The sequence below is a fragment of the Bos mutus genome, chromosome 14 (genome assembly GCF_027580195.1).
Source record: "Bos mutus isolate GX-2022 chromosome 14, NWIPB_WYAK_1.1, whole genome shotgun sequence".
Taxonomy (NCBI): domain Eukaryota; kingdom Metazoa; phylum Chordata; class Mammalia; order Artiodactyla; family Bovidae; genus Bos; species Bos mutus.
This window is the reverse complement of record NC_091630.1, coordinates 58,233,438-58,305,526: the sequence shown is the minus strand read 5'-3', so window position 1 is coordinate 58,305,526 and position 72,089 is coordinate 58,233,438. Positions and strand designations below refer to the sequence as shown.

The 72,089-nt window shown below is 41.9% G+C and overlaps 1 protein-coding gene across 1 annotated transcript; it reads right to left on the bottom strand.

Annotated features, from left to right (window-relative positions):
* Positions 1-39,477: 39,477 nt before the first annotated feature.
* Positions 39,478-60,120, bottom strand: BPNT2 (3'(2'), 5'-bisphosphate nucleotidase 2). The gene is made up of 5 exons (XM_005889166.3): positions 59,476-60,120; positions 50,460-50,622; positions 49,309-49,404; positions 46,878-47,039; positions 39,478-45,432 (listed from the first exon to the last, which is right to left on the bottom strand). Exons 1-5 carry the CDS (start codon positions 59,860-59,862, stop codon positions 45,161-45,163), a joined length of 1,080 nt encoding a protein of 359 aa, XP_005889228.2. The 5' UTR covers positions 59,863-60,120; the 3' UTR covers positions 39,478-45,160.
* Positions 60,121-72,089: the final 11,969 nt, after the last annotated feature.

Below are 72,089 nucleotides of genomic sequence, written 5' to 3'. Positions count from 1 at the left end.
TCTGACCTTCCATTTTGCTTAAGTCAGCCTGTACTGCCCTGTTCAGATTTCACCCTGAAATAGGAGAGCTAAAATGTACATTTCCTCTTTCAACTCATCATGGAGAATAATGAGTAATTAGGGAATGTAAGAGCAGAATAAATAAAATTCCTGAAGGCAGTTGGTTTGCAGAATGGCAGTAATTCAATCCAGAAATTAATTCTTGTAAATTCTCAATGATGATCGTCTCTAGAATTCTTTAACTGTAGCTCCCCAGAAATCCACATAAAGGGAAACCTGCAGAAAGGGCCAGCTTACGAGTCAGGGTTGTGCATCACCTCTTCTGGTTCCCACTGTCCTTTACGTGTGAGAGCTGACCAAGCAACCAGAACTCACAAGGAGAAGCAGCTGGTGTTCAGTTCCCCGTGTTGTTGTTTAGACAAAGTCGTGTCCAACCCTATGACCCAATGGAATATAGCATGCCAGGCTCCTCTGTCCTCAGCTCCAGGTAGCCACCAACTTTTCCAGTGCCTCGTTCCAGTTGTGTTTTTTCTCTTTTTCATACAATTTGCTCATATTCATGCCCTCTTCCTCTTTCTATTTCCTCTATTTTTTCTATCTCTCTCTCCCTTTAAAAAATATATTCATGTATTTGGCTGCACCAGGTCTCAGTTGTGGCATGCGGTTTCTTTAGTTGCTGCATGTGGGATCTAGTTCCCTGTCCAGGGATTGAACCTGGGCCCCCTGCATTGGGAGCATGGGGTCTCAGCCACTAGACTACCAGGGAAGTCCCTCTGTCCCCCTTTAACTCTCTCTCCTGATTACCTCCTCCCTTTACGTCATCTCTTGTTAGATGTATTTCCCCAGTTTTCTCTCTTGCCATCTTTCATTTGGTAATGGATCAGTCACTCACTCTACATCATCACCTAACTGCCACTCGTCCCTCAACATCCCATTCATTAATTACTGGAAATGGTGAGACTTGCCTTAATGTTCAAATTACTGTAATCACAGAGCCAGTGGCCACCCTTTGTCCTCTGTGTGACCTCCTACACCACAGCCTTTGTAGATGGTCCTCTCTGCTGCTGCTGCTGCTGCTAAGTCACTTCAGTCGTGTCCGACTCTGTGTGACCCCATAGACGGCGGCCCACCAGGCTCCCCCGTCCCTGGGATTCTCCAGGCAAGAACACTGGAGTGGGTTGCCATTTCCTTCTCCAATGCATGAAAGGGAAAAGTGAAAGTGAAGTCGCTCAGTCGTGTCCGACCCTCAGCGACCCCATGGACTGTGGCCTACCAGGCTCCTCCGTCCATGGGATTTTCCAGGCAAGAATACTGGAGTGGGGTGCCATTGCCTTCTCCATCCTCTCTGCTAGTGCTTGCCAATGGGGAGAAACTTCTTTCTTCAGGATGCTCTTCTTGGCATCATCAGAAAACTCTAATATCTGGAAAGATCTTCCTTCTATTTGCACAAAATTTTACTCCCTGTTATTTCTTCTGATTGGTCTCAGTTGGTTTTGGTTTCTCCCTAATGATCACTTTCTAAATATTCAAAAATCCAGTTTTATGTCCTTAACTCTCCTTCTTCTGTAGCAACACATTCTCAGCTCTTTTATTTATCACTTTGACCCATGAGTATAACCTGCGTGAATAAATAGGGTGGTCTTTCTGAGCCCTGGACTTTGGCCTAAACTTCATGTCTGCTTCCTCATGTCGTGTGTTAAAAGGATGTCTTGTGTGCATCTGTCATCCAGGGAACTTAAAATGGTTTCAGAATACAGATAACCCAGGCCCATGGTCTCTGGATGGTTCCCCAAAGACGCAGCATCATCCTATGAAACATGAATATGCAAATGAACAATGGCCAGGATGTATATATACATACACACACACACAGACACACACACACACACACATATATATATATGTAACACTGGCTTCAAATCTTAAGCAGCCATTTTAGGAAATCAATCCAATAACTATAATAAGCAGGCCAAGGAGTCAGCCTGCTGTCTGCAAGACAGACTTGTAGGAAGACAGACCACTATCTCTAGTAACAATCCAGGAAGCCAAACAATCACCCCTGTAACAATTGGCCCCAAATGGCCAAGACTTGATTAGTCATTGATACCTTCCATAATTACTATTCGCACTTCCAACTTGGGACCAATCGCGTGCTAAGTCGCCTCAGTAATGTCTGACTCTTCACAATCCTATGGGCTGTAGACTGCCAGGCTCCTCTGTCCATGGGGATTCTCCAGGTAAGAATACTAGAGTGGGTTGCCACTTCCTTCTCCAGGGGATCTTCCCAATCCAAGGACTGAACCCATATCTCTTAGGTTTCCAGCATTGGCAGGTATGTTCTTTAACACTAGCTCCACCTGGGAAGCCCTGGGACCAATTGGAAGAAGTCAAATATGTATCCCAAACCAATCATACAGGATGCCCCACTTCTGATCAACTCCCTACAACTTCCAACCAGGGGAGGCCTGAAGCTCCATCCCACTATAGAGCTTGCCTCTCCTCTGCCTGGTTTTGCATCTCTGTGAAGCAAGAGAGATGGTGATTGACTCCCTTGGGAGGGCCAACTCTGAATTAACAGGTTTTGCTTATTCTCAGTTGGGTGGTCTTTATTTCCACAGGTAGGAGTTCAGTGGCATAAAGTGCTGATATTTCCATGAGAGAAATATAGGTTGTTTTTTTTTTTTTTTCTGCATGGGGGGAACAAAGCAGAGAAAAAAACTAATTTTCTAGTTAACACTGAGGTGTGCATGAGGGTTTTTTCTGGAAAGGACATTAAGTCTGATGTTCTCTGCTTTAATATGAATCCCCATTTAACATCTCTGTATTCAGTTTCAGGCATCCTCACCTATTCCTTGAATCCTCACCTAAACTTAGGTCATGATGAAGAGACATTACAGAGATAAACAAGGGACAACACTTTTCCCTACTTTGTTTAATAAATACATTTTGAAAACGATTCCCTCACCTCATTTTACCCCCAAATTACTGTTACTATGTGCCAAGAAAAAAATCTACATCAGTTCAACTTCCAGCTAAATGAGAAAGGACATTGTGAACCAGTTATTTAATCAGCTCTCTCCAGCTTTTGTTCAATCAATAAAAGCTCTTTTTCCTCCTGGTAATTTCTTCTGCATACATTTATCATCACCAATGATGATTTGACATTCCAAAGTCAATTTTATGCTCTTCATCTAGACTCCCGGCAATTCAAGAAAAACAGGGCAGGGTAGGTGGGGCAGGGGAATAAAGACATGCAGAGAGAGAATAATTTTTAATCATTTTCAGACAAAAACCTTGATGCTGTGGACGTGGGAAATAGGAGGAAGTGATCGTGGGAATGTGGAGGAGAGGGTTTTTCAAGGATTCAGAAGTGAGCAAGGTGGAGCTGGAGGTACCTGACTTCACTCTCCGGGAACCCAACAGACTCAGAGCATCAGCGCAGGCAGACTCTAGGGATGAATGGCTTCCCCAAAACCTGTCTGAAAACCAATGAAATAAACAATAAAGTTGATCTTCATTTTTAACAGCATTAAAAAAGCCATTGGCATTTATATCGTGCTAAAGACACAATGTACAGAAAATATATTGACATGAAGTACATCATCGACCACTGAGTTGTTCTCTGTCTTTTGATGATTGCTTCCTCCACTGAGCAAAGAGCATCTCTGAGCCTCCTCAGTGACAGAATTGATGCACAGCAGATAAAGAGCATGCACTGTTTGTTGACAATAGAGATTCAACTTATTTTTCAGATGCGTAGGCAGAAAGTGCTAAGTGACTTACCAGTTTTCATAAAATAAGTCAGAGACAGAACAAGAAGAAAGCACAGACATGATATGGTCCGGGCTGGCTTCGTGTTTCCTAGGCTACGCCATCTACGTGACAGCAGATAATAGCATCAGTCAGAAGAATAATATTCAATATCTTAAAATTTAAAAGGAAACTATCACAAATGGATCTTTGGGCAAAAATGAATTAAAATTATTAAATAGGATGGCTTTTAGCCTTCCACAGAATAAAACCACAGCTGACAGCTATGTTGATAGACTTTTCTATTTGAATTTTGGTGACTTAATGGAATAGTCATGATTCAATCACAACAGTATATAGAAAAGATAATTTGAAAAGATAAATATACAGTTGCAAGGCTGAAGTGCGGCATGGTTAAATTCCCATAAGACAAAACAAAGAGTTATAAATACAGTCGGACAACTTCGTTGTTAATACCAATACCAACTTTTGTTAATCCCCGACGTGTACTTCTCTGGTGGCCCAGTGGTTAGAATCCCATTCTCTTAATGCGGGGACACAGGTTTGACCCCTGACTGGGTAACAAAGATCCCTCATGCCACACAGCATGGCCTAAAAAATTAAAAACAAAAAGTACACACCAGATGCCTCACTGAAACGAGGGACATGCGGGCCGTGTGTGTGTTGCAACCTCAGAGAATGCCCACAGGGAAGTCTCCCAGTGTGTTCCTGGGTCACATGTGTGTCACCTCTCCAGGTAACAAGCAGTTGACAAATAAAATTAAATACATCGTTAACAGAAAGGTAACAAAAATTCAATGAAAAAAAAGGGGACATTAGCAGCGCAGCTCAGTTCAGTTCAGTTTAGTCACTCAGTCGTGTCCAACTCTTTAGGACCCCATGAACTGCACCATGCCAGGCTTTCCTGCCCATCACCAACTCCTGGAGCTTGCTCAAACTCATGTCCATCGAGTTGGTGATGCCATCCAACCATCTCATCCTCTGTTGTCCCCTTCTCCTCCTGCCTTCAATCTTTCCAGCATCAGGGTCTTTTCTAATGAGTCAGTTCTTTGCATTAGGTGGCCAAAGTATTGGAGTTTTAGCTTCAGCATCAGTCCTTCCAATGAATATTCAGGACTGACTTCCTTTACTGACCAAACCTTGGACTGCAAGGTTTGATCTCTTTGCATTCCAAGGGCCTCTCAAGAGTCTTCTCCAACACCACAGCTCAAAAGCATCAATTCTTTGGTGCTCAGCTTTCTTTATGGTCCAACTCTCACATCCACACATGACTACTGGAAAAACCATAGCCTTGACTAGATGGACCTTTGCTGGCAAAGTAATGTCTCTGCTTTTTAACGTGCTGTCCAAGTTGGTCATAGTTTTTCCTCGAAGCAGCAAGTGTCTTTTAAATTTGTGGCTGCAGTCTCCACCTGTAGTGATTTTGGAGCCCCCAGGAATAAAGTCTGTCACTGTTTCCATTGATTCCTCATCTATTTGCCATGAAGGGATTGAACCAGATGCCATGATCTTAGTTTCTTGAATGTTGAGTTTTAAGCCAGCTCCTTCACTCTCCTCTTTCACTTTCATCAAGTAGTTCTTTAGTTTCTCTTCAGTTTCTGCCATAAGGGTGGTGTCATCTGTATATCTGAGGTTATTGATATTTCTCCCGGCAACCTGGATTCCAGCTTGTGCTCCATCCAGACTGGTATTTCTTATGATGTACTCTGCATATAAGTTAAATAAACAAGGTGACGATATACAGCCTTGACGTATTCCTTTCCCAATTTGAAATCAGTCTGTTGTTCCATGTCCGGTTCTAACTGTTACTTCTTGACCTATTTACAGATTTCTTAGGAGGCAAGCAAGATGACCTGATATTCCCATCTCTTGAAGAATTTTCCAGTTTGTTGTGATCTACACAGTTAAAGGCTTTGGTGTACTCAATAGCAGCTAGAGGGCTCCTATTCAGTTTTCTTCTTAGTGTCCTTAAGCACGAAAAGTCCTGAAAACCTGGGAATTCAGTTGCCCTTTGAACTTTAAATCTCCACATAAAACAGAAGTCATTAATTATTTGTGATCATAACTGCATCTCCAACAAACGTAGGAATATCTCAAATCTCAGTGTGTCCTGGATTTAACTCCTGGGAGACAGAACTGATGTGATTATTAAAAAAGAACTTAACTCATCATATTCCACCCTTTTTGGAGAAAGAGTGTATCCATGGAAATAAATTAGCTGGCTAGAAACAGTAGCCCAAAGATTTCAATCAGGCCCAGGACAGGGGAGAAGATGACCTCCATGGCCTACACAGGGATCCTAAATTAACCCTCTCCCCATGGCTCAACAGACTTCCAAACAGGACACAGTCCACCTTTGAGCCAGGCTAGCACCAACCAGTGGAGAAGGCAATGGCACCCCACTCCAGTACTCTTGCCTGGAAAATCCCATGGATGGAGGAGCCTGGTGGGCTGCAGTCCATGAGGTCGCTAAGGGTTGGACACGACTGAGCGACTTCACTTTCACTTTTCCCTTTCATGCATTGGAGAAGGAAATGGCAACCCACTCCAGTGTTCTTGCCTGGAGAATCCCAGGAAGGGGAAGCCTGGTGGGCTGCCGTCTATGGGGTCACACAGAGTTGGACATGACTGAAGTGACTTAGCATCAGCAGCACCAACCAGAGGACTCAAGGGTGCTTTCTCCAGTGGTAAGCAGGTCAGAGCAACCATCCACCTCTCTCTCTCTCTTTTTAATGTTCTCACTGTCTCTCTTTTTAATGGCTTCTTTATTTTCTTTCTTTTTTTGCCTCACCACTCAGGATGCGGGATCTTACTTCCCTGACTGGGGATTGAATCCCCACCCCCTACAGTAGAAGCCCAGAGTCTTAAACCACAGGACTGCCAGGAAAGTCCCCATCCACTTACCTTGATAATGACAACTCTCATGGAAAATGAATACATTATGGTCTGGTGAGTTTTATTAGTATGGACTAGCAGCTCTTGGAAGGAGGTGGTTAGATAGCATCATCAATTCAGTGGAAATAAATCTGAGCAAAGTCCAGGAGATAGTGAAGGATAGGAAAGCCTGGTGTACTGCAGTGCATGGGGTTGCAAAGAGACCAACATGATTTAGAGACTCAATAATGAGGTTCATGGGAATAGACACAGTGTCACTCATTGTAATACCTCGATCTTGCCCTGATTATCATAGGGTCTGGAATAAATTTACAGAACACCTGAAGAGGTGAACTAATGCCTGTTCTAGAATTTTCTTGGGTTATCTAAAGTTAAAGAACTTACTTGGAATTTTTGATTTATTGATCAAATTTTTTTATTCTATAATAACTTCATATTTAAAATTTATTTTATTTTTAATTGGAGGATAATCATTTACAATATTGTGATGGTCTCTGCCATACATCAACACGAATCAGCCATAGGCATACATATGTATCCTCCCTCTTAAACCTCCCTCCCACCTCCTTCCTTTTTGATTTCTTGTCCTTCTCAGCATTTTCGACTCATTCTGGATTGCCTACTTGAGTCTATTTTTTAAAGAATATTTCTGCCACATTTAGTATTTCATTTTTTTCTTCGCTTTTGGTTATGTAATGTTGCCTCCTACTTTTGTATATGTATTTTAAATCTAAGATCATCTGAGAACTTCCTGTGTAGCTAAATGTGAATTTCTTTGGCTGCTTGTACCTCTTTCCCCTGATTGGGAACATTTGTGATTGTAAAGTTTCATTTTTAGATGGAATTTCACGTTCTTCGTATTGGGCTTCCCTGGTGGCTCGGATGGTAAAGAATCTGCCTGCAATGCGGGAGACTCGGGTTTGATACCTGGGTTAGGAAGATCCCCTGGTTGAAGGAAATGCAACCCGTTCCATTATTCTTGCCTGGAGAATTCCATGGACAGAGGAGCCTGGCAGGCTACAATTTATGGGGTCTTAAAGAGTCAGACACTACTGAGTGACTAAGACTTTACATTCCCTGTAGATGCTATTTTCTATTGAATCTATACCTGGTGAGCATCTGAAAGGAGCCATGGTTTGTGGTCTTTGGGAAGCACCAGTTAGGGGTCATACCACTACGTTATACCCACCGTGGGCAGAGAAGTCTTCCGGGGGGAACAGCCTCTGGGCTTTATTTATTTTTTGGCTGACCCACACAGCATGTGGGATCTTAAACCCCTGACTAGGGATTGAACCTGAGTCTCCTGCCATGGAATCACAGAGTCTTAACCACTGGACCACTGGGGAAGTCCCAGCCACTGGGTTGAATATGGGCCTGAGGGGCTGAGAAGTGAGGGTCTTGTTGTGTCTGTCACTTGCTCTAGGCTCCCCTGACCTTCTTTCTGCCCAAGAGGGGACTCCACAAACTGGACCCACCCTCCCAGAACTTGTGATGGATGTAAGCCTGCTGTCCACTCCCCCAGTGCATTGTTCTCCATCCCCAACTGCCTTTCTGCATCACTCTCCTTATCAGTCTCCTCTGTCCACTCTCTTCTCTCTCTACCTCTATCCCTATTTCTGTCCCTTTCTCTCTTGACTGTTTAATATCTACTTTCATTTCTATGTGCCTTTAAATAACATTTTTCCGGACTGTCTCTACTCTTGTATTTCCTCCCAGACTCCCTCATAATCCTCTCTAGCCATGGAACCATGCCAGCCTTTTTACGAACTTCTGAAAAATCTGTTTTCCTAAAGTCTAGAGTGCATGTCTGATGAAGCCCACAGCTTCCTTTCTTCGCTGTTACGAATTCCAGGATGACTTGATTTCTCCCAAGGTTCACATAACTTTTACTCCAACAGTGAGCTCTTTCTTGTTGGTTCCAATGAAATACAGAATAGTAATTTTCCCTTGCTACTTCCTCTCCCCACTACCAGATGGAATTGTAAGTCAGATGTTGTACTTTCTGCAGAATGCTTTAAGAATTAAAAGGCTTCTGTACGTTTCTGAGCCAATTTACATTCTCCAATAAGATCCACTCTCACTACCTTCTACCTGGCCAGGAAGATTGCTGTGCCCCATCAAATTGAATCACTTGTTTCTCTCCCTTTTGTCCACATCTGAATGTTTTCTACCATTCCTTACGTTCATGACATTTTATACATGTTATATGTATTTTCTGAGAAACATGATTAGTCCATTCTATGGGCTTGTTTCTTTTGAGGGAAATTGATCTTTTAGTTGCCTTATTTCAGCAGTGAATTTCACACTACCGATAGCTGGAGATATTTAATTTCTGGGTTGTAAACTCCTTGAGGTCAGAAGCCATGTGAGATTCATCTTTGTAAAACACAGAGGCTGGAACAGTCCTGAAGCATGCCCAACATGGATTCATTAACCTGGACTGATGCTTATGTTAAAGTTACAAGTTTATTTGACTTTCCCCCAGACACTGTGCATAGATATATAAACATTTGAAGCCTTAAGTTAATTCCACATCTCCTGATTTTTCCTGAAAAGGACCTAACATTTCTTTCACAAGTTCTCCCTATGTGTTGTTTTCATGGTACATAATGTTAGAATTTTGTTGACATCTTTCTCTCTAGCTTTATATTTTAATTTGAAGAGCTTCTGATCAGCCATGGATAGGTTATTATTGAGAAGCTTCAATGAGCTTGTTATTACACTAAGTAATTTACATATATTATTTTACATTTTTACAACAGCCTTACCAAACAGATATTAGTCAATTACTGGTAAAGAATCCACCTGCAATGCAGGAGACCTGGGTTCGATCCCTGGGTTGGGAAGATCCTCTGGAGAACGGAAAGGCTACCCACTCCAGTATTCTTGTCTGGAGAATTCCATGGACTGTATGGCCATTGGGGTCTTGAAGAGCTGGACACAACTAGTGACTTTCACATTCATATATGAGAATAATGAAGCTCAGGTTAAATGATATATTGCAGCCAAAATAGCTATTCAGTAAAAGAATGATTAGAATTAGGTCTGATTGTTTCAAAAGCTTGTGTATTTCTTCTTCTAGAACTGTCCACTCTACCTGGCTGGTTGGTCAAACAGATCCTTGGCATTATTTTTGGACACATTGAGGTGCCATGACCTTCTCAACTTGGCTACACAGATGAACAAAACCACATGAACGTCTGCTCTCGGTCCTGCAGTGGGATCTTCTCATAGTGACAAAAAGCATGGTGACTCTTGAAATATTATTTTGGGAAAGCCGTGGCTGCCAATAGGAGGAGCACAGGGGCTTTAAGAACACCATGCCTGCCTGCACACTTGACCTTTGCAATGAAAGACAGAAGGATGAGATAAAAAGTCAGAAGGCAGTTCCCCCCATCCTCTCCCCAGTCCCGGAAAGAGGGTAGGAGAGAATGATTCATTTCTCTCTCAACCATTTTTACCTTGCCTAGACTATACTTGCAGGATTGTCGACTCCAGGAATAGTCTCAGTCTACTAGCCAAGTGTGCAAAAAGGATATTTTTTGTTATTTTTATATAATTCAACCTATGTATTATTTTGACCTCCTCCTAGTCAGCGGGAGTCATGGAAACTGGATGGTAGTTATTTTAAGAATTCTGATCTCACATCCACCCTTCTCTTGGGCCTGTGTCTCAGTTTCTGGGACATAAACTGTACTGGCATTGGGGTTGGGCAGCTTTGTGCTTTATCCCCATGTGTGTGTCAGTCTTTCAGTCATGTCCGACTCTTATGACCCCATGGACTGTATCCCACCAGGCTCCCCTGTCCATGGCATTCTCCAAGAAAGAACACTAGAGTGGGTTGCCATTTCCTTCTCCAGGGGATCTTCCTGACCCAGGGATGGAACCCAGGTCTGCTGCATTGCAAGCAGATTTTTTACCATCTGAGCCACCAGGGAATATCTCTTCCTCCTTATTTTTTGACCACATCAGCCCATGGTGACATGTCCATCTCCCGTCTTGTCCTCTGTCAGCAGTGACAGCACAGAAAGCCCCACAGATTCCTTCAGGGGTACAGGTCTTTTTTTAAATTAATTAATCAATTCATTTTTGCTGTACTGGGTCTTCACTGCTATGCACGGCTTTCTCTAGTTAGGCAGAGCAGTGGCTACTCTCCAGTTGCAGTGCACAGCCTCCTCATTATGGTGGCTTCTTTCGTGAAGCACAGGCTCTAGACACATGGCCTCTAGAGTTGGGGCTCAGTAGTCGTGTTGCACGGACTTAGTTGCTCCACGGCATGTGAGAGATTCCCGGACCAGTGATCGAACCCATGTACCCCGCACCGGCAGGTGGATTCTTAACTACTGAACCACCAGGGAAGTCCTGGGATAACTTCCGCATTTGTGATCTATTCTGCTGCTCACATACCATGCTTCAGGAAACTTCACAAGGCTTGATATATCATGCAACTATTTCTCCTCTGGTAGCTTGTTATTCCCCCCAGGCCATACCTGGGAAATAGGCACAAAACCTCTCTGCTTTTAACCAAAAATTTTATTACACTGAGTGTTTTCGGAGAGCTCAGCCTGGAAGAAGAGTTCCCTGGGGAACCCACCAGTGCCTGCATCTTTCTAGTCCACTCCAGCTTCTCCCACCAGCACAAGAAATACTTTTTGTTTTGCTTTGGTTTTAAGGCAGATATAGTCTTCTTTCCCAAATCTTTATCCTCTCCATTATTCTAAGTGCTCAGGTTTTTGAAACTCACAACTCAAGACAAATATTGCTTTTTCCCTCTGCTCTTTGCCTTCCCATTTATCTCCAAAGGTAATAAATCCAGAATGGATGACCTGGCCGCGTGGCTGGGAGACGAGGCTAAGTGGAAAATGAAAAGACCTTGGGGGTGAGGAAGAGATAGATGAATGTTTTCAAAGTGATCCTCTGTGTTGCCCTTCCTCCATCTGCTCTGAGGCTGCAGAGCTGAGGGTAGAACTTTATTAACTAGCCCTGGATATCCTCAACAACAAGAGTGAGGAGAGTCGTGTCTGCTCCAGTTCTGGCAAACTGGGCAACAAGATGGAAGGGAGGAGGGAAAATTCACCCCATGCCTGTCTTGCATCAGGCTTGGGATTGGCTGCTGCAATGTTTTATTGTCTCTGATTGTCATGGGGTAGGTAGACCACACCTCCTTTCCTGTATCAAGTATACACACTGAGTGCATGCTTGGTTCTCAGTTGTGTCCCACTCTTGGCGACCCCATGGACTGTAGCTCACTCGGCTCCTCTGTCCATGGGATTTTCCAGGCAAGAATACTGGAATGGGTTGCCATTTCCTTCTCCAGGGGACTTTCCCAACCCAGGGATCAAACCCATTGATCCCAACCCAGGGATCAAGCCTGCATTGGCAGGAGGATTCTTTACCACTGAGCCACCTGGGAAGCCCTCCTTTAGGTTACTTGCTTACAATGCTGCTACTAGAAAAGCTGCATTCTGTTTCACATCTTCTTGCTTCTCTTTGCTTCTGTGTATATATTGTATCTGCACTAGTATATATAAAATGGGCTTCCCTGGTGGCTTAGCTGGTAAAGAATCCACCTGCAAAGCAGGGGAACCCGGTTTGATTCCTGGGTGGGGAAGTTCCCCTGGAGAAGAGATAGGCTACCCCCCCTCCAGTATTCTTGGGCTTCCCTGGTGGCTCAAAAGGTAAAGAATCCACCTGCCATGTGGGAGACCTGGGTTTGATGCCTGGGTTGGGAAGATCGACTGGAGGAGGGCATGGCAACCCACTCCAATATTCTTGCCTGGAGAATGCCATGGACAGAGGAGCCTGGTGGGCTATAGTCCTTAGAGTTGCAAAGAGTCAGACACGACTGAGCAATTAAGCACAGCACAGCATATATAAACTAGGTAACTAATGAGAACATACTGTATAGCACAGGGAACTCTACTCAATACCCTGTAATAACCTATATGGGGAAAGAATATAAAAAGGAATATGCATATGTGTAACTGATTCACTTTGCTGTATGGCAGAAACTGACACAACATTGTAAATAAACTATACTCCAATACAAATTAATTTTTAAAAATGCTTGGGACTTCCCTGTCAATCCAATAAATGGTTAAGACTCTGTGCTTCCAGTGCAAGGGGCACGGGTTCAATCCCTGTTGGTGAAGATCCCACATATGGCAGTGGTGTGGCTAAGTAAATAAATGGATAAACTGGAAGTTCATAGTTTTTGAAAACTATTGTTTGCAAAGCACAGTAGGTCCTCCATCCACAATGGGTGCGGGGGAGGACAGAGGAAGGTTACCTTCTGCACATTGCAGACCAGGCTCACAGTGGGGGAGTGGGAGGGGCAACAGGGGTGGAGGTCAGACCTGCTCTGTGAATGCAGAGAGCGAAGAGGAGAGGGGGCCTGGGTGAATCTGATGTGTGTAGAGACAGAGCAGGTAGGCCTCGAGGAGGCTTATGGTCCAAGGATAATGAAAACCACCTAATGGCTTTAAGCCTAGACTCATCTATTCTGTTGCAGATTTCTAAAACTTCCCTCTGGCTGCCTGCAGAAAATGGTCTGGAGCACAGCAAGTGTTCAGAGGAAGGTAAGACCAGTCCAGAGGTCAGTATAATCATCCAAGCAGGAGTGAGGGTCTATTAAAGAGCAGGGAGATGTTCAGGATATTTAGGAGATGAAATATGCAGGATGGATATTGAGGGATGTGGAGGAGGCTGGTAAAGGAGGAGGAGGAGACCCTGTATGAATCATTCCTTTATTGTGTTCTTTTCTTTTCTGCAAGTCATGCCCAGGGCTGTGTATAACCAAACAAACAAGCACAGAAAGCTAGTAGTTTACTAACTTGTAGGAGACCTGCATTTGATCCCTGGGTTGGGAAGGTCCCCTGGAGAAGGGGAAGGCACCACTCCAATATTCTGGCCTGGAGAATTCCATGGACTGTATAGTCCATGGGGTTGCAAAGAGTCAGACACGACTGAGCAATTTTCACTTTCTCTTTCACATTGACACTTAAGTTCTAAGAATTTTGCATGTGTAAACTCATTTGATTCTTAAAATGATCCTAGAAAGACCATGCTAGGAAAAGACATGGTACTCATTTCATAAACAAGGAAACTGAGTCACAAGGAAGTGAAATAATCCAGACAGATCTTACTTGCAATTTCAGACTCTTTCATCGTTATGATGTATGTTGAGATTGAAGTGGTAAAAAACAGGAAAGAATTAATTCCAACAATTCCTCAGCAAGAGGCTGAAGTACAGTGAGAAAATCCTTCAGAGGAAAAGATGCACTCAAGTCCACTCTCATAAGACAAAACGAGAAAGTGAGTATTCCATGGGCTAGCACCAGGGCATATGAGCTAAAGAAATCACTGTTTTATTTCTCAGAACAACTGGAATGGGTGAAAGGCCAGTGGTATGAGACAGGTCCCAATTCAATCTACCTCTGATTGCACTGTGTATCTGCATGAGTCACAGAGTCTTTGGTAAATGAAAGCCTTCTCGAAGATTAATGAGGCTGACTCCAGTCACGGTGAATCAGGAGCTAGATGTCTAATCATCTCCTTCAGCAGAGTTTAATATCGGGGGAAGGATGAGAAGAGGGAGGTTATTTAGGCAAAAGTGACGTGAGATAGAGACTATCGCATTAGCTCATTCTAAGAAGATACAGGTTTGATTCCTGGATCAGGAAGATGGCCTGGAGAAGGAAATGGCAACTCACTCCAGTATTCTTGCCTGGAGAATTCCATGGACAGAGGTCCCTGGCAGGCTACAGTTTGTGGGGTCGCAAGGAGTCAGACACCAATTACTGACTAAATAACAACAAGGACTGGAAAAGTCCAAAAGAGGAGGTAACAGCTTGCACATTCATTTCATCAGTCTATTAGTTTACTATGTTTCTCTTGAAACATAGCCGCCATGAGCTTCAATCTGTAGAGACCAATGAATACGAAAGTACCATTTGGACAGGATTCAATTGTTTGTTAAGTTTCACAAATTTCTCCCCTGACAGTGTTGATGGAATTTAGTGATGTGGAAATCACAGTGAACAAAAGAAGATAATTTGAAAGAATATTAACACTGAAGATATTCAACACCTTTTCCTCTTCCATTGACTATCCCATCAATCTCTTCCCAATATTGTAGTTTTAAGGAAGCCACCTAGTCTTTCTTTCTATTCTTTCAAAATCGTTATTGTCTCATTCTTAATACTCTACTATTGTCGTAATTGAAGGATATCAGGAACCTTCTAACCGCCGATGGGAGAACCACTCTCAGACAAGGCTCAATGGACTTGACTTCTACTTCTGTCCTTATTTTAGACTTATTCTAGTTTCTGCTTCTGTTCTCCAGCTTTCTGATTCTTCAAATTCAAGGCATCTCCTTGAGAGATGGTCCCTGACTTTCACCCTAAACAGCTGTCAAGCTCTGGTCCCTGCCTGTATCATGGTTCCTGAGCACTTTTGCCTTTGTGATCCTCTTCCCACATAAAAGTATACTTACAAATTTTATTAAAGACAAACATATATTAATCATTGTCTTTGACCTAAAAGTTTATGCCTTCTGATTTTAAAATGAATTAAAGCACTAGATGGGGGGTCCCATGGCATCAGGGAAACTTATTCACTGCTCTGCTCCCAGCATGAGGAAGAATGCTTGGTATATTATAAAGTCTAATTAACATTTATTGGAGGAATCAGTGAATGAATGACTTTTCTGAGTTCCTTTCCTAGGACTTCTGTGACTACTCTTTTCCAGCCTTTTCTTTTTCTCCTTTTTGTCCCCCTTCTTCCATCTTCCCTTTAAATATATCCTGGATTTCTTTCCAGAGTTCCAGTCTAACATTGCAGTTACATGGTTCTCTCCACTGTATCCTCCTGTCAATGTATACAAAACAAAACTCACCAGCTTATCCTGTTCTCCTTAATACTATTATCAATATTATCATCATCATTTTCATTATTACCAGGATTAGCATCTCCATAATGGTAATGTCATTATCATCTTTTGAGTTTCTCATGCCTGGTAGACACACATAATGAATGGGTATTTCCTGCCATATCGGTAAACAAGGATGTCACAATCACCAGCGATTGCCCCCACCACTGATGGTGAGTCGGTAAGCCCTGAGGGAACTTGGGAAGGAAAGAATACCTTCTCTCGCAGCCATCAGACTTCAGCCATTCCCCACAGTGAGTCCTGAGGAAACTCAGGACTGAAAACACAGGATACTGGCTCCAGATAACTGAAGTGCATATCAAAGGAATAATTTTAGTGAGCCCAACTCTTGCATCCTCCCATACACAGAAAAGCGCTAAATTCCTTAATTGGGATATCTGGTTTTCTTTAAACTACCTGCTTTTTGTTGCAGGTAGTTCCAACTACTTGCCCTTTGTTGCAAAACTTCCATATAACCTGGATCCCCTCCTCACCTCCTTGAGTAATTCTCTCAGGACTACTTGAGATGTTGTCTCTTGGGCTTGAAGTTCTCAGCATGTTGTTCAGTTGCCAAGTCATGTCCAGCTCTTTGCGACCCCATGGACTGTAGCACGCCAGGCCTCCCTGTCCCCCACCATCTCCTGGAGTTTGCCCAAGTTCATGTCTATTTCATCAGTGATGTCATTCAACCATCTCATCCTCTGCCACCCTCTTCTCCTTCTGCCTTCAATCTTTCCCAGCATCAGGGTCTTTTCCAATACCCAGAGAATAAGACATAACTCTCAATTTTTAGGTTATGAATATACTTTCTTTTTAGTCTACAGACATCATCTTTAGATTCCCTTTCTGCTTTAGGCAGATCCAATTTGTGTCCAAATTTGGTTGATCCCACCCTTGCCCCTCCAGGCATATTTGTCTTACCTTCAGTTGGCATCTACGCTAGCCTAGACCTTCACTAAATCTTGCTGGTGTAACTAGCCTCCCAACCAGTTTCTGCCTCTCTTCTCTATCCTTTCCCCATTCCAGTCATCACAGTTATTCCTAAAACATCCCTTTGGCTAAAGTATGTAATTGATGCCCACTGGTGACAAAGTAAATTCCAAATTCTTTCCTTTGATATTTAGTGTCTTGACTCCAACTTAAATGTCTAGCTTTCTGTCCATCACTCACACAGAACCTGAGGTCCGACCATACGTCTCCACTTAATAGTTCCTGAAAATAATACTCTAGTTTTCTGTGTTGACTGAAAAACATTCATAACCTAAAAGTTAAGAGTTATTTTTTAGCCCAGGAGGCAGCATTTAAAGTAACCCTGAGAAAACTGCTCTGAGGAGGCAAGGGGGGAGCTAAGATATATAAGAGTTTTGCAATAAAGGACAGGTATTAGGAACAAAAGAAAACTAGATATCTCAAGTTAAGGAATTTAGCACTTTTCTGTGTATGGGAAGATTTAAGAGTCTGGACTCACTGAAATCATTCCTTTGATATGCACCTCAACTGGCTTTCTCACCCTGAGTTTCCCCAGGGCTCACCATGGAGAGCGGCTGTAGTCTGGTGGCTGCTAGATGGCAGGCATTCTTTGTTTCCTTCCGGAGTTCCCTCCCTGAGTTCCCGTTGGGCTCACCAGTTCTCTAACAAATGTGACTGCAGTGGCTGATGACTGTGACATCCTTTGTCTACTGATATGGCAGGAAATATTCCATTTCTTAACTATATCTTTTTTTCAAACAACCCTTTCTGCCTAGAAGGCCACCCTTCTCTCCTATTATATGGCAGGTAGCACTTTGATCTTGACTCCTGGCCTGCCTCTGGTACTCACAGGGCTGTATATGAAAGAAGGCATTAGTAGATGCTTGTTTTTATTTATTTGTTTATGCTTATTTATTTAAGCCAGTTGAACTTAAAATGAACAAAGGGAAAGTGAACATAAAGGACATTCACTTCTACTGTGGTATCATATCTTATGTCAAAAGATGAAATTTTTAACTTCAGAAGAGTAAAAGCATTAACCATACAGCAGTAGTCAATTTAGGTAAATTTACTTAGGTCAGAATAATTCTAAGCTTTACAACCAGAGAGCCCAACAAACTCAGGCAAAGCTAATTTCAACCTGGATGAATATTTCCATTTCAGTGTTTTAATCTAATCGAACAGAGTAAATTAGTCAGGAATGTCTGCTTTGTCTCCAGAAATGCCTTGATCACTAAACCAAGCTTTAATGAGACAAGCAGCTAATTATATTATCCCTCTAATATAAGACAACGCAAAGGTTAGGGTAGAGGAGGAATAATGTTCATTCCCATACGAAAACACAGATAATGTGCGATGATCATTCAACCTTCTAAGGATTCAGAGATCACCTTTATAATAAAAGGTGTTCCTCTTTTTTTAAAACTTGAGTTTTTCTGATCTTATAAAAAAAAGAAAAGAAAAGCCCTTATAGTTACCAAGAGGGAAAAATAGGGAGAGGGATAAATTGGAAGATTAAGATAGACATATACACACTATTACATATAAAATAGATAACTAATAAGGAACTACTGTGGCGTTTCCGGGGAGAAGGCAATGGCACCCCACTGCAGTACTCTTGCCTGGAAAATCCCTTGGATGGAGGAGCCTGGTAGGCTGCAGTCCATGGGGTCGCTAGGAGTCAGACACGACTGAGTGACTTCCCTTTCACTTTTCACTTTCATGCATTGGAGAAGGAAATGGCAACCCACTCCAGTGTTCTTGCCTGGAGAATCCCAGGGACGGGAAGCCTGGTGGGCTGCCGTCTATGGGGTCGCACAGAGTTGGACACGACTGAAGCGACTTAGCAGCAGCAGCAGCAGTGGGGTTTCCTAGGTGGGGCTAGTGGTAAAGAACCTGCCTGCCAATGCAGGAGACATAAGAGACATGAGTTTGATCCCTGGGTCAGAAAGATTCTCCTGGAGGAGGGCATGGCAACCAGCTTTTTCAGTAGAAATTCTATATAGCTCAAGCAAATTAAACTATGAAAATGAAACTAACAATAATGACACATCCCAAAGAAAATCACTGTTTACATTTTTGTTATGGACATTTTCATTTGTTATGATTTTTCTTTGCCTTTGTGTGTGTGTGTGTGTAAGGTGATATATTTTTCTGTGTGTATAATTAAATTTTGATCACAGTGTACATAATATTTTAACTTTATGTTTGAAAATATGCCAAACAGATCTTCCCATGTCATTAGATATTCTTTTGTTACATTATTTTTAATAGCTGAGTTATCCATTTCATTATGGTGCTATACTCAGAAAGTTTTTAGTCTTTCACTATTATAAATAAAGCTTGGAAAGGAGCCTTATACTTCATTTCATATGGACTCTATTGTTTTTTATTTCCTTAATGTACATGCTTCCATGTGAAATTGCAAGACCAGAGACATGCAAGATATGAAGATTTCAATAAAAATGGTTAAACTTCTTAAAGGATTTCTTAAAATAAAACTGCATTGAAGTTGACATTCCACGGGTAGATCTACATTCTCACAATCTCATGAATAATGAAAGATAACATATTTTAAAAGTAAGACTGAGTTGTTTAATATGCTTATTCATCATTTGCTTTTTTCTTTTATGAACTTGTTTGCATATCATTTGAACATGTTTCAACTAGGGATATTTTTCTTTTCCTCTTTGATTGTGAAGAGCTTTTCATATTCTTCTTATGAAGAAATAAGAAATACTTCAAGTAAAATATAAAGGCTAATATAAAACACATTTAACTCTACTATCTAGGTCTATTAAATCTCAAGAATTTGGAATACTTCCTCCATTCTTTCTGGTTTTCAAGCTATAATACATTACCTATAAAGTCAAGCCCTTGTTTCCCTCTGATCTTCCAACCTGGAAGTATCATACTATGTTCTTGAACCCAAGTGTTCTTGATACTAATACAATACCTGTAGGTATTTTTATACTTATAAAGTATAAAGTTTAGACTGATAGCATATAAATATACAATCATTAATAGAACTGAGTCATTAGTGTCCAATTTAAGGTCTTGCATCTATATTTGTAAATGAAATTTGCTGTTGTTCAGTCACTCAGTTGTGTCGGATCCTTTGCGACCCCATGGACTGCAGCACTGCCCTGTCCTTCACCATCTCTGGGAGTTTGCTCAAACTCGTGTCTATTGAGTCAGTGATGCCATCCAAACATCTCGTCCTCGGTCATCCCTTCCTCCTGCCTTCAATCTTTTCCGGCATCAGAGTCTTTTCTAACTAGTTTATACAAATCTTTTCTTATGCTTCATTTGCTGGTCTTGGTACCAAGTTTGTATTAATCTCATTGTTAACTTGACTGTGGTTCCCCCGCTTTTCTCTAGAAAATATTTTGGTTAAAAAATAGACTATCTGTTCTTTGAAGATTTGAGAAAAATGGACCTATAAATTGTCTTTGTTTTGTCTGTAGTTATATCTATCAATCATTCAAAATAGCATTATTCATCTTTATCTCTCTTTTCCTTGATAATAGAAGTTCTTCCAGGTTATTTGTGATATTTTCTTTGTCCTGTATGTTACAAATAATATTTTCTAATTTGTCACTGAAGCATCTATTTTGTTTATGGTATTTTTCATGCAAAAGAAGAATTTTAAAATTTATATCTTTGTATTTGTTTATTTTTACATGTTTACATAATCTCTAGTATTATGTATTTATTTTTAAGCATTTCATATATATAAAGACTTTTAAAATTTAGTTTATATTGGAAACTATGAATTTCCAATAACTTCCAAGTGTTCCAGCATCAATTATTGAATCTTCACTCCATTAATTTGAAAAGTTGGTTTATTATTTCCTGAATTCTATTTATGTTTGACTCTGTATCTCTTTAAATTCATAGATCTGTTCTACTGCATTATTAGTTTATATTTTATAATATGCTTTTATATGAATGAGAGTAAAATGATCTCCTATTTCCTTCTTTTTTAAAAAATCATGTGGTCTTTTTTTTTTTTTTTCCAGACTCACCTCATAATTATTTTTATATTCCAACCAAAATTTTAGAACTTCCTGAAATTTGTATCAAATATATTGACTAAAAGTAGATTCAGAGTAACATTTTTACAGAACTAAATTTTCCACACTCAGGAAAGTAATGTCTCTTTCACTCATTCAAATCTTCTCTTTCATGCTTCTTAGTAAGGTTTTGTTGGTTTTTCCATAAATATCATTCAAGTTTTCTGTTAAATGTATCCATATATATATTTATTTGATATTTTTCCCACTATTGCAGATGTAACTGCTTTTGTTCACTTGTTTTCATTCATATTCATACATCGTATATGTATTTTCTTCAAGGAAAACTTTAAACAAATTGTAAATAGTTATTGACATATAGTCTCAACTGATTAAGTAAAACTTGAAATTGAATATATATATATATATATTTATTGTGCTGAGTCAGATCTTAGTTGAGGCATATGAGCTATTAGCTGTAGCATGTGGAACCTAGTTCCCAGACCAGGGATCAAACATGGGCCCCCTGCATTGGGAGCTCGGGGTCTTAGCCACTGGGCCACCAGGGACATCCCTGAAAACGCTCTTATGTCATGCATTGTGAAAATTCAGCCACAGTAACTTTTCATCTTTAGGTGATTTTGTAACTTTACTAAAGACCCCACCCAGCTGGGTCTTGGGGTGCCTGGTGATCTTGGCCCTTGATGGGGGGAGGGTCTCATCCCTTCATAGGCACTCAGTTCAAAGTTCACTTCATATTCAATTCTGCTGTGTGCCCAGTGCTATGCCAAATGGTTCCTCATGCCTTATCTTATCCTCACAATAGTTCTTTGAGGCTGGAAACATTTGCATCCCTCTTGAGAGAGCAATCTCCCATTCAGGAGGGTAATAGGGTCAGACCAATGTATCATCATATGAAATCATTTGGTAACTTCATCCATTGCTTCAAATAACTGACAGAAAGGGTACCTTAATTCTTTCATGGGTTCAGCCTAGATTTATGCAGAAATTCCTACCTTGAGAAATTTGGGAATTAGAGAATTTAAAGTTAGTGTATGTGCTCATAGAAATATGCAATACAAATACTGCCACTGAATAATGTCAATAAAAATAAAAATTGTAGCTCCAGCCCATTATGAAGAGTTCTTTTAGTCATTTCTGAGCAACTGGCATTCTGTTCCCAATTATGCTATTTGCTTATTGAATCAGTTCAGTTTCAGTTCAGTCGCTCAGTCATGTCCAACTCTTTGCAACCCCATGAATCACAGCACACCAGGCCTCCCTGTCCATCGCCAACTCCTGGAGTTCACTCAAACTCATGTCCATTGAGTTGGTGATGCCATCCAGCCATCTCATCCTCTATTGTCCCCTTCTCCTCCTGCCCCCAATCCCTCCCAGCATCAGAATCTTTTCCAATGAGTCAACTCTTCACATGAGGTGGCCAAAGTACTGGAGTTTCAGCTTTAGCATCAGTCCTTCCAATGAATACCCAGGACTGATCTCCTTTAGAATGGTCTGGTTGGATCTCCTTGCAGTCCAAGGGACTCTCAAGAGTCTTCTCCAACACCACAGTTCAAAAGCATCAATTATTCGGCACTCGGCTTTCTTTACAGTCCAACTCTCACATCCATACATGACCACAGGAAAAACCATAGCCTTGACTAGACGGACCTTTGTTGGCAAAGTAATGTCTCTGCTTTTGAATATGCTATCTAGGTTGGTCATAACTTTCCTTCCAAGGAGTAAGCATCTTTTAATTTCATGGCTGCAGTCACCATCTGCAGTGATTTTGGAGCCCCCCAAAATAAAGTCTGACACTGTTTCCACTGTTTCCCCATCTATTTCCCATGAAGTGATGGGACCAGATGCCATGATCTTAGTTTTCTGAATGTTGAGTCTGTTTGTCTTCAATAATAACTAGTCTTATGTTCATAAATGGCAAATTATACTTGTGTATTCTTTTTTCTCCAACACTAATTGCCAAGTGAATGTGATTTGAATCCATATTTTTAAGAGAACTGTTCATGTGTATCCTATTTTAATGAGAATCACTAGGACCTGAACTTTAAAGATTTGAAGAGCTGGCATTCTTTTAGAAAAAGAAAAGGGAAAATGACAGATCTATGAACATGGAAGAAATTGAGTTAGGGAGGGTTATTGAAGTTTTCATCAACTCCATATCTAAGTATATTATTAATGAAATTTTGAAATTAAAAAAAAATAGAAGAATAAGGTCAGCCTGCATAATTTATTTTCAGGGGAATAGGTAGCAACAGCTGTCCAGCTTTGAAAAAGAAAGTTGTACCTACTAAACTGTTTTCTTTTTTTATAAGATTTATGTATTTATTTATGGACTGTGTGGGGTCTTCACTGCTGCATGATGGCTTTCTCTAGTTGAGGCGAGTGGGGGCTCCTCTTGGTTGTGGTGCTTGAGCTTCACCTTGCGGTGGCTTCTCTGGTTGCAGATCACAGTCTCTAGGTGCATGGGCTTTGGCAGCTGTGGCTCCTGGACTTAGTTGCTCAGGAATGTGGGATCTTCCCAGACCAGGGATCAAACTGGTGTTCCCTACATTGCAAGGCAGATTCTAAACCTCTGGACCACCAGGGAATTTCACTCAGTTCAGTTCAGTCGCTCAGTCGTGTCCGACTCTTTGCGACCCCATGAACTGCAGCACACCAAACTAATGAGTTCACTCAAACTCATGTTCATCGAGTCGGTGATGCCATCCACCCATCTCATCCTCTGTTGTCCCCTTCTCCTCCTGCCCCCAATCCCTCCCAGTATCAGAGTCTTTTCCAATGAGTCAACTCTTCACATGAGGTGGCCAAAGTACTGGAGTTTCAGCTTTAGCATCAGTCCTTCCAATGAATACCCAGGACTGATCTCCTTTAGAATGGACTGGTTGGATCTCCTTGCAGTCCAAGGGACTCTCAAGAGTCTTCTCCAACACCACAGTTCAAAAGCATCAATTCTTCGGCATTCAGCTTTCCTCACAGTCCAACTCTCACATCCATACATGACCACAGGAAAAACCATAGCCTTGACTAGACGGACCTTTGATGGCAAAGTAATGTCTCTGCTTTTGAATATGCTATCTAGGTTGGTCATAACTTTCCTTCCAAGGAGTAAGCATCTTTTAATTTCATGGCTGCAGTCACCATCTGCAGTGATTTTGGAGCCCCCAAAAACAAAGTCTGACACTATTTCCACTGTTTCCCCATCTATTTGCCATGATGTGATGGGACCAGATGCCATGATCTTAGTTTTCTGATTGTTGAGCTTTAAGCCAACTTTTTCACTCTCCTCTTTCACTTTCATCAAGAGGCTTTTTAGTTCCTCTTCATTTTCTGCCATAAGGGTGGTGTCATCTGCATATCTGAGGTTATTGATATTTCTCATGTCAATCTTGATTCCAGCTGTGCTTCTTCCAGCCCAGCATTTCTCATGATCTACTCTGCATATAAGTTAAATAAGCAGGGTGACAATATACAGCCTTGACGTACTCCTTTTCCTATTTGGAACCAGTCTGTTGTTCTATGTCCTACTCAACTGTTAATCTGTGTAATTTCTGTCACTATGGAGACGGAAATTGGTATCATTGATCACCATCTTTCGACCTATCTTTCCTCACTAAACCTCCAGAATCTGAGATGCACATACCTGCTCTTGGTTGGGGAGAGGGAGAGCAAAGGACAACCAGTCAGTCTAAAATAGAGGCTGGAGCAGTACATATACCACAGATAATCCCTACTCTGTGTCCAGGAGTCATGCCCTTTCACAGACCTTAAAGAACCACCCAGGGTTTTTGTTCAAACCCTGCTGTCCTGGACACTATACAGAGAAGCCAAAGCCCTGAGAGGCTCACCCTGAAACTGAAGCCAGGGGAGGGCTGAGCTCACATCAGGAGCCTAAGGGCCACCCCACGGGAGACCAAAGCTAAGCCATGGGCACCCACAAGCTCACCCAAGGCCAGAGACTTGCAAGGAGTGGGCCACCTATAGTGGGTCATCCCCATGCTGGCCGTCCACAGCCAGGAACCACTCTGAAGGTGCCTTTTTGGAGGAAGCCAAGGAGAAGGGGGACTTCCCTGATGGCTCAGTGGGTAAAGCATCCACCTATAATGCAGGAGACACAGGAGACATGGGTTTGATCCCTGGGTCAGGAAGATCCCCTGGAGGAGGAAATGGCAACCCACACCCACATGGACTATAGTCCATGCAACCCCACGGACTGTTGCCCACCAGGCTCCTCTGTCCATGGGATTCTCCAGGCAAGAATACTGGAGTGGGTTGCCATTTCCTTCTCCTGAGGATCTTCCCAACCCAGGGATGGAACTAGTGTCTCTTAGGTCTCCTTCATTGGCAGGCAGGCTGTGTTCAGCCTTAAAAGATTTCAACCAACTTCTTAGTGCTGGAAGCATATTAAGACTCCATAGTTTTGCCTTCCTCATTCTTGGATCTCGTAAGCAAACACTGATGAACAGTGGTGTGTGTGTTGGATGGTGCTAGGAGACTTAGAAGGTTTGGAGGTTTTCCTTTGCGTCTTTTTTCTTTGAGAAATACACAGTATTAGCCATAGGGAAGGCAGACTAGAACAGCTGAGGGTTAGATAGAAAAACAAAGGTTCTCAATGCACCTGACATAGGGAAGAGGTGGTTGACAGAGTGAAAGGAGGGATCCTGCTGGTTTGGCACAAAACCGAAATGAAAATGCAGCCTGGTTTATCTCAAGTATGGCAGAAACCTTGCTTGATTCTGAAAGTCCTCTAAATCAGCATTGGCGATAACTCTAGATCACATAGCTGTACATTTTTACTTTCTGTGAAACAAGGGCTTAAAAAGCAATCTGAAAATGTAAGCAAGGGAAATGCTTACGGCTCAAAAGTATTTTAGAGCAATTTAGAAAACCACATTATATGTAAATTTTGCTCCTGAACACTAAATATCCTCATAAATTATCTGTTTGTTAAAGTATTTACTTATACAGAGGTTCCCTCACCTATCCACCAGCATCTTCGATTTCAAAAAAATTGAAAAAAAGTTCTTAATATTTTAAAATCATTTTTTCCCCTTATCACAATGATGGTTGCCACACTTCACTCTGCAAAGAATTTGAAGACAAGGTCGTAGAGAGAGAATGCGTATCAGATGAGTAAGCGAAAAAGTGCAGAGCTCACCAGAGGACCCCCCTTGTGTGTTCAGGTCAGAGACACACCAACCACAGCAACGTGTGTGAGAGTCTTTTAAAGAAACTAATATAACCCAGAGGTAAGCTATTTTAGTTGAAAATCATCCTCCTCTATCCTGTCAGTTATTTTAAACTTGTACTAGATAATAGTAGAGCTTCCCAAGCTGTCCATCTCTTGGCAATTCATTAGATGTCACCACCAGAGGGGACTGTGGGAATTATCGCTCCAAGTGGCCACTGATCCATTGGGAGTGAGTTGAATGGTGCCCCCCCAAGCCTCCATCCATGCCCTAGTCTTCAGAAACTGAATATTTACTGGATGTGGTAGAAGACCAACTATTATTTTAAAGAGTCCAAAGTATGTGATTAAGGATTTTGAGAGGGGTTTATCCTGGATTATCAGTGTGGTCACTAAATCCAACGACAAAGTTCTTACAAGATGGAGGCAGAGGGGACTTCCCTGGTGGTCCAGTGGTTAAGAATCTGCTTTCCAATGCACTGAATGTGGGTTAGATCCCTGGTCGAGGAACTAAGATCCCACATGCTTCAGGGCAACAAGCCCAAGAGCCACAGGGAAGATTAAGCACATCCAGTTTTTCTTTTTAACTTTAAATAAATAAATAAAAGAGGGAGATGGAAAAAGTATTCACAGACACAGAGGAGGAGGGGTGACCACGAGGCAGAGACTGGACAGAAACAAGCCACGGAGAGCCAGCGGCCAGCAGAAGCTGGGAGAGGCAAAGACCAGCTTCTTGTCCAGAGCGTCCACAGGGAGCCTGGCCCTGACAGCTTCATTTGGACTTCTGGTCTCCAGACCCAGGCGAGAATGAGTTGATGCTGTTTGAAGTCACACAGCTTGTGGTCCTCTGCCCAACTCTTTGTGTCCAAACTTCCAGCCTAAAGAAGGAGGCGCAGCAAGAACTCATGTCATCCTTCAGAATTTCACCATGTCTGTGATGTGAGGTCACAGCTAAAGGACAGAACTCTGAACCTGCATGCGTGCGTGTTTGATGGAATTTCAAATCATCACTCTTTGGCTGCACTTTCCCCATGAAAACACAGATGAATAAGATTTTTGTCAGTTTTCACAGATACAAGATAGAAGCATGTCCAAGCCTGCATGCCTTCGAAGGCTAAGCTCACAGAGACAGACACAAATCAATCCTGTCACCATCTAGGACAGCTATTCTAGATCCCAGGTCCAGTGAGCTCAGTGGTTTCCAAAGTGATCCTTCCAGGGGCCCTTGTTTTTCTTTGCAAAGGTATTCTTCCAGACAGCCTTCTTCATGTGGGCACAGCATTCATCCAACTCAATGTTCTTCCCTCAAAGTCATCTTGGCTTCGCCCTGCCCCCTCTATATTCTGCTAGAAGCCATGGTCCACGCAATACCTGGGCTGGAATGAAGTTAACCAGCGCAGCATGCTTGCTTCATCGTCTTCATCCATCCTTTTAAGGCTGGTAGGACCAGATGAAAAGAAATGAGCTATTCCCCTTAATAACAGAGCTTACTCAAAACAGGATTGGAGAAGGCAATGGCAACCCACTCCAGTACTCTTGCCTGGAAAATTCCATGGACTGAGGAGCCTGGTCGGCTGCAGTCCATGGGGTCGAGAAGAGTCGGACACGACTGAGCAACTTCACTTTCACTTTTCACTTCACTTTCATGCACTGGAGAAGGAAATGGCAACCCACTCCAGTATTCTTGCCTGGAGAATCCCAGGGACGGGAGCCTGGTGGGCTGCTGTCTATGGGGTCGCACAGAGTTGGACACGACTGACGTGACTTAGCAGTAGCAGCAAAACAGGATGCTTCACATGAACTTTTAAGTTAGAAAGTTATACCTGTGGAATGTTAACCAGCAGAAGAAGTTTATTACATTTTGTGATTTTCAGTTCTAACTTACAGGTTTTGATCCCACAAGGAAAACAAGGCTTTCCTGGTTGAGCACAGACAGCGGTGCTCTGCTTCTCTCGTGTGGCCAGATTTGGTATTGCATGCTAAAGAAACCAGATTTACAACCAAAAAAAAGGCTTAAAAAAAAAAAAAAAATACCAGTATCCTGATTTTTTTATGAACAAAAAGCCAACATCTATTTTATAATATCCATAGGTAATTTTAAACTTAAAAATTTTAGATATTAGTCTAGATCATTAAAAATTTTCTTCTAAATCTCAAAAGGCTGTGAGTAGCCTTCCACAACTGTAGAAATAAAGGTTGCTTTTTAGCTCATGCAACACTGAAGTGGGAGGTAACAAGTCTATATATCGCTCCAGATATAATTAATATAATAATATCTATGTGAATAAAGTGCAGATCCTATTCAACAGAAAATGATGGATACAACCTGCAGAAAACTGAAAAATCATTTAGAAATGATTTTTACAAAATAATGGTCTACATCCTTAGAATTCTCTATTATAATGAGAAAGTCAAAAAGCATTTTTAAAACCCTGGTGATGAATTTGTTTATTTAACATCCTTGACTTCTGCATCAGGAGTTTCTAACATGAAGTTACTTCACATCTAGGACCAAAAGTTCCTGGGAGATGCCCCTTATCCTGTGAGGCTTAGAAATGAGTATCTTGGGATTTCCCTGGTGGTCCAGTTGTTAGAACTCTGTGCTTTCACTGTTGAGGGCATGAGTTCAATCCCTGGTCAGAGAACTAAGATCCAGCAAACCGTGCATTGAGACCAAAAAGAAAAAATAAAACAAAAACTAAGAGAAAAGAGTGTCCCTGGGAAGTCTTTGTCTGGAGGCCCTGGGGCCGAGGGTGGGTGGCAGGGTCCCATGGGCGCTCTAACCTGAGACACAGGCTCTGTGGCCCCAGAACAGCACTTACTGCGGGGGGTCCAGGGAGACCCACCCAGAGATACACTCTTGTCTGGAGCCTCGCTCCTCCCAGTGTTTCCTGTAGTTGGAGAGCCCCAGGAACTTCTTGGAAAAGCCTCGTCTCAGCCCCACAGCAGACCCTGTAGACCCAGGGGTGCCTTGTAACAAGATCCCAGGGGACTGATGCTCTCTGAGACCCATGGGACCAGAACAATGGAAATAACCCAGATCTACCACCTGGCAGAGAGGTGCGGTGGTCAGAGAAGTTGTTGTTGTTCAGTCGCTCAGTCGTGGCAGCCTCTGGGCGATCTCCTGGACTGTACCACCAGGCTCCTCTGTCCATGGGATTTCTCAGGCAAGAATACTGGAATGGGTTGCCATTTTCTTCTCCAGGGGATCTTCCCACCCCAGGGATTGAACCCGAGGTCTCCTGCATTGGTAGGCGTGTTATTGATCACTAGCGTGCTGTAAGATATTACCTGCATAAAAGATGCTGCCTTCAAAGTTGCTGAAAATAGGTCTGAGCTTAGTTTTCAAAGCCCTTCATGAACCACCTTTCAGATCCAGCTCCTGCCAGGCTCGGCCTAGGACACAGAATTCCACAGGGCAGTGCTTGTCTTAATTGGGGAGCTGGGGGAAATTCCAGGAGCATTTGAGAGTCAAAAATGCTCCCCCAGGTCTGTGTGTGCTGGGACCTCCAATCAAGGGATCTGCAGAGCTTGACTTCATGGCGAGGAACACTCACTACCATTTTTCTAATATTCAGTTTAAATTAACTGACATTCATCTAAATATGCTTGTACGACTTACAAAAATACAGCCAAGTACATTCGTTTAGTAAATTAGGTATCTCAGAATGTTTAAACACAAATTGGGAACTTAAACTTTTCAAAATTCAAGCATGTCAGATGCCTGTGAAAGTGAAATTCGCTCAGTTGTGTCTGACTCTTTGAGACCCCATGGACTATACAGTCCATGGAATTCTTCAGGCCAGAATACTGGAGTAGGTAGCCTTTCCCTTCTCCAGGGGATCTTCCCAACCCAGGGGTTGAACCCAGGTCTCCCTCATTGCAGGCAGATTCTTTACCAGCTGAGTCACAAGGGAAGCCTGTCAGATGCCCTTAAATAATTGTAATTCCTTAAAAAGCAAACAAAACACTCATAAAGTATTACAAAACCTTTTTAAAAATGCTTTGGTTGCACAGAAAATGCTACTATCATGGATTTAAAAGTTCTGATTCATGGTCCCTATTCCATTCTTATCTTTTTATTCTGTTCTTTCTAGGTGTATTATTATTAATACTATTATTTTACATTTGTTTGGCTGCACCAGTCCTCCTTGTCGTGTGCAGGATCTGTAGTTGTGGCATGCAGGATTTAGTTCCCTGACCAGGGATTGAACCAGGGCCCTCTGCACTGGAGCACAGAGTCTTAGCCACTGGACCACCAGATAAGCCCCGTTAAGTATATTATTGAGCTGCATTGTCTCCCGTACAAAATTTCTATGTCCTAACTTCCTGCATCGCTTAATAAACCTTGTTTGGAAATAAGGTCTTTGCAAACACAATTATTTATGAGGAGGTCATAGTGAAGAATGGATTCTAATCCAGTACAACTGCTGTCCTTATAAAAGTAAGAAATGTAGATGCAGACAAGGAGAACACCACTTGGAGATGAAGGCAGAGAATGGTGATGTACTACATACAAGCCAAGGAGAGGCCACATTTGCCAGAAAACACCAGAAACCAGGGAGAGCCTCCTCTATCTGCAACCAGGATAGACTCTCCTTCACAGCCCTCGGGAGAAATAACCCTGACGACACATTAGTTTGGGAATTCTGCTCCGGAACTGGGAGACGGTACATTTTTATTACTGAGGACACACAGGCTGTGGTCGTTTGTTAGGGCAGCTCAAGCCAACCTGTGTTGGTGTAACTTCACTCACTTGAACCAGAGGAGTCCAGCCAGGAGTTTCGAGGAGTCCAGAGAAGTGAGGGCACAGACAGTCTGGCTGGGGCTGAGGGTACAGATGGACCTATGACTGATAACTGAGGCTGTGAAACTGAGCAAGATACTCTTTTTCTTTAGGTTTTGCTTTGGTTTTCTTTTTGGCCACAATGAACAGCTTGGGGGATTTTAGTTCCCCAAACAGGATAAAACCCATGCCCTGAGCAGTGAAAGCACAGAATCCTAACCACTGGACCTCGGGGGAATTCCCTGTTGATTGGAATTTATTAATAGTAGCTCTGGTTTCTTCTGCCCAACCCTCTTCCTTCTTTTCTTCAAACCCTTTTCTTCTTTTCTTGCCCACTGGACAGGAGGGCTTGTGAAGCGCAAGGACAACTGAAAGAACCAAACCAACCCCAGTTCTTTCCAGGAATTTCTGCACAGTGGGTGTGGTTGTTCCATGCATTTTGGAGAATGTGGGTCTGGGCTTGTTTTGTGGGAAAAGAAGGTCTATCAAAGGACAGAAGGAAACAGCATACCAGCAGAGAGGAGGAGGAGAGAGAGAAATGACCACATCATTTCAACAGCTCGTCTTCTCAGCCTCAAATCTTCTTTTTCTGACCCTTAAGCCAATGAACCATTTTCTGTTTAGGTTAATTTGATTTCTGTCCCTGGAAATCAAGGGGCTTCCCAGGTGGCTCAGAATCCACTTGCAATTCAAGAAAGGCCAGTTGGATCCCTGGGTCGGGAAGATTCCCTGGAGGAAGGCATGGCAACCCACTCCAGTATTCTTGCCTAGAGAATCCCAAGGACAGAAGAGCTTGGTGGGCCACAGTTCATGGGGTCACAAAGAGTTGGACACGACTGAAGCCACTTAGCGCGCAGCCACACACGCAGAAAGCAAGAGAGACTTGTCTGATAAACGCAGCGTGGAGCATGAGCCTTCGGATCAGACAAACACAAACAGGCTCAGAGAGGAGAGCGTGCCTTCTCAAGGGCTGTGTGGCTGTTCTACGATTCTCCCATAGTGCTGTCCCATTTCACCCTCACGGCAACCCTGTGGCTGGCGCCTTGCCTGAGACCACGCAGCTAATGAGAAGCAGAGGGGTGTTCAAAGGCAGGCGCTGCTGTGCCCAAGTTCCTGGGCGCAAACTCTCATATTCATTACTCTCATCTCTAGAGATTCCTAAGTCCTATCTCTGACACGGCTCGACAAACAACTGCTCTTGAATTGTTGCATTTACCGCAGGCCACTGGTTTAGCAGATTCCCTGCCGGTCAGTCTCCAAGGGCCCAGGGCTGAGGGGGAGCTGTCACTACTGGGAATTCAGCCCTTGCTGTGTCCTGGTGTTGTCCGACAGACCATCTCATTTTAAATGTTTCCTTTTGTTGATGTATTTAATCCTCTGAGGTTTCCAAGATTGTTTGGCTTGTGGTCCAGAACAACTGTGTGACACATTGAAGAAGGTTTTATCACTTCCCCAGAGAATGAAAAGCATCTTGGAGAAAGATCATTTTTCCTCCAGCCCCATGGCACACCACTGCTTACCTACCAAAAGCTGCTTTGGGAAAATTACACCCAGTATTGAAAATATTTTCCGTGACAATGTTCCCTTTGAGAAGTTGGGTCTGGTCTTCTGCCAGCTGGAGATTTGATGTAACCGAAGATCTTAATCCTGATAGAGAACTGAGTTCACTGCAAACAGAAAGAAAAACTTTTGCAAGTGTACTGTTTGCATTCCTGCTGTGAAATAAGACGTGACCGGGGACTTATCTGGAAGAACTCCCATCAGAGCTATGGAAATCGCGTTTCATGATTGGAAATCTGATTTGGGAAAGAAATCACTCTGCTCTGTGTCCAGTGGGATGGGGTCCTTTGTTTCCTGATGTTCTCATGTTAATCCCCAAGGCACGGTTGACAGGCGAGCAGCACTGACTGGGGGAAGGCCCCAGAGTCCTACAGAGGAGACGCAGATCATGTGAGGACCTGGGCCCCACCAGTGACCGCTCTGTGAGTCATGTTCTCTCTCCATTTGCTCCACGCTTCAGACTGTTTGAGCAAGACAAATTCAAATGTTGGAAGTGGCAAAAAACAAACAACAAAAAACCCCATTATCATATTGGAAATGTCATGCGGTCACAGATTACCCCTCTTGAAGGAAAGCTTGAATCCACGTTGAAGCACTTTGCACACTCCAAAATGATATTCCTGATAAGAGCCACCGAAAGACTTGAAATGGAGGGAGAAATCGTCTTTGCCATTATCAAGTAGCTGAGACATTTAAGGAATGTGCTTAACATTACTGTGCTTTCACAATACTCCGATTTTAGAAGTTTTTTTAATTTTTATTATTTTTTTCAAATTTTATTTTATTTTTAAACTTTACATAATTGTATTAGTTTTGCCAAATATCAAAATGAATCCGCCACAGGTGATTTGCAGACATCCCTGGTGGTCCAGTGGTTAAGACTTCACCTTTCAAGGCAGACTGGGGCTGTGGGTTCGATCCCTGGTCGGGGAGCTAGGATCCCACATGCTTTGTGGCCTAAAAATCAAAACATAAAACAGAAATAATATTGTAACAAATTCAATAAAAATTTTTTAAATGGTCTACATTCAAAAAAGTCTTAAAATTTTTTAAATAATGGCCTACATTCCAATTTTTAAACTGGATGTGCCATGCCATGCTCAGTTGTTTTAGTCATGTTCAACTCTTTGTGACCCCATGAACTGTAGCCCACCAGGCTCCTCTATCCATGGGATTCTCCAGGCAAGAATACTGGAGCGGGTTGCCGTGCCCTCCTCCTGGGGATCTTCCAAACCTGAGGATTGAACCCACTTCTGCATTTCCTGCATTGCAGGTGGGTTTCTTTATTATCTATTTACAAGAACAAATAAAAAGCATCTTGAAAAATCCAATTATGAATTTATTTAATATCCTTGACTTCTGCATCAGTAATTTCTAAGATCCTAAGTCTCCGAAATGCAAAAATATACTAGTGTCAGGTCCATAACCAATAAATTCTTGGAGGCACCCCTTCTTACCTGTTGCATAGGAATAAATATTCTTTTAGTTGGAGACATACTTTTGTGGCTTCTTTTGTGGATCATCTCAACCTGTAGACAGACTAGTGACCTGGCTCTGTGTTGGTTTCCTAGGGCAGTGGTATATTGCTAGAAGTCCTCTGAGTATTTTCTCCCTGACACCTGACTTCCCTCTCAGATGTGTACACCTTAGTTCAGAATCCCCGCATGCCTGTAAGGCACATATGTCTCCACCCCAGTCTTCAAATCCCTCTGTTGACATGCTACGGAACAGGGGAGTCAGGGGTAATACTATTTCATTATTTGAATCAAACATTTGGGGCCAAAACTTCTCCAGAACTTTCGGTGTGTAAGAAATGATGGGGAATCGCAAGGCTGAGACAGGTCACAGGCCAGCTCTCCAAACCTGAGCACTGGACCAGGACCCAGAGCTGAGCAACAGCTGGACACCAGCCCCCAGCTGGACACATAGAGCCGCCCCTGCTGATGACCCCAGTGAAGATCTCATAAAACTAGCCTCAGATTAAATCCCACAGGTTCAATTCATCTTTTATTTTGGTGGCAGTAACAGTAGCATTAAGAATAGCCTTACAAACTCTCAACCTCTCAGGGGAGAAAGCTATGCAGTTAGATCCTTCATAAATACCTGTGGTCACTTGGTACTGATATATTAATTCACAATACTAATGTTTATAAATACAGAACTGTCACATGTATATATTTTTACATGAGGATGGGGGAAGCTGGCATTAGAGAATTTTAACATAAAACTAAATTAAAACCCAAATATGCATCAATTGATGAACGGGTAAATAAAATGTGGCATGTCCATTTGTTGTTGTTCTTGTTGAGTCACTAAGTTGTGTCCAGCTCTTTGTGACCCCATGGACTGCAATATGCCAGGCCTCCCTGTCCCTATCTCCAGGAGCTTGCCCAAGTTCATGTCCATTGAGTCGGTGATGCCACCCAATCATCTCATCCTCTGCCACCCTCCTCTCCTTTTGCCTTCAATCTTTCCCAGCATCAGGGTCTTTTCCAATGAGTCAGCTCTTCGCATCAGGCAGCCAAAGTATTGGAGTTTCAGCTTCAGCATCAGTCCTTCTAATGAATATTCAGGGTTGACTTCCTTTAGGATTGACTGGTTAGAACTCCTTGCAGTCCAAGGGACTCTCAAGAGTCTTCTCCAATACCACATTTCAAAAGCATCAATTCTTCAGCACTCAGGCTTCTTTATGGTTCAATTCTCACATCCATACATGACTACTGGAAAAACTATGGCTTTGACTATACAGACCTTTGTCAGCAAAGTGATGTCTTTTCTTTTTAATATGTTGTCTAGCTTTGTCATAGCTTTCCTTCCAAGAAGCAAGAGTCTTTTAATTTCACGGCTGCAGTCACCATCCACAGTGATTTTGGAGCCCAAGAAAATAAAATCTGTCATTGCTTCCACTTTCCCCCCTTCTATTTGCCATGAAGTGGTGGGTCCAGATGCCATGATCTTAGTTTTAGTGTTTTAATAGTTATTTGAGAGATGGGATAATCAACTACAATTAGAATCCCTCCAAATAGCACTTACAGTTGTTGTATATGATTAACACACATGGCCTAAAGCTTGTGGAGTTCTTTTTTGGTAGGGTAGGAAGTGGTCCTTTGACAGTTATTGTTATTTTCATCAAGTCCCAAGCTGAATCACTTCTAGTTATTGTTGCATATCAATATTTAGATCATGCACCTCATGTAAGCACTTGAAAACAGATACAGTGTGCTTCCCAGTGGCACTAGTGGTAAAGAACCCACCTGCCAATGCAGGAGACGTAGGAGACACGGGTTCAATCCCTGGGTCAGGAAGATCCCCTGCAGGAGGAGATGGCACCCCACTCCAGTTTTCTTGCCTGGTAAATTCCATGGACAGAGGAGCCTGGTGGGCTACAGTTCATGGGATAGCAAAAAGTAAAATGTGACTGAGTGACTGAGCACACTTCAGTTATTTGCTGTCTTAAACATCTTTTCTTATATCCAGTGCATTCCAGCCTTTATTAATTTCTTTCTCCATTTAAGTCAGAGACTTTATCCCCAAGAAGTAGACCTTCAAATTTCTTGACTTACTCAGAGATTTTTTCCCAGGACTTTAGGACTTAACTGCTGGAGTTATTAAACATTGTCTCTGAGTGAACAGAAGATGAAAAATAGTGTTCTTTCTGGGCAAAAATAAATTTATTCTTCTCTGGCTGAAAACACTTTTTATTTCCTTTACAAGTGATGGAGCTCAAGTACAAATTTGATTGTTACTCTGCTTATTACCATATAAATAGCTTTTAAATTCAATATACCATTCAAATTCATGCAAATTATAAAGAGAGGGGAGGTTCTTCCAGAAACAAAAGACTAGAGTATAAAATTTCTTATACTTCACTGACGAAATAAATTATGTGCATCATAGTAGTCCTGACATTTTGAATAGGCTGCTGCTAAGTCGCTTCAGTTGTGTCCGACTCTGTGCAACCCCATAGATGGCAGCCCACCAGGCTCGCCCGTCCCTGGGATTCTCCAGGCAAGAACACTGCAGTGGGTTGCCACTTCCTTCTCCAATGCATGAAAGTGAAAGTGAAGTCACTCAGTCGTGTCCGACGTCCGACTCTTAGTGACCCATGGACTGCAGCCTACCAGGCTCCTCCATCCATGAGATTTTCCAGGCAAGAGTACTGGAGTGGGTTGCCATCTCCAAAGTACATATTAATTCTCAAAACAGTGATCATCAATTTTAATTCATTATAACTCTCTTGATCATTTATAGTGTTAAGGGAAAGATAATGAAGAGACTACTATATCTGTAGATCATGCTTTGTTGTCTCATAATTTTCCGATGTTTTGTAACAACCAAATGATAAAATATTGATATCCAACAAAATAACTAAAAATAATTTAAATAGTATGTCTTCCAGAAATTGTGTGCCTTCTTACACTAACCTAAAATTGTTTTAAAATTTCTTTCATTGCTCATATTTATTTTCTTTAAATCAAAAGGTACTAAAACATGCAAAGACTCAGGAAAATAATACTTATAATTAGAAGAAAAAATAAACCAATGGAAAAGATCCAGAAGTGACAGTATTGATGGAATTATCAGATAAAACTTTAAAACTGACATTATGTTCGAAAATAAAACATGAGTAAAATGAGGAGACAGATGGAAACTATAAAAAATAACCAAAAGGAAACTTTAGAGCTAAAAATCACACAGAATAAAAAATTCTCTGGGTAGACTTAACAATGGATTAGATACTGCAGGAGTAATAACTCTTGCAAGGGCAATAACTGCAAAGGCAACAGAAATGAAATGGGAGAGACTTCCCTGGTGGTCCAGTGGCTAAAACTCCACGCTCTCAATGCAGGGAGCCTGGATTCGACCCCTGGTCAGAGAACTAGATCCCACATGCCTCAACCAAAGAACTTATATGCAACAACTGAGATCCAGTGCAACCAAATCAACTAATTAAAAAGAGAGAGAGAGAGAAATGAAGTGGGAGACATGACAATAAAAACTGTGGAAATTGAAGCACAGGGAGAAAAAGACTGAAAAAATAATGAACAGAATCTGTGTGGCCCTGGGCAATAGTGAGCAATCTAATGGAATAGTTGTTTAGTCGCTGAGTCATGTTTTGTGACCCTGTGGACCGTAGCCCTTCAGGCTCCTCTGTTGATGCGATTTCTCAGGCAAGAAAAGTAATTGCAATCTCAAGAAGGAGACTGTAGCCCCCTTCTTGGAGGGCTGAATATGATTTGAAGAAATAATGAGCATAAATTTTTCAAAAGCATCCCATCACACATCTAAGAATTATGTCATTACACCTTAAACAGGATACAGAGAAAGACCCCACCAAGTCACATCACCATCAAACGAATACAATTCCATGATGGAGAAAGCATGTCTTTTTTTTTTTTCATGGAAAAAGCAGACTGCATATAGATTTGAATATGCTGAATCTCAGTGAAAGGCATTTTGAAATATCGGTCCAGAATCTAGCAAAGATTCAAACTGGGGGTTCGTCAGTCTGTATGCAGTGGACAAAGATGTAGAATCCAACCTCCACCCCTCCATGATCCACTGAGATTCTCCCCATCCACCTTCATTTTTCCCTTTAAAAACTGCCGTGGCTGAGCAGAATCTTCAGGGTTGGTCTTAGAACATGAGACTCCCTTCTCCCCAGCTTGCTAGTTTTTCTGATTAAAGCAGCTTTCCTTTTACTGACACTTGCCTCTTGAATGACTGACTTTTGAGTGTGAGCATCTGAACCTTAGTTCAGTAACAGGCATAGCAATAGAAATACCAGAAATGACCTGTAACACTCCATGAAATGAAAATGTGCTATGAAGATCACTAGCAACCATGAAAGCGCCTGATATTTTTTGGCTAGATGTCTTCAATTTGAAGTGGATACTAGTGATTTAAATTTCTAGTGATTTAAAAAAAAAAAGAAAGAAAATGAGGGGGGAGGAGTGGTGCTGGATAAACAAAGCACACCCTTCACTCACTGTCGTTTCCAGAGCCAACCACTTACAATATTAAATGGAATTATTAAGGTATATTGACGGAACATCTAATATGAACTCAATACTACCAATGTCTGTGTAAAATCACGTGTCTCAGAATTCTAAAAAGTGTCTAGAAGTCTTTTGCTCCTTTCAGTATTCAAACAGGTATTTTCTTCCTCTTATATATAATTGTAGCCTAGTGAGACCAGCTGGGCGTGGAAGGAGTGGTAGAGAACTCCCAAACAGGCACCACTCAGAAATTCCCAGCTGGGATGGGGCTTACCCTTTGGACAGCAAGCCCAGACATCGCCCGGACCCTGCAGTTTCTGCACTCAGCTTTGTCAGATGGGAAAAGCCAATCTGCAGATCTGACTAATATTTTTTCAAGAAATCCTAGGGAAACTTAACAAGCAAAATTTCCAAAAAAAATCATGCTTTTGAGAAAAGTCATGCTTTTCAGAAAAAAAAAAAGGCATTTTGAAGTGTTTTTTTTTTTAAGTGTAGCTATAGAAATTAAAATAACATAACAAAAATCATCTAGAGACTCAAGCAGTTTGCCAGTAATGGAATGAAGGGGCCTACCCTCCTCAAGCCTGATTTATTCATCTTCCAAAGAAACCAGATTAAAACTAAAACATCTCAAAGCGGGTGGATTACATCATTTTATCACTGACAAGACTTGAGGAAACAAGCATCCTGGTTATCTTTCTCATCAGATTTTTCCTATTACTACTTTTCTACCATTTTGTTTTTCTTTAGCTCTTTCTATCCTCCCTTCATCTTACTTAAAAAAATCTTTACATTCAATTGAGAGTTTTGCCAGAGGTGTTTGTCATGTACACCCACTTTCAAACAGATGATTTTTTGGTAAATGGTGACACAGAAGAGAGAGTCCCATAAAATTAAGCACTTGGACAGAAAGCAGGAGAGTTGCTACCAGAAGAGGGGGATGGTATGTGACTGTCTAGAGGGTAGAGGTTTCTATTTGGGATGAGTAGGTTCCACAAATGGGTAGGGATGACAGTTGTGTGTGTTAGTCGCTCAGTCATTTCTGACTCTGCGATCCCCTGGACTGTACCCCACCAGGCTCCTCTGTCCCTGGAATTTTCCAGGCAAGAATACCGGAGTGGTTGCCATTCCTTTCTCCAGGGGATCTTCCTGACCCAGGGATTGAACCTGCATCTCCTGCATTGCAGGCAGATTCTTTACCATCTGAGCCACTAGGGACTGTAAATATAAACACTACTCATTGTACACTTAAAAATGGTTGAAATGGTAAATCCGTTATACATATATTTTACCACAGTAAAAACTTTTTAAAAGACGAAAAAAAAAAGTACAAGCAGCACACCATCTTTCAGACATGACCAATTTATTCAGAAAATTCAAATTTCAGTTTGGCAAAGTATATCCAGGGGCAGAGTTTGGGATAATCATTTCATTCAGAGGCAGCTACATTTTCTAGAGCTAACTGGCCATGGGGTAGTATTGGAAGGCAAGAAAACAAAACTTTAAAAAATAACTTAGGGTGTGTGGGTGATAAACACAAATATCTGCAGAGGAAACCAACCAAACAAGCAGCTTACACCACTGAGGCATGAGAAAACACTGATGCTGCCTTTATTCCATTTAGTTTGACACACATGAAGCACCTAATTTTTTCCAGATACTGGACTAGCTGCTGGGTCGAGGTGGAAATACAAAAATCATTAAGATGTAATCCCTGTTCTCAAAAAGTTTACAACAACCCATGTAAAAATGAGGGCAACAAGGGAGGTACCAGAAAACTGCTCAAAAAACCTGGAAGGAGGGCTTCCCTCTACTTCTCAGTAGAGGCTGCAGCCGGGACCCTCTTTAATTAGGGGACATGGGTGAGGCAGGGGTTGCATGCTGAGTAAGGAGAACTCTGGTGTTGAAGCATGCCTTGGCAACAGGAATGGTCTCGCTCCTCCACAGCCTTCCATGTGTGAGGGAATGCTATGCTATGCTAAGTCACTTCAGTCGTGTCCGACTCTGTGCAACCCCATAGACGGCAGCCCACCAGGCTCCCCAGGGGTATTCAAAGGTAGGCAGTTTTATTTTAACCCCTCTCATCACTAGCCCCCTATAAAAGATTGATAAGGAAGTGAAAAATTATTAACAAAAAAAAAAAAAACATCCAATTTGGAAGAGGCAGAATATAGACAAGATATAGCATTTCATTGTTTTAATGTAAACTCAACTGCTTATCCAGTAACTTAAGTAAAACCATTGAAAGGGGGAAAAAAATCCCTCTGGCAGCACCACAGTTCATTACGGCAGAATGCTGTCTCTCCTGGTAAGACTATGAAGCTAGCTTTGGCTACTGCCAACAGTGGATGCAAGAGTACAAGGGACACTGAAGTCCATATTTTACACATAAATTAACATCAATAAACAATTCCACTGTAACTGAACACAGATGATGAAGACAGCTTGGAAGAGATAATTTGGGAAGAGAGGTGAAGTCTCTGAAGGCTAACTGATCTAAAAATGACTTGGGATGTTGTATCTCCTACTTAATACAAGAGGAGCAAGTGAATAACAGTCAACTATGTATATAACATACATCCCCAAAAGACTTCTAACACAACATACTACTAACCGAACATCACAGTTTCTGCTTTTGCAATTTACACAAATTACCTGAATGTTAATACTTTAGGGAACCCTTACAAACACAGTGTACAAGTTATGATATTATGCATCACCCTTAACTTATGAAAGTTTGATTTACATTATCTCAAAGGAAAACTAGTATTTATAAATCTCATTTTCCCACATAATTCATTACTCATTTTAAAAAATAATTTAAAAAAAAGTGGCTTTCCTGTGTCTTTATCAATGGTAAATTAGAATGCAAACACCTGCCTGGCTTTGATAAAATTAAAAACAAACAAACAAACAAGAAAACAAGTTTTATGACCAGCACCTCATAAAACCAAAAACCTCCTTTAGAAGTATAAAGTTCAATTCTTCTTGCCTTCTTAGTAAATGTTAATCCAAACCCTCCCCAATCTAGGAACTGTTCTGGTTGGTTACATCACAAACATACAGTATTTTTTAACATTAAGAAATTTCTGATGTGGTATGAAAAATAAACAGCTAGCTTTTAAAACCAAAGTGACTCAGAGTTCTAGAACAAATATAATAGCACACTAAAATAGTTTAAAAGTAAAATTAAAAATCAAAATCTATCATGGTCTTATTAATTCAAATTAAAAACCAAAGGATTATGTATCATTTCAGACATATACATCAAGATGCCAGTTCTTATAAAAAAGTACTTCAGTTGTAAATGCTAGATTATGTAAAAATAATTTTATATTAATTTTATTCAACTTTAATGATTTTCCCCAACTCTAATATTAAAAACATGAAAAGAACTTAAATTTTAATGGCAAAAGTTACTGTTTTCCCCATCTACTAAAAAAAATTTTTTGTTTTCCCTTATTAACATACAATGCCCTATTGTTAAGGCACAACTTTTTTTAGAATAAAAATGAAACCATCAATTTATTTTACACAACAGTTACAAGGCAGACGTTTTTAGGCATATGCTAAAAACAAATAAGTCTTAAACCAAATCACTGCTTCTATTCACAAGCAATCGACACAGCCAAGGTGAGTGAGTGGTTGTGGCTAGATTCTAAACCGTTCCCGTTTTAAACCTGCTTAAGATTGTCTCCAGAAAGCCATTTTCAAGCTGTCATCAAGGAGAGGCCAGTTGGGTACTTTCTTTTCTGAGGAATAGGGAGGGAGTGGCACGCCAGCTTTCTTTACTTACGTTGGGCAATGGGAGACAGTCATCACCTGCAAAGCCTGAGTCAAATCCAATTTCTGAATTAAACACCCTGAGACAGGGCAAGGAAGGGCTTGCCTGGCGTCCCCCTTCCCCCAGGCCTTTCCTCCTCCCACTCTTTCCTCAGCCACCGCCCCGACTCAATTTGTACAATATTCAAAGGAAGCACCCAGAAACAGGAAGAATCTGCACAACTGCTACTTAAAGCACACAAACCACATGAAGCTTGTCACTTCATTATCCCGCCATACATAACTCAGTATTTAGAATCAAAGAAAAACACTAAAATTGGGGAAAGGGGACAACTGAATAACAAAGATAAATAGGACCCGTCTCGTAGGTCCTTACAATCCCAACTGAAGTAGGAATCAATTATGAAAACTAATAGAGATAGCAAGCTTTCTCCAGCAGGCAGTGCGCTTGTATTTTCTGCACGTTCATTCTTTGAAGGATGGGTCAGAAAGGCTTATGACAGAAGCCTTGGGTTATTCTTGACAGTTACTCTGTGGTTTTAAAGGTGACTTTCCTTTACTTTTTGAGGAGTCTTTGAAAAGTAATAGTCAACTTGGGCTCTGTCAGTATTAATCTCCCCCACTGGAATTCTAGTCTCAGTTCTGTCCTAAGATTTCAGCAGCCAATCACAAAGACACAGGTCTATGAGAGAATTCCAGGGTTAAGTGTTGGGGAAGGGTATATTGGTTAACAAAGAGAAGCAGAAATAAGTTAACATATATTAACAAGTTAGGGAGACATGGAACAAGGTGGAAAGAGGGGCAGAGGAAGGGGACAGCTGATGGATCCTAAGGTGCTACTTTTACTAACTGATGCATAAAACTCAATTTTAATGGAAAACTGTCCTCTAAATAAGGGCAAAGACAAGGGAAAGGGACATCAGGTATTGGGTAGGTGAGAGTCACTAAGAGTAAACATTTTAGAAATACTTGTATTTATGGGAGATATCATCTGTCTCACACAAGAAGGTGTTTCTCACTGGTGTGTCCTGGCACAATGTCCTACATAAATAAAATAAATACTGTTCTTTGAATTTATATTAGTTCTGTAATGTATACTGACTTTTAGAAACAAACTGTTTTAAAATGAGCTTCTTATAAAAGCACTTAAAACGATTAGTACTATGCTATACTCAAGAAATCGCAAAAATAATGCATTTGTCAGCCAGTATCCTAATTTTTGCACATGACACAAGCTCTCCACAAAGTCATTATCTACGTGTGGCTTAATAAAATTAAAAACTAAAGCCAAAACACCATGCCTGCTAATATGAACTAGTCCCATTTCCTAATATGCTAGTCTCTTTCCCCGAAGTTTGACACACCACAATTAGAACAGACACTTACACCACAGGACTCTGGAAATGGCATATGCTTCTGCCATCTCTCCTGAGGAAAAAGATTCCCTCATCTCATTGCAAAGTAAAAAGATGAAGCCTCTAACACTTGGCTCAGAATTCCTAAAAGTCCTGGTGAAACACCAGGTATTTCAACTACTAAAACTTGGAATGAATTCTGATGAATAAAACCCTAGCTATTGAGGCTCACTGCCCTGCAGGACTGGTGACCGGTTGCTGGAAACTGGGTAAAGGTAATGTGTGTATCACACTTGGGCCAATTCCCCAACGAGGACCAAGGACCTCAGATGGCGTGATCTGCAAGCCTAAAGTTAAAGTTGTAAGCACATTCCACCAGGTGAGGACGCCTGCCCTTCCTTTGGTCAACTTTATCTCCAAGACAAGAAAATAAACAGAAAATTGACCAAGCACTAAAAACTGTTCTAGGGTTAAAGAGAGAGAGAGAGACAAGAAGAAAAAAGGAAACCATGAAACCCTAAGAAATCCCTCTCCTTATCAGTGTGTTATGGAACAAAATCGTGGCAAGGTCATGTGAAATGACGGTACTGTTGAACTGAAGTTTCTGATCACGCTGAGAGAAATCAGACATCCCAATGAGAGACGGCTCACAAAACAAAGCTTGAATTACACTGACACTGAAAATATGTCATAACCTTTTTCAACCAGGTTGTGCACACCTGAATAGGAAAAAAAACTCATCAAAAAGTAAGTTCAATCTTCATTTTTTTAACCCAAAGAGAAAATACAAAGTATCTTAGGTTACTACTTTGAGAGCTTGGTTAGATCAGATCCATTTATTCATGGCAAAAGCCACCTTAACTCACTCTTGATAAAGAGGGAATCCCTACAGACATGGCAAATTTTTTTAAAAGTACTAAAACAAGGTTTTTAAAAATAATGAAGGCTAGTTCAATTCATGTAACTTCAAATAACTTTCAGTTAATAACAGAATAACATTATATTTTTATAATGCCTTATAGCATATTTTACCCCTAATGAGAAAAAGTACCAAAATTCTAACGTTAAGCCCTGAAATCTTAATACAAACCTTAGAAGTTAAAGATTAAATTTGGGTCAGGAGGGAAAGGACAGAACCATGCACCATCCACAGGGCAAGTGAAACTGATCAGCAAGATGGCAGAAATGTTGAACCCATAGGTACAAACACACGTCTCTTTATAAAAACAAACCAAAACGAAACAATACACACACACACAGAAATTACAATGCAACCGTCATATATCCATATTCTCTACTAGCTGGTGAAACTGTTATTAAAATTTCAAAGAAAAAAAAACAATTTGAGCTTTTTCTATTTTAATCCATAAGAAATATTCATTAACAGAGAATCTGTTGCATATTAATGAATCTGCAGCTTCTTGTGCTTTCTATCTGAATTAGGGGTAAAAATCCCCCATTATTTTATTTTCAATGAGATATAACTGTATAGTAGTATTAAACACCTACACAAAACAATCCTTTCTTCAGCCCAATTCTATATGAAAGTATTAACAAACTGAAGATTCATGATATTGTGTGAAAATGGTGACTCATAACAATGTAGACTCAGCTATAGATTTTAATTCACAAATATATATATATGCGCCTTGTGTATGACAACCGTATGAAAATAGTCTCAAAAATAAAGACAATACTTGAGACATGAAGCAACCCATTCTCCCTGACCCTGCATCCTATTACAGGGAAAAGAAGTCTCAGATGCTTCATAAATACTTTAAAAAGTTCGGGATGGCCTAAACCATGCATAGTCTCCACCGCCGCTTTGAAGCCTCAGCACGTCAGGCCGACCGTTCAGCTCTGGGGGCTGTGACCTGTCATCAAGCTTGGCTTACTTATGTCCCGTCTTCTCCAGATCCGGGAGCTTTCTGACCAGAGCCTGGTGGTTCATCCTGATGCTGGCCAGGAGCCCCCCTTCAATGCCGTCGGAACCAGTGTAGCTAATTTCTTCACCACTCAGGGTGGTCATGTGCCCCCCGAGGGCTTTCAAGATGGCGTTGCCAGCACAGATATCCCACTTTTTGATGTATGTCACATGGATATATAGATCAGCTTTTTCTTGACTCTTATCAGGCACATCCAAGAGTGCTAAAACTTTATAACCTGCAAGATAAACACAGGATTTAGGTTATTATCTGGAAGAGAGGAAGAAAGGAGCGTACTGTCTTGGGGATGTTGTTGACACCAGCATGGGGTATGCAGGCGCTCTCTACACTATCTCTGCAACTGCTAAATCTAAACTTATTTTTAAAAGGAGGGAGGAGGGTTCAGGATGGGGAGCACATGTATACCTGTGATGGATTCATTTTGATATTTGGCAAAGCTAATACAATTATGTAAAGTTTAAAAATAAAATAAAATTTAAAAAAAATAAAAGAAAATAAACAAACAAAAAAAAAGAATAAAAGTAGTTTTTTTAATGTCACAGTACAGATGTTAAACCCAAATGAGCAAAACAATACTGCAATGTGTTCAAAGTAGTTTATTAAGCTATTCTCAAGTATAAATAAACATATGCCTATAATTTTTTAAATTTAAATCTACTTTGTGGTTGTCTTCTGAGAGGTGATACCTTCAATATGAATTGTTTGCTATGGACTATACACTGAAGCTAAACACCCCCAGGAGTCCCTTGAGTGTCTAGGAAGAATGGATTGGAAAGGAGAAAGCACAAGATAATGTTATTACCCTAAGTCTTTTGTGTAATGATGCAAAATTTTAAAAATAAAATAATAAAACAAACCCAGAAGAAACTGGGTCAAAAACCTATTTTATCCTATTCCTATTGGGAATTCTGCATATCACCTTTCCTGATCAACCTGACAGCCTATAAAAAAAAACAATGAAACCATGTTAACAAAGACATGTATAGGTCAGCAGTAAACTAAAACTGTTAGGCTTAAAAGTTAAAAGCATTACTTTTCTATTACTGTGTTGAAAAAGGTTTTCAAACACAAATGTTTCCTACTATGCTTCACAATTTATTTGAATTAAAACACTTCTGTCATAGCAAACAGCATTCAAAACAGAGTGGGCTAAATCCAGGTATGGCCTGGTTTCACACAGCCCTCAAGCTATGGGTGTTTTCCGTATTTTTAAAGAGTGGCTAAAAAAAAAATCTAGTAACAGCAGCCATTAGCCGTTCTAATAACATTTAACGATGGTTCCTGCCAGCCCCTGCTAAATACAGGGTTGTGATGGCTGGATCCTTCTTTCTCCCCTTGCGATGGTTACAGCTACACTAACAGCACAATCACTTCAAAGTCAGATCACATACAACAACCACCGATGTCAGGAAGAGATGTGCATATAATCCAGGATCAGAAACCACTGCTGTGAGACTGTTTCCGTTGTGAGACTGTCTGTACCCAGGAGGCAGGTGTGCCTGAAATCCCGCTCTCGAAATAACCAAGTAGGAGACCAGGCCTGTCCTAAAAGCCCCAGTGTCCACTCCCACTTCTTCCCAAGGACCGGATACCAATGAGCCTCCTGACATGGGCGTGGCCACGCAGGGCACAGTGTAGGCCCCACACAGAGCAGGAACATACCAGCACCGCCCGCTGGGATGATCGTAGTCTGGTTTCCGAAAGTCTGAAGAGCAACCTGTTTGACCATTCCTGAATGCGAGCGAGACACGACAATCCTTGGGGTCTTCTCATTGTAAGAAGTGCGGGCTTTCACATTTGATCCACCGTCTACCATCGCCCAGGCTGGAAAGCAAATGTAATAGCCAGTAATGGCACCAAGGCTTTTTTAAAACCAACATACCAGGAGTGACTGGAAAATACTTCTTCCCAAGAATTCTTTTATCTCCAAACAGGGAGCTTTGGTTTTTGGAGTACAAGGGTCATATGTTTATTTTTTACAACAGGCCATATTCAAAACTACAAGGGACGATGGAACCCTGCCCAGCCAGAAAAGTGACTAGTGGGTCCTTGTTGAGGAACATCCTGGCTCCAGAGCTCCCTGCAGGGCCACTGTGGGGTCTTCACTGGACCACACTGAAACTCAACTTCCCCACCTCCTGCCCTCCCTCTCACAAATCTGACTCCAAGAGCTTTCTCCAGTAAACATCCTGCAGATAATAATCACAAGAAAATAATAATCAGAAGAACCCAAAGGGCAGGATCTTCTCTGATAAGTGAGTGACCTGATCTCAACGAGTCAATGCCATGGGGAAAAGGGGGCCTGGAGGCTGATCTAATATAAGTGACCTAACAACCAAAAGAAATGCTTGTCACTTGACTGGACTGTGGTCTCAGTTAATAGGTTGTAAAATCCACTTCTTGAACAACTGGGGGAAATGTGACTATTGGATAAAATTGTTAATTTTATTACTAACAGTACTGTTCTTGTTTAGAAATATGTTCTTTTTAGAGATGAATACTGAAATATATGGGGTAGAAGGTCATGATCTTTGTGATTATCTCTAAAATACATAGAAAATAAATGAATGAATAAATAAAAGCAAATATATAAAAATATCAACTGTTAAATCTAAAGTACATGAAAAGTCATTATCACTTTTTGAAATTATTTGTAATAAAAGTGAAATAAGAAAAGAGAAACAAAAAAATCCTCTAAATTCTTTTTAGAAATGATCAAAAAACACAGGATTGTATCAAGAAGTGAATTTGCAATGCTGTATCTCTAGAGGTCAGTATTGTGTAAGAGAATAAAGAGTACATCTCAGTAGATATTTTAGTAGAATAATTTTAGATAAGAATTACTAATTTAATATTAAAAATATATATTTCAGACCACATAAACTCAATGCATTCAATCATAACATTTATATGGACAAAATTATTTCAAACACTTAAAACACAGTTAGGTATTTAAATAAACACGTGTGAATGATGATGATAAGGTAGTAGTGATAAGCTAAAACAACAGTTAACAGAATGTGTTCAACACTCCATCTATAAGAAGCCAAACAGAAAGTCTGTTAGGAAATAACAAATGGTTGGTACTTTGCTCCACAGACTTCAGACACTACAACTTCTTTCTACTAGCTACAGATTTCCACAGAGTGGATGGACTACGTCCACATTTATACAGAACTTCAGTAAAACGTGTACTATTTAAACATCTCTTGCTTCTAAGAATGTCACTCAGTGAATTAATTCTAATTAAATCTGGTAAGATTTTGATCAGCTCTGTTCTAACTGCTGCCAGCAATAATAATACCTAGCTTCCACTATAGTCAAGTATAGCTACATTCTAGTAAATACATAATACTTGGCAGTTTGTACTCTGCAACATCAATATGCAGTCTGGATCTGAACATCACTCCCCAAAACAAATCTTCGATCCAGGAAAGGAAGGTCACTCATACCTAATTAAGAGCATATTGATTCCTTTGCAATGTTTGCTGACTAGTAAAAGCACCTTATATTACTAAGCCTATGGTTGGGCGGGGGGTGGGGTGGGGTGGGGCGTAGATTATATATTTTGATGGAATAAAGGTTTTTTAAAAATGGACATTTTATTATCCCCATTCTCCCTCCTAACATGAACAGATACGGAAACCAGGACCTATCTACCTCTCTGGTATCAACTTGCTCTGCATTTTCTTTATTGTAGTTCTAATTCTCTTTGGGCTAAGGCCACTTCACAGCAGATCCCAGAATGCACACGACCTCACGTGGAAGAGCCCCAAGACCGTATCCCCAGCAACAGCATGATGGAAACAGAGAGGACCGCAGCTGCTGGGCATCCACGCCAACTGCATTCCCTACACACTAAGGATCACTTGTCTTCATATAACAGTTTCCATCCTCTAAACAAGTTCAGAAAGCTATGCTTTGTCATACATTACTAGCACCAACACTAAAATCCTCACTGTATCCAGTGAAGGGAGAGGTGGGGCTGACTCTAATAATTGTTGAATCACAGCTGAAATTTCCACAGGACCATAAATAATACAGGAAATGATTCAATAACATTAACTTTTGGAAACTTTAGCATATTTCTTACCTGTATATTCAGAAAATGGTTTATGTATTACTCCTAGCACAGGTTTACCATTTACAGCCACACACACCATAGTAGTAACATACTTCCGAAGATCCTCTACAAGAAAAAAAAAAAAAAACCATCCAATAACAACAATTATTAAAATGTTGGGATTAAATATGAAAATTGAGTCTCAAGCACTCAAAAAAGACCCTGTACAAGGGGTGTACTCACTAAGTATTGTCACCATTATATCAGCACATCAGTTTCAGTCCAGGAAAAAACACTTGTAAAGGAACCTCCCAACAGTCCATGTTTCTATTATCTATTTCTGCAAACTTCTGTTTTAGAATTTGTTACTACTAGATACACACATCTAGTGCCTTCTCCCTGTTCTCCAAATAGTTATCTGCTGAGTGTCTATTTTGGGTCAATTTCTGTGCTTAAGCACAAGAATACAAAGGAGAAAAAAAGAAGAAGCCCCCACACTCAGAGAATGTATCATTTAGTTGGACAAATACATAAGCCACCAATTTTTACATACCAAGAGAATAAAGAAAAGACAGAAATTAGATAGCCTCTGGGTAAGATATAAGGCCTGGAAGAAAATCCACAGAAATAAAACAAGAGCTAGAACTGGATGAGAAGGACAGAAATAGGAGGTGGGGGAAGTAACTCTGATTTTGCCACTTACTTTCCCTGGGTGCCTAGGATTTACTATTTTTAATTCTAAGACTGGATGCGTATGCAATAAAATCTAAATTCCCAACATCACAAGGCAGTAGTGTATTGTTTATATAAATAAATACCTCAACAATGCACACCTCAATACACAAGTCAATATATAAATAAACACTTCAATAAACAGGTGTCCGATAGAAACCATTTTGTTGTTGTGACTGCCAGAAACTTCCCTTCACTAAAGAATCAGTGACACAGTGAGCCACTGTCACTGAGAAGAGGATGCTATGATACATCAGTCAAAAAAGGTTGACAATAACTAACTGATCCACTCCAGAAGTTTCAGAGCATAGTGCTTTAATCCAACTGGACAAGTTGTGTCCATATGGAAAAAATATTCACCACCAGGAATATACCACCTGCCCTTGTTCTGGTTCTCTAATACATAAAGGCGATATCAAGTCTGAGATCAGTTTTAATTGAAAAGTCACCCGTGTATTCCTGTGTGGCATCCAGTGGGTCAATCCAGACGGTGACGCTCTCTGCCGGCACTTCCTGGGGAGTGGCTATTTCCTTTAGGATGTCCTCAGGAATCTTCCGATCCCACAAGATCACCTCTTGATCAGATGCATCCACATGTTCCTCCGTATTGATCTGCATCAATGGTTGAGAATGGTTGACAGTTTAAAAGGTTTTAAAGAAAAAAAATACTACCTGGAAAAAGCACAATAGAGAAAAACAATTTAGATAAAATCCCCCAAATTGAAAGCAGATAAATTAGCACTTTTATTTCAAGGAAATTCTTTGCCAATGAAAATATATAAGAAATTCCAGATATGTTGTCTTCCAGTGCTTTCCAATTGAATATTCGAACTTAGCTTGTTGTGTAAGCAGGACAGAGAATCTAGAAAAATATAGAAAGAAACTAAGTATCAAAGAAACAAGCTATTTAAAGCTTAAAGATATTTAGGGAAAGAAATACATTAAAAAATGTGACAATGGACTGACAATATTATGGAAAACTGAACACAACAGTTAGAGAAAAGTGATAATGGATTTAAAAATAGGCCTTCAAAACAGTGATAAAGACATCAACTCTCCCATCTGCAAATTGTAGATTTAAAGCAACTTCAATCAAAATCCCTAAAGGTTGTTTTTTTTTTTTAATCTCTTCTTAGAAATGGAACAAGCCACCTGGGGAAGGATAGAAAAAAAAAAAAAAATATATATGTATGTAAATGTCATGGTTGGGTGACTTTCCTTGACATATTTTGGCTTTCTCCCCAGCGTCACTGAGGTATAACTGACACAGCTGAATGTATTTAAAGCGTACAGCACGACAAGATGATACACGTGCACATTGTGGAGTAAGTACCACAATTAAGTTAATTAATGTATCTACTACTTCATATATTTCCCTTTTTCTATTTTGTGGTGAAAACACATGAGATCTACTCTCAAAGCAAATTTCATGTATATAACACAGTAATGTAAAACCACAGTCACCTTGCTGTACATTAGATCCTCAGAACTTACTCATCTTAGTTATAAATGAAAGTTCATACACCTGACCAACATCTCACCTTTCACCCCATCCCCTGGAATATGGGAACCACCATTCTACTGTTTCTATAAGTGATACCATATAGTGTTTTTCTTTGTCTGGTACATTTCTCTTAGCACAACACCTTCCAAGTCCATCCATGTTGTCCCAAATGGCAGGATGTCCTTCTGTTTAAAGCCAGATAACACTCCATTTTACGTGTATCATATTTTAAAAAATTAATTTATACACAGATGGACACTCACCTTGGTCTAGCTAAAGGTCTGTCAATTTTACCTTTTGAAAAAAACCAGAGGTCTGTATTGCTGGGAGTGCTCACAGGCCACTTGCGGGGATTTAGGGGTGGAGGGGGTTGCAGGTAAGGAGTCAGTGGCTATGGCAAGCTTCCCGACAGCATTTATGAAGAGGTTACTAGCAGCGCTCTGGTGAGTTCTGAATCCTGACTTAGGTGCTCCCATGGCTCCTTCCAGCCCTCAGACATGCAGACCACTCCAGTAATCCAGGTGAGGTGAGAAACAAGGAGGCCTCCTCAACAGTTTGCCAGGTGTACATGCACACACTCTTGTGGGTGTAATCACAGTCTGAGGGGGTCTCTCCTGGCACTGAGCTGTATTACCTTGACAGAGGGGCAACGCAAGAAAAGTCAAAATATTCCTCTTACTCTCTTCAATGCATTTTTGGAGTTTTTTTCCCCAGCAGTGTGTTGAAACATCTCTCCTGTACTCCTGGACTTCCATAAAGGAACTCTTGTCCATGGGAGACTGCCAAAATCAATGTTCTATGAGGGAGTGACAGCAGAGAATTCCTCTTCTGCCACCTTGCAGATGTTACCAGAAAGCATTTTGGCTACACAGCTCAGTTCAGTTCAGTCGCTCAGTCGTGTCCAACTCTTTGCGACCCCATGAATCGCAGCACTCCAGGCCTCCCTGTCCATCACCAACTACCAGGAGTTCACTCAGACTCATGTCCATCGAGTCCGTGATGCCATTCAGCCATCTCATCCTCTGTCATCCCCCTTTCTTCCTGCCCCCAATCCCTCTCAGCATCAGTCTTTTCCAATGAGTCAACTCTTTGCATGAGGTGGCCAAAGTACTGGAATTTCAGCTTTAGCATCATTCCCTCCAAAGAAATCCCAGGGCTGATCTCCTTCAGAATGGACTGGTTGGATCTCCTTGCAGTCCAAGGAGTCTTCTCCAACACCACAGTTCAAAAGCATCAATTTTTTGGTGCTCAGCTTTCTTCATAGTCCAACTCTCACATCCATACATGACCACTGGAAAAACCACAGCCTTGACTAGATGGACCTTTGTTGGCAAAGTAATGTCTCTGCTTTTCAATATGCCATCTAGGTTGGTCATAACTTCCCTTCCAAGGAGTAAGTGTCTTTTCATTTCATGGCTGCAGTCACCATCTGCAGTGATTTTGGAGCCCACATCTTAATGACAACACTAGGCCACCTTGGATGATGCAAAAACCACAGAATAAACTTAAAACAACAGATGTGACTCTGGGAAAAGAGAATCAGTTCCTGGGTCTTAATCACTACTTTTATTGTTGTTCAGTTCCTCAGTCATGTCCAACTCTTTTCGACCCCATGGACTGCAGCACCCCAGGCTTCCCTGTCCACCATCTCCCGGAACTTGCTCAAACTCATGTCCATTGAGTCAGTGATGCCATCCAACCATTTCATCCTCTGTCAACCCCTTCTCCTCCTGCCTTCAATATTTCCCGGCATCTTGATCACTACAGTTTCACAAAAATAGTAGTGCCAAGTCTGAGTGGCAAGCACTGTGCCTTATGATTAAGATCTCTGCCTAGAGTTCATCAGGTTCTTCATATTCTTTCAACTGACTATGTGCTAAAGTTACAGAAATGTGCTTGACAAAATCTTCACTGAGAGTCAGGTTGGGGAGAAACAAGCAGAGTAAGCAAGTTACCTGACCCACTTTTGCACAAGAGCTATTTGTTACTTGCTACTACCATGACACACCAACAAATTTAAGAAACCACTCCCACCATTGTAAACAGCCTTACCAACTCAAATCCTTTCCATGCTCCACCAGCTAGTTAAGCCCTAGAAATTCTACCTCCCAATTCTAAATAACTGTCATTGTGCTTCCCTGGTGGCTCACATGGTAAAGTGTCTGACAGCAATGCAGGAGACCTGGGTTTGATCCCTGGGTTGGGAAGATCCCCTGGAGAAGGAAATGGCAACCCATTCCAGCATTCTTGCCTGGAGAATCCCACAGACAAAGGACCCGGGTAGTCTATAGTCCATTGGGTCGCAAAGAGTCAGACACAACTGAGTGACTTCACTTTCTTTCTATAGTAAGAAAATTCTAGTTTGAACCCTCTATCTCTCACTTGGATTTCAAAAATAGCCTCGATTGCTCTTGCCTCCAACTGTGCATTCACTGATGCATTCATTCATTCAATAATGATTTAATGACTACATATCCTAAACTGCTTTGGGCAATGGGATATAATAATGAACAAAACAGACCAATTATTGCCTTTAAGAGCCTTTCCTTCTCAACCAGGCAACATGCCATCTTCCTAAATCAGATGGTGTCGCTCCCTGCTAAAACCTTCCAATGACACTCACAATGACCTTTGCATAATGGCTGCCAAGAGCTGCTGACCTGAGTCTGAGGACTGCATGGGAAACACTGACTGAAACCGCCCACTCTGGCCAGACACCAGTATAACCATTTGCATGAGTTATTTTACAACAGTAGGTCCCATGAGGAAGAGGAAACTAACAAGCCACCACCAACTGAAGAATCTGGGAAAGGTTAAAAGGAAATGCCACATGTCTTACCAACTTCCCAGGATCTTAGGGTCTTGATTTCTTACTCTTCAATTCCCTGGTGAGGGCTAAGACACAGGCAGTAGTGATGAGAGTAGAAAGTGGATGGATTCTTGCTGGAATCCATCTTGGTTGAGTAATACCCGCGGCACCAGGAAGGACCCTGAGCCAGAATGACTGGATGCAGACAATCCAGAAAGTAATCTCATCACTATAAAACCCAAGACTGTGAGCCATGCGGCAGACCAGTACTCCTTAGTTTCTTTACCCTCTTGCTCTCCAGCTGGGCGGCACCATTCCCAATAAAGTTTCTTGCTTTGTCAGCCAAAAAAAAACCCAAAAACCAAAAAACACCTTCCAAAGGTTTCTCATTACATAGAGATAAAATCCAGACTCTTAAAAGTACATCCAGGATGATCTGGCTCCAGTACCCTTACTCTATTTGTACCTTATTTACTCCATCCCAAACTCACTTGTCTTCAGGGAACTGCACCTGTACTCTCCTGTTCATACACCCTTCCTCAAACCTCTGCATGGTGGCCTGCCTGCTTGTCATTGTTCAGCTCTGGGCCCACATGAAAGTGCCTCAGAGTGGCCTTCCCTGACGAACACGGCCAGAGCAGGACCCCACCCCACAATGCCAGCACTCTTCCCACGTGATCTTATTTATTCTTTCTTCAATGCCCTTGTTAGCATCTGAAATCAATATATTTGTACATTTGTCATCTACCTTGACCCACTAGAATGTAAGTTCTGTAAGTTTAAGGTCAGCTTCCTTCATTACTACAGCTCTGTTCTCACTGCCCAAACCAGGGCCTGGCACGGCAGATGCTAAATAAATACTTCGTGATTGACAACACTAGTTTTCATCAATGTAGTTTCATTTCTTCCCTGTTAACACTTTCTACTCAATCTACTCTCATCACCCATTACTTGCTGGGTCTCAGTCTTCACCAGGGAATTGGAGAATAAGAAATCAAGACCCTAAAATACAGTAAATGCCATTCATATGACAGTTCAGTTACTCTGGAGCCAAAGAAACTTTGGGTCAATGCCTTAAGAAGGTAGTATTTACTGTATTTCTCCATAAATCATTACATAAGATATAATGCTTCACACTGTGCTTTCAGTAGGCATTCAACAACTATTTTCTAAATGGATACACAGGGTTCTCCAGCTGTCTTTTTTCTCCTTCCACCCAACAGAAGCCTTTTCCTGTCAACCTTTCAAATATATTCCTACAAATAATTATACATGGTCCTGTGTCTCACACCTTAAAAACAAACATGAAACAAAAAGTCCATAAAACCTGCTCTTGGCTAGAATGGAACACTCTAGCCAAGTTGCTTAGAGCCCAAATTCTTGTCTTTACTTAGTTTCTCTAGTCTCTATTTCCTTACTTCCCATCTTCTGCTTCCTTCCCATCAAGCCACCAAGAGAACTCTCAAAGAATTTACCTATGACCTGCATAGAGAACCATTAGGAGTATGCGGTCTATCATCGCACTGCCTGAGTTCATTCCAGTTCCTCATTTTACCCTGTAGGTGACTTACCTAGACTAGTCACTTCATCTTTCTGAGCTGCAGTTACCTTATTGCTAAACGTGGATGATAAACGTTATCTCCCTATTAGGTTTTTTGGGTGATTCAATGAAATACTCGGGGTAGTGCTTAACCCAGAGTAAGCACTTAATAAAAGCCGGCTGCTATTACTCTCACTAAATGACTGTTTTCAGTTTTTTGTGATCCTCGGTCCCCAGGCCCTGATCTTCCCTTTCACACTTCTCAAGTGCGTACTCCTTTTCCAGCAATTACTCCTGTCAAGAGAGAAGAGTTTAGCTCTCATCTCTGAGGTCAAGGATAGTACAGACCCAAGACTCCTACCAGCTAGGAGTATCATGCTTTATCATCAAATAAATCATTGCCAAAAAGTTTTGATAAGTCAAGGACAGGAGCCCCTCAAAAAGAGAGGTCCCTGTACTTTAAACCAAAACTATAAAGCTAAATGTGCTCTGTGGCTGAAAATCCATTCCGAAAAAACTATCTTCAGCCTTCATTTTCATCATTATCCAGAAGGATACAATGAGAGACAGTGCCACATAAATGGCTGCAGTTATTTTTATTTCTACACTGAAATCAGAATTGCCAGTGAGTTTAGGAAGAGGAGAAAGGATGCTCTAAGGACTCTCCCAAGATCCCAAATGAGAAAGCCTGAAGACCAAAGGGAATCAAGAGGTCCTAGGTCAAACTTTGAGTTTTCTTAGAATGTGCACCGCTTTAGAGTGGGGCTTCTCAACCTGAACACCAACTGAAAATCAGGCCAGATCATTCTTCATGAAAGGGGAATGTCCTGTGCATTCACGAGACTTTACCCTCTAGCTACTAGATGACACCAGAGTGCTGCCTCCCATTGTGACAACCCCAAATCTCCAGACACTGCTACATGTCCCCTTGGGGCAAAAATGTCCCCAGGTCAGAGTAAGTGACACCTGCAGTATCTTGTTACTAAGGAGTGAACAGCAGACAGGAGGGCTCAAGCCTCTGACTCCATTTGTACAGGGCATCAGGATAAAAAGAGGATCTGTGGCTTCTCAATGCTAATTTTCCATAAGGACCTAAACTAAGTGGTATTCAACTTAAGATCTTCACTGAAAAATTTCAGGTGAGGCTTCAAAAATAACTCGACATTTAAGACTGTACTTCTGGGTGTTGAAGGAAGAGAAAGAAGAAAGGAAAGAATCTAGGACTGAGTCACTATCTAGACAGCTACATTTGGCCTCTAGTCTAACATGCTGACAAAAGGAGACAGCTCATCATGATACCATCCTACTCTGATTTCGTCTAAATGGACATAACTTCCTCTATTTCAATCACCATCCAAGTAGAACACAAAAGAAGGACCTGCAAACATTCAGTCACAAGAAAACAAAGCTATTTTACGTAAAGGCAGACTTCAATATCTGTAAACCCACTCCAGTGTTCTTGCCTGGAGAATTCCAGGGACGGGGGAGCCTGGTGGGCTGCCGTCTATGGGGTCTATGGGGTCGTATAGAGTCGGACACGACTGAAGTGACTTAGCAGCAGCAACATCTGTAAAAAGCTTAGTTTTTGTGCTTAACAAAATGCAGTTCATCACTCTTGGCAGTAATTCCCTTAGCGCTTGTTAATAAGAGAGAAAACAAATGCAGAATCCTACGGAAGTTACCCACAGAATAAAAGTTTTGGTAGAGGTGGGGTGGGATGGAATTTGTGTTTGAACATATATGTACATATGGCTATACATTTTCAATACTTAAGAATAAGTATTGAAAGTATTTTTGTACTGACCTTTTTAAAAAAAAAAAGTCAACTCTACTGTCATATTTCACTATTATTGCTTTCAAACTTTTACAATTTTACATTTTCCCGAGGAGATCATACTTTAGACTCTAAACAGCCTCCTAAAGGTAGTTCTAAAGGTACTTCATATAAACTGTGAAGCAGAGTGTCATGAGTCTTAGGGCTCCCATTTGGAAGGTGGGCAAAATAAACTTTACTTCTTAAGGCTGCTGTGAGGGCCAAGTCAAGTCTTATGTAGCAAGGACTATACTAGCTAAAATAGTAATCAATACATGATTACTATCACTATTTTAATTACTATCACTAATTACTATCACTATTAATAAACATATTATAACTGTTTACACCAACTTTTCTGAAACTCCTGTTTTCCCCACAAACTCTGAACACCATATGCTTCAGAGAAATGAAAAAGAAATTTTACAAGCACATCTTATATTTAAATGCAAACACAAGGTAAGTATCATTTGTGATGGTAAAGCACCAAAGGACAAAAGAAAAACATGAAACATTCTGTTTTGTTGGAGAACTATCATGTCAATTACATCAGGTACCCAGCAGCTCATGATATGAAAGCCAAAGTTCCTTTCCGCTACAAAAAGAAAGTTTAAAAAGGAAAGAAAAAAAAAGATGAAGAAAGAAAGAAAAAGGAATAACAGGAAAGACTGGAGAGAAGGTTACACAAGATAATGCTACAATGACAATACTCTCTTACACGAACAACAGTAAAAGGTCAGCTCTTGCCCCAAAGCGGCGGTTTACATTTCACTGTTTATCTAATTAATGAAATTCAACTGCAAATAATTTTTCTTCCTCATCGGCAAAACCCACTGTTAGGTGAGTTAACACATACACTTAGGAAGTACCACCACACTATGTGAGCTCTTCCTCTGGACTGTAATACTAAAAGTTTTATGCATTCAGCAGCAGCTGCACTGAAATGATGAAGTTTAAAGGTATTAACAAATCCGAAATGTCTGGATTTCCCTAAGAAAATGTCAATTTCTTCCCCCAGAAACGTTCTTCAATTCTCATTCTTTGGAGTAAATATGGGCTAGAAGGGTGAAGTCAGGTTGCTGGGAATCATACTCCCAAACACTTCCTTTAAGGGCCCCTCAAATATATGCCATCAAGACGGTCCTGATGACTCCACAGCTAAGGTAAACCGTGGTCACACTAGTCACAAATGCCCTGCATACTAACAGCTCTGCAGCAAGACAGATGTCTACAGTTCCCAGTCTTCAGCTGGCTCCTGGCAGGTCCACCAGGAAACGTGTATCGACCCTTCCAACAACTAAAAGCAAGAAAGATTGAGGGCCTCGGTGATTCTAGTCCTGCTGCTGCTGCTGCTGCTGCTGCTAAGTCGCTTCAGTCGTGTCCGACTCTGTGCGACCCCACAGATGGCAGCCCACCAGGCTCCCCCGTCCCTGGGATTCTCCAGGCAAGAACACTGGAGTGGGTTGCCATTTCCTTACCCTTTCATTTTACAGAAGAGCCGGTGGCAGGGAGTGAAGTTAACTTTCTCAGACTTCGAATACCAGGGATACCAGACCCCAGAGCTCCAGATCCCCGGTGCCCAGCGGACGCGCACACCAGGGGAGGAGCCAGAAGGGCCGAGTCGACGACCCGTGACCTCCCCCAGCTCTTCCACCAACTTTCAGTGTGACCTTGAGCACCTCAACTTGTGGGTCTCCATCCCCAGATCCGCCCAATCGGAGACAGAGCCCGACCGCCCCGGGCTGTCGGAGAAGTCCAGGCGTCCCGGCCCGCGCCCACCCGGCCCGCACGGAGCCCACCTGCACGCTGGGGAAGGCGGTCTTGAGTAGGTAGAACATCTTGCGGTTGGACAACACGTCTCCACTGGTCATCTTGTCGTCCGCTCCCTCGCGCGTCTTCCCCTTGGACTTCTCGTGGAGGACGTTGCTCTCGCGTACGCGCCGCACCTCCTCGCCGCCGCGCACGGCCGCCAGCACCGACACGGCCAGCATCTCGCGCAGGTCCACCGTGCCCCCGTCGGCCGAGGCCGCGGGCCCCGCCGCCCCGCCGCCCGGCTCGCCGCCCAGGCCAAAGAGGCTGAAGCGGCCGGCCAGGAAGCCTGAATAGAGGTGGTAGAGCACGCCGAGCCCCAGCAGGCAGAACACGGCCACCCCCAGCGGGGACAGGCGGATGCCCATGGGGGCCATGGCGGGAGGCCGGGCGCTCGGGGCGGTGGCCCTCACAGGCCTCCCCGCGCTCCCGAACCGGGCGCCGCGCGGTCTATACCGGCGCCAGCTCCCCGGCGCCCGCGCGCCCCATTGCTCCCTCCCGGGAAAGACCAAGCCGCGCTGAGAAGCCCCCCGCGGCCGTTCCGAGCTCCCGACTCCCCCGGGGCAGCGCGCTCCCCGCTGCTGAGCCGGCCGGCGGGTCTAGCTTCCACGTTAGCCGACGGCCGGGAGGTGAAAGGGGAGCGTGGGTGTGTATCCGGGTTACGCGAGGCGGGGCGGGGCGAGTCAGGCTCCTCCCTCGGGGGGCGGGGCGGCCGGCCGGGTGACTGGGAGGCGCTGGAGTGCTCCGCCTGCGTTGCTGCGGTCGGTCCGCGGTGTTCGGGTTTTCAAATCACTTCGGGGATGTGGCGGAATTACTTCCCAAGCACAGAAGGATGCCGAGTGCCTTGTGGAAACTCAAATTAAATCTCTCTTTGAACGACACTGTATGGCCGAAATAGAGTCCTAGGGACAGTCTAAACTTCCCATCACTCTGATTATTGAGGAAAAGGGGACAAAACGAGGCGTTTAAAATCTATGCCTTTTTCGTCGACGCTTGTGCGGAGCCTGTAGCTTTAAATCGCCTCTCGGCGCTCTTACTGGCTGAGCTGGGAATTGGGCGGGGATGAGAGGAAGTTTATTTGACTTTATTCTGTTGGCACCCCTGTCTGAACGCATATGCATTTATGTCTGTCTGTAGGTGTAGATTTTCCCCTGTACCTTCACCTGCCAGAATGAGCCATCGTTTATGCAGGTGAAGAACTTGCCTTGGTTCTGGGCTTTCACTATTTGAGAATACACTCCCAGCTTCCCTCATGGCCAAGTCCACTTTACCCACACCTTCCTCCCAAAGGCTGAGAGGGGAGAGAAATTGCCCGCGAGACTCCACTTGATGTAAAGATTTTCCCAGGATGGTCAGTCTACAATATGTAATCTTTGAATCAATGTAAGCCCTTCATATGTACTTACAGAAGCGTTTAAAAGGAGTGACTGCCTTCTGCTATGCTAGGGATTTTAGCCATAATAAGTGTTCACTAAATTTAAATAAGTATTATAATAAGCATTAATGTTTATCTTCCATCCTAACAGTGAACATTAACATGAGCAGTACTATTATAAATGTTAGAATATTTATTTAAAATCAACTTAAAATGTAGCCAGTTTTACTGTTTATAGCCAAAAGTCATTGGGTTTAAATGAGCTTGAATATTAACGACCTTAAAAACTGCAGGTATACAGAATGAATTATGAACATCAGTTGTTGGGCAAGTCATTAGAGACAGGCAGACTTTTACACTTCCTTAGAGTTTAGGGTCGGAGAAGGCAATGGCAGCCCACTCCAGTACTCTTGCCTGGAAAATCCCATGGGCGGAGGAACCTGGTAGGCTGCAGTCTATGGGGTCGCACAGAGTCGGACACGACTGAAGCGACTTGGCAGCGGCAGCAGCAGAGTTTAGGGTACCTGTAGAATTTGCATGTGGTTAATACAGATACAGTAAAGGAAGATCATAGATTGGTTTCCTTGCTAAAAAATAATCACAGCACAAAATAAGGTACAAATACAAATCAGTGTAGTAACAGTCCGTGGAGTGCTGACAGCACCAAATCTCAAGGAACTGGCACTGTCCTGGTCAGCTTTGGAGAGCAACTTCACAATTAAGCAAAGCTGCTTTCCAAAGAAATCTGAAAGCAAAGGTCACAGGGTAAATATGGTTACCAAATCCAGGGATAAATACAAAGACTAGGCTTGAAGTGAAGGCTTAATTAACTTCAACAGAACCACCCCATGAGATCAGCAAAAGATAGGAGTTGGTTGTAGTTATGAAATATTAAAAGCATTATGGAAAAGTCTGGCTGAGGTTTGTAAAAATAATCAGCAGTATATTCCAAGGATATTGGAAAGCAATATTGGGCTATGCTCACTGGCATTATACAAAGCCTCAGTGAGACACAGAGAGAGTTACTAAAAGCTCTGAGGCATTTAAACTGCAGGAAAGGTGTTTAAGAATTGAGAGAGAGCAGCAGCAGCAGCGACCACCACTCCCTAGGATAATACCTGGAGGAATTCATTTATGTGGGAGGGTGTTAAAAATTTAAAGAAAAAAAAAAAGAATTGAGAGAGAAGATGCCAAGGCACATGCACAGAACGAGACTATGTTTAAAGATCATAGTTCCAAGTGTTCTAGTATTCAGGTGACAATCGATAACAGCTAATAGATATTGATAAATGGTAGCATGTAATCATTAAGAGAAACTTTATGACAAGAAGAACAATTTAACTAGTTATATTTGGGACAGTGATGTTGTCTTGGAACCTTCATAGGAATTTGATTAAAAGAAACTTGCATTTTCAGTTAACAAGTTGCTAGAAACTTTATTGTGGCTGTTTTAGTCACTCAGTTGTGTTGACTCTTTGCGACCCCATGGACAGTAGCCTATCAGGCTTCTCTGTCCGTGGGATTTCCCAGGCAAGAATACTGGAGTGGGTTGCCATGCCCTCTTCCAGGGGATCCTCCCAACCCAGAGATCGAATCCATGTCTCCTGTGTAGGTTCTTTACCATTGAGCCACCAGGGAAGCCTGTTGGAAGCTTCTATGAAGCATATAATCTTCACATACGAAAATTATATGAGAATAAATATAAAATGATAGGTTTTTGAATTGAGGTGAACTGATCTTTCAAAAATAATCTTCTATAGGGGTTAAAAATGACGAAGACTGCCTAATGTTTCTTCTGTATAAGTGTTGATAGCAACAAGAATTGACAAACAGCAGAAACTTCTTTGACCACCTTCCATGTAACTGGCTTGCTTGACCCTGCTCTCTACTCTCCCTGTGCCCAAACCTACTAGGGGTATGTGTTCTTGGGGTACCTGCTCCCTTTCACTCCCTCTAGTAAAACTTTATATACATCATGAGTTTTGTTTATTTCAACCCCATTTTGCCACTGTGATTATTATTATAAATACATGTAAGTTAAATATCATGTAAAGCAATCAAATGTGAGTGTAAAGCATTAAATGTCCTGATTAAGATGAGTCACCCAAAACAAAAATTGCCATCAAATTAAGTGTTGGAGCAAAAACTTATTGTGAATAAAAAGAATTGTGTAAGTTCAAACAGATGCTGAAGTCAGATTGCTGAACTTTAAAGAAACCAATTTGGTCATTCTGTGGATGGTGCTTTACCCATAGAGTTGACATTGCAGCAAGTTAATAGCAAAGAAAAGTCCTGCCTTATACTATAAGACCAGTGATTATATATTTACATCTTCTAAGTGCCTAAGGGACTTCCCTGGTAGCTCAGAGATAAAGAATCTGCCTGCAAGGGCAGGAGACATGGGTTTGATCCCTGGGAAGACTCCCTGGAGAAGGAAATGGCAGCCCGCTCCAGTATTCTTGCTTGGGAAATCCCATGGACAGAGGAGCCTGGCAGGATACAGTCTATGGGGTTGCAAAAGAGTCAAACATGACTTAGCAACTAAACAACAACAACAAAGTGTCTAAGATAGCTAGTCTGTTCTATAATTCCCTGCTTTGAGTTTTCTCAATTAAATGACTCACTCTGATGACATCAGACTTGGACCTTTCCTGAACACCTGGGTGGTTTTGCTCCCTTCCTACAAGAACCACCTCCCCTTCTGTTCTGCATCTTGTGTGAAAAGTCAGACCCACTTACAGAATATTATTAAGATCTTAAGTGATTATGAAGATATTCTGGTTTGTCTGAATGACTCCTGATCCCAAAATTTACCTTAGAGAAACATAATGTGTTTGTGATAAATCTCTTCCAGTTAGTTTCCTTGTATTTTCCTCTTTTATTTTTTGTATGAAAGTAAATTTTAAAGGGACAGTTAAATTAACTAAAGTTTCAGGGTAATTGAATCCTAAGTAAAATTAGTTTTTTCTACTTTACTGAGAAAGCAAAACAATGAACTGATGGCATTTCTTCATGTTTAAGTATTAAAATTCTAAGAAGAGTATTATTTGTATATGCCTCCCTTAAATGCTTTATTATGATAAAAAAAATAATTCTGTTTTTTAATACATCCAGTTACATGATGTTTGCTTCTGCCACAGAAGTTCTCTCCTTGGTAAATCATACTATTCTTGGGACAGTGTCTTTCGTATGTTAAGACTATATATGGCCTGTGTCTAATACATGATTTATGTCCATTATTGAAATTTATTTTCACCAGGATTTAGAGACACTCCACTCAGTGAATAAGTTTTCCCCTTAATATACAGCAATATGTTAGCATTGTAGTGCTTACTGTGGCCCTGATCTTAGCAATAATAGTTAAGACTTATTTAAAATAGAGGCAGTCCTGTAGGTATGTACAATAGAAAACTGGATATAATTTCTACCCTTTGAAATTATAAGTGTGATAATCCGTATGATCAACATGAAGCCAGGTAGCCATCTTACATACCACTGTATCTGTTGACTTAACTCAGATCTTCTGCATGGTTGAACTCAGTAAATATTTATGAAACTGGATTTTTAACAAAATTTTGTCCATTATATAAAGTGTTTCTTTAAATATGAATCTAACAAATACATTAAAGACCCAACATTCATCTGTTCAAAACATTTGTTTCACAAGAATAAAAGTAAGCTGAAATAAATATTAAACTTTGGAGCTGTTGCGATTTGTTCATTTGTGTGCATGTTCTTTATTAAATCCAATGCTTGGCAAAGTATCAATTTAGTTCATAATGTAAAATTTCCCACATTTTATTTTATTCTGTAAGTAGTCTGAACTCATATCACACATTTTGTCCATTATCCACCCAAAACCTAAGGTAACCTATTTTCTTAAAACTCCATTTAGTTAAAAAATATAGTTTAGTATTTGAAGTGTTTTAGTTCACAAAAAATACCATTTGAATGTGTTCATCAATCATGATTAGAATATATAGTCTATCAAGTTGTGTTTATCACTTTTTACAGAAGAACCCCAACATACTACATATTGCTGTTGCACAGACTGTGTATAATTCAAGCCAAGTCATGTCACCCAAAATGAAAAAACTCAATAATTTAATATCTTAGCCAATGTGTCCTAAACTTTTTGTCAATGAAAAACATAAATTTTTTTTTTTTTTCAAACTATAGATATATCAAAGAGAGCCTCAGTAAACAGTGCTAACCCTCTGACCTGAAATTTTCACCCATTCTTCTCGTTTGTTTGCACTGGGTCTTCATTGCTGTGCAAGCTTTTGCTTTGTGGCAAGTGGGGGTGACTTTCTAGTTGTGGTGCGTGGGCTTCTTATTGTGGTGACTTCTCTTGTTGTGGAGCACAGGCTTTAGAGCCCAGGCTTCAGTCATTGTGACACATGGGCTTAGTTGCCCTGAAGCATGTGGAATCTTCCTGGCCCAGGGATCGAACCCGTGTCCTCTTAATTGGCAGGCAGATTCCCATCCACTATACCACCAGGGAAGTCACTTCCATGGTTTTAAGCCCTCTAAATAGATTTCATGATTCTGTTCCCTGGTCACTGTTGGGAGATAGTTCTCGTTAAGTCTTTGTGTTTTCTGTTTGTCTTTCCTTGGACATATTGATTCACTTTTCAAAGATGTTATCTTTACAAGGATGTTATTTTTACAAAGATGTTATCTTTACAGCAGAGAGCCTGAAAAGACTGAGATGGAATCTCCCTCCAGCGAGAAGGACAAGTTTGTTTCCTGTGAAAGTGTTAGTCGCTCAGTCGTGTCCAACTCTTTACAACCCCATGGACAGTAGCCCGCCAACATCCTCTGTCCATGGAATTCTCCAGGCAATAATACTGGAGTGGGTTGCCGTTCCTTCTCCAGGGGATCTTCCTGATCCAGGGATAGAACCGAGGTCTCCTGCATTGCAGGCAGATTCTTTACCGTCTGAGCCACCAGGGAAGCCCTTTATAGTAAAAATAACTGCAGGAAGGCTTACTGCCAACTTTAAGAGAGTCAGGGTCCCTAAGTTCAAAGTTCATCTCGTGTAATACAAGCCACTGTGCGTACAGGAGTCTTGATGCTGTAAGTGTCACCCTGTGGGAATTGGGGCTTGAGAAATGAGTGGGAATGCTGACACTCTGAATGCTGCCACTGCTTTGTCCCTGAACCAGGAATCTGGCTTCTGCCAGCTTCCGTGAAACTAGTAGGCTGGCTTACTAGCTGCCAGTAGAGTGAAATCCCAGACCTTTCCCCACTTCTGACAGTCATTATCTCCATATTGTCCACTAAGTCACAAAGCAAATATTCACAACTTGATTTCTTCACCTTAGTTCCAAAGCAAATAGAAAATGCATTTTTCTGCAGCACAAACTTATAAATAATACTGGATTCTGTTACAAAGTGTCTTCCAGAAGCGCCTTTTTTTTTTTTTTTTTTAAGCAGAGCTATGTCTCTTGCTCACCTGTCCTCACCCTCGAGCTTCATTCACCCGGGCTGTCCTCAAAGCTTTCATAGTCAGAAAAGACAAGACACACCCAGACTGCTCTAAGTAATAGGGTTTAACAAGAATATCTGCAGTCAAGAAGACTGCTCCGCAACTGAGAGTCATTCTGTGTGTCAGTGCTTCCAAAACTGGATCAGCAGATCAAGTACTCCAAGGATGACTCACGATCATGTAGTCATGTAGAATACAAAGCTCCAGTGACCCACTTTTTCTTGCTTGCATCATGTTGACGCCAGCATAAAGAAGTCCCTCATACTAGCAGCATTTTTCATGCCAAGTTACTTCTCATGCTAAGTTCTGGATGTACCTACGGGGGTGTACCTGGCACTAATCAAGTCATTTCAGCCAGGGATAGCGAGATTACTTTCATTTGACATCCCCATACTTGGCAGAAACCATAGCTACTTGAAAAAGAACTGCCTAGTGATGCTCAAAATTCTCCAAGCCAGGCTTCAGCAATATGTGAATCGTGAACTTCCTGATGTTCAAGCTGGTTTTAGAAAAGGCAGGGGAACCAGAGATCAAATTGCCAACATCCTCTGGACCATGGAAAAAGCAAGAGAGTTCCAGAAAAGCATCTATTTCTGCTTTATTGACTATGCCAAAGCCTTTGACTGTGTGGATCACAATAAACTGTGGAAAATTCTTCAAGAGATGGGAATGCCAGACCACCTGATCTGCCTCTTGAGAAATGTGTATGCAGGTCAGGAAGCAACAGTTAGAATTGGACATGGAACAACAGACTGGTTCCAAATAGGAAAAGGAGTACGTCAAGGCTGTATATTGTCACCCTGTTTATTTAATTTATATGCAGAGTACATCATGAGAAACACTGGACTGGAAGAAACACAAGCTGGAATCAAGATTGCCGGGAGAAATATCAATAACCTCAGATATGCAGATGACACCACCCTTATGGTAGAAAGTGAAGAGGAACTCAAAAGCCTCTTGATGAAAGTGAAAGGGGAGAGTGAAAAAGTTGGCTTAAAGCTCAACATTCAGAAAACTAAGATCATGGCATCTGGTCCCATCACTTCATGGGAAATAGATGGGGAAACAGTGGAAACAGTGTCAGACTTTATTTTTCTGGGCTCCAAAATCACTGCAGATGGTGATTGCAGCCATGAAATTAAAAGATGCTTACTCCTTGGCAGAAAAGTTATGACCAACCTAGATAGCATATTCAAAAGCAGAGATATAACTTTGCCAACAAAGGTTCGTCTAGTCAAGGCTATGGTTTTTCCTGTGGTCATGTATGGATGTGAGAGTTGGACTGTGAAGAAGGCTGAGCGCTGAAGAATTGATGCTTTTGAACTGTGGTGTTGGAGAAGACTCTTGAGAGTCCCTTGGACTGCAAGGAGATCCAACCAGTCCATTCTAAAGGAGATCAGCCCTGGGATTTCTTTGGAAGGAATGACGCTAAAGCTGAAACGGCAGTACTTTGGCCACCTCATGAGAAGAATTGACTCATTGGAAAAGACTCTGATGCTGGGAGGGATTGGGGGCAGGAGGAGAAGGGGAAGACAGAGGATGAGATGGCTGGATGGCATCACTGACTCGATGGATGTGAGTCTGAGTGAACTCTGGGAGTTGGTGATGGACAGGGAGGCCTGGCGTGCTGCGATTCATGGGGTGGCAAAGAGTCGGACACGACTGAGCGACTGATCTAATCTGATCTGAATGTTGCTTCCCTTTGCAGAGAGCCATGGACTGCTCTAGCCATCATGGTCCAGCTATTATAGTCCTTCAAGTAACATTTTGTAACATCCTTATACCTCGTTACTGAACATCTGCCAGGTGGACATCCAACCAGAGAATTCTAGGAGGTAAAATGCTAGAAAGGTAATTTAGCTCCATCTTTTTGTTTTATGGCTTCCATGGTGTCTTAGATGGTAAAGACTCTGCCTACAGTGCAGGAGACCCAGGTTTGACCCCTGGGTTAGATCCCTGGGTCTAGAAGATCCCCTGGAGAAGGAAAATGCAACCCACTCTAGTATTCTTGCTTGGAGAATCCCATGGACAGACGGCCACAGTCTATGGGGTTGTGAAGAGTCTAACGTGACTGAGTGACTAAACTAACACTTTTACTTTCTTTGGTTTTATAGGTGAATAAACAGTTTTTCCAAAGCCAAGCCAGATTAAAAGCCTTGGCCTCCTACTTCCTCTTCTTCAGCATGATTGACACTGAATGCCTGGATGTGGGTAACATTACTGTCCTTGGAAAGGCTGCAGGAGAGTCTGCCCCCCAAACACAGAACCCGGATTTTTAGTTCCCTCCCTAGTGCCTGTCCCACGACTTGGCAGGATCTCCCTCTGCCCCACCCCCATGTCTTTAAGAATGTAATTAAATCACTTTAGATTTGCATATAATCTGATTCAGATGGCACTTAATTTTTTTTCTCATTTCTTGAGTGCTTCTGAATGATACCACTTAATTTTAAATATTTTCTGATTTCTACAATGAGTCACTCATTACCATGAACAACCCTGAAAAACAAATTCTCAGGTTTTATACTCTGCGTGTTCTTCAAGCTTGATGTCAGCTATCATAGTGCCCAGGAGATATCCTTGGACTTCATGCTCCGTGCACCTGCTTTCTTAGCAAGTGGGGCATCTCACTTGCTAATGGCATGTATTTCATCACATCATCACTCCCTGGACTTCCTCCTACTGGACTGTGAGCTCCTTGTGGGCAAGACCATTCTGAATTGGTGTCCTGGAACCCAGCACTGCACTTGAGCATGCTCAACAAATGATTTATTATTCATTCTGTTCACCCCTCTCCCACATTTACACAGTCATTGCTTGCCCTCAGATTCCTCACTGGGCCTCATTCTTTTTTAAATTAATTAATTAAAATATATTTATTTATTTGGCTGTGCTGGGTCTTTGTTGTGGCCTCTGGGATCTTTAGTTGTGGCATGTGGGACCTTAGTTCCCTGACCAGGGATCGAATCCAGGCCCCTTGTATTGAGAATGGAGTCTTAACCACTGGACTGCCAGGAAGTTTCCCTTGTTCTTTACTTCGTATCTCTTCCTCTTCCCATAGGTTAATAGAGTTAATGGTAGCCATCTTTTTGGTACAACACTTTATCCAAATCTAGCCAAAACGTAATAGGAAGTGAGGGAGGGAGTAGAGTTTACTGCATTTAGTTTCAAGTGTGCAGCTCTTTCTCTTTAAGTTCAGACATCTCTCTTTTAGCCTCTAAAGAGATGGCAGTTATAGCTTTGGAAACAAAAAGCAAACTTATCTTTGATATACATGGAGCAAGTGGTGGCTCCAAATGAGTGAGTGAAAGGTAGACAGATTTTTCAGGATTCCTGATTCTCTAGGATCAGTTCAGTTCAGTTGCTTTCCTGTCTGACTCTTTGCAACGCCATGGACTGCAGCACACCAGGCCTCCTGTCCATCACCAACTCCAGGAATTTACTCAAACTCATGTCCATTGAGTCGGTGATGCCATCCAGCCATCTCATCCTCTATCGTCCTCTTCTCCTCCTGCCTTCAATCTTTCCCAGCATCAGGGTCTTTTAAATGAGTCAGTTATTCGCATCAGGTGGCCAAAGTATTAGAGTTTCAGCTTCAACATCAGTCTTTCCAATGAACACCCAGGACTGATCTCCTTTAGGATGGACTGGTTGAATCTCCTTGCAGTCCAAGGGACTCTCAAGAGTCTTCACCAACACCACAGTTCAAAAGCATCAATTCTTCAGTGCTCAGCTTTCTTTATAGTCCAACTCTCACATCCATACATGACTACTAGAAAAACCATAGCTTTGACTAGATGGACCTTTGTTGGCAAAGTAATGTCTCTGCTTTTTAATATGCTGTCTAGGTTGGTCATAGCTTTTCTTCCAAGGAGTAAGCGTCTTTTAATTTCATGGCTACAATCACCATCTGCAGTGATTTTGAAGCCCAAAATAATAAAGTCTGTCACTGTTTCCCCATCTATTTTTCATGAAGTGGTGGGACCAGATGCCAGGATCTTAGTTTTTTGTATGTTGAGTTTTAAGACAACTTTTTCACTCTCCTCTTTCATCTAGAGGCTCTTTAGTTCTTCTTGGCTTTTTGCCATAAGGGTGGTGTCATCTGCCTATCTGAGGTTGTTGTTGATATTTCTCCCGGCAATCTTGATTCCAGCTTGTGCTTCATCCAGCCCAGTGTTTCTCATGATGTACTCTGCATAGAAGTTAAATAAGCAGGGTGAATATATACAGCCTTGAGGTACTCCTTTCCTGATTTGGAACTAGTCTGTATTTCAGGATACTAATCAGGAAATTAGGCGGCTGCGACGGGCGTGCTAAAGCGCCGGCGGCTGCGACGGGTGCACTAAAGCGCAGCCGAGTGGAGCCACCCCACGTCCGAGGTCAGGGGCAGAAACCGGGAGGACCCCATGCCCGAAGGGCGGCGGCCAAGAGGAGTTACCCCATGTCCGAGGTCAGGGGCAGCGGCCAAGAGTACCAGAAAGCGACAGCACAGGAACGGCTGAGAGGAGCTACCCCGCGTCTGAGGTCAGGGGCGGCGACTGGGAGGAGATACACCAAGCCCCAAGCCCGAGGCAAGGGCGGTGGGCAGGAGGAGTTACCCCACGGCCCTAAGCCCAAGGCCAGGGGCGGCAGGCAGGAGGCCTACCCCAGGCCCCCACACCCGAGGCCAAGGGCGGCGGCCAGGAGGAGCAACCCCACCTCCAAGGAGCTGTGGCTGCGCAGGCACAGGAGGGCCTAGAGGAGCTATCCCATGTTGAAGGTCAGGAAGGGGGGCGGTGAGGAGATACCCCTCTTCCAAGGTAAGGAGCAATGGCTGCGCTTTGCTGGAACAGCCATGAAGAGATACCCCACGCCCAAGGTAAGAGAAACCCAAGTAAGACGGTAGGGGTTGCAAGAGGGCATCAGAGGGCAAACACACTGAAACCATACTCACAGAAAACTAGTCAATCTAATCACACTAGGACCACAGCCTTGTCTAACTCAATGAAACTAAGCCATGCCCGTGGGGCAACCCAAGATGCCCCACTAAACCATGACCCATGGGGCGGGTCATGGTGGAGAGATCTGACAGAATGTGGTCCACTGGAGAAGGGAATGGTAAACCACTTCAGTATTTTTGCCTTGAGAACCCCATGAACAGTATGAAAAGGCAAAATGATAGGATACTGAAAGAGAAACTCCCCAGGTCAGTAGGTGCCCAATATGCTATTCCAATATGCTACTGGAGATCAGTGGAGAAATAACTCCAGAAAGAATGAAAGGATGGAGCCAAAGCAAAAACAATACCCAGCTGTGGATGTGACTGGTGAGCGAAGCAAGGTCCGATGCTGTAAAGAGCAATATTGCATAGGAACCTGGAATGTCAGGTCTATGAATCAAGGCACATTGGAAGTGGTCAAACAAGAGATGGCAAGAGTGAATGTTGACATTCTAGGAATCAGCGAACTGAAACGGACTGGAATGGGTGAATTTAACTCAGATGCCCATTATATCTACTACTGCGGGCAGGAATCCCCCAGAAGAAATGGAGTGGCCATCATGGTCAACAAAAGAGTCCGAAATGCAGTACTTGGATGCAATCTCAAAAACGACAGAATGATCTCTGTTCGTTTCCAAGGCAAACCATTCAATATCACAGTAATCCAAGTCTATGCCCCAACCAGTAACACTGAAGAAGCTGAAGTTGAATGGTTCTAGGAAGACCTACAAGACCTTTTAGAACTAACACCCAAAAAAAGAGG

Excerpts from the sequence above, each read along its gene's own strand:
- BPNT2 (XM_005889166.3), bottom strand. The coding sequence starts at position 59,862 with ATGGCCCCCATGGGCATCCGCCTGTCCCCGCTGGGGGTGGCCGTGTTC. Across the intron at positions 50,623-59,475 it reads CCGCCTTCCCCAGCGTGCAG|ATCAATACGGAGGAACATGT; the intron begins GTGGGCTCCGTG and ends CCATTGATGCAG. Across the intron at positions 47,040-49,308 it reads ACCATTTTCTGAATATACAG|CCTGGGCGATGGTAGACGGT; the intron begins GTAAGAAATATG and ends TTTGCTTTCCAG.